Source organism: Delphinus delphis, chromosome 2 (genome assembly GCF_949987515.2).
Source record: "Delphinus delphis chromosome 2, mDelDel1.2, whole genome shotgun sequence".
Classification (NCBI taxonomy): Eukaryota; Metazoa; Chordata; class Mammalia; order Artiodactyla; family Delphinidae; genus Delphinus; species Delphinus delphis.
In genome coordinates this window covers 2,090,307-2,141,166 of record NC_082684.1, presented here as the reverse complement: position 1 = coordinate 2,141,166, position 50,860 = coordinate 2,090,307, and the positions used below count along the sequence as shown (strand labels likewise).

Below are 50,860 nucleotides of genomic sequence, written 5' to 3'. Positions count from 1 at the left end.
TTGAGCATCTTTTCAGGTGCTTATTGGTCATTTGTATATAATCTAGAGAAATGTCCATCCAAGTCCTTTGTTCATTTTTATTTTTTTTTATTTTTTAATTTTTTTTGCGGTACACGGGCCTCTCACTGTTGTGGCCTCTCCCGTTGCGGAGCACAGGCTCCGGACGCGCAGGCTCAGCGGCCATGGCTCACGGGCCCAGCCGCTCCGCGGCATGTGGGATCTTCCCGGAGCGGGGCACGAACCCGCGTCCCCTGCATCGGCAGGCGGACTCTCAACCACTGCGCCACCAGGGAAGCCCCTCTGTTCATTTTTAAAGTGAGTTATTTGATTTTTGTTGATTTGTAGGAATCCTTTATATATTCGATTAACCCCTTATCAGGTACCTGATCTGCAAATACTTTCTTTGATTCTGTAGGTTGCTCTTCACTTGGTTTATTGTGTCCTTTGATGCACAGAAGTTTTAAAGTTTAATCTAGTCCCGTTTGTCTGTCTGTCTGTCTGTCTTTCGTTGCCTGTGCCTTTGGTGTCACATCCAAGAAACTGTTGCCAAGTCCAGTGTCATGAAGCTTTCTCCCATGTTTTCTTCTAGGAGTTTTATAGTTTTAGGTCTTACGTTTAGGTCTTTTAGCCGTTTTGAGTTATTTATTATATGTGGTCTATTCATTTTTTAACAGTGTCTTGAGATGAAGTGTAGTTTGGGATTTTGATGTTTTTTAATTTAAAATTTTGATTTTATGGTTAGTTCCTTTGAGTTTCCTAAGAAATCTTTGTCACAGAGAAATGCTTCTGTGTTTTCTTCTAGAAATGTTACGGTTTTCGCGTTTGTATTTGCGCTTGTGACCCACGTCAGGTTCACTCCTGTGCGGGGTGCGGTCGGGGCGGAGGATATTCTCCCTTGGAGGGTCTACTGCAGCAGACCTCCCCGTCCTGTTGGATGCTGCAGAGGATGCTGCGGTGCTCCACTGGCTTCCCCTCAAGGTGGCAGACGTTCTCCTCCAGCTGGCAGGGCCCCGCGGCTGTCAGTTCTCCCTGGGGATGTTTTTTGCTGAAGAAGCCCTGCCCTCCCCTGCTTCCCAAATCACACTTTCCTCCAGAGGAAGTGCGCATCCAGTGACTGACCCATACAGGGCTTGAAAGCACCTTCTCTCTGACTCCAGACAGCCGTGCAGGCTGGCCCCGAGGCCCTGGGCTGGCCGGGGTCTCCCTGGGGCTGGACCTCCCTGCCCTGCAGGGCTGCGTCCCAAGAGCACCCCCCAATCAGCCTACCCCAGGGCCCGGCCACGCCTCACACCTCCTTGACCGGGGGCAGGGGTGGGGCTCCTGCAGGGCGCCTGGACCCTCCGGGGAGTGGGAGGGCAACAGCGGCCTACTCTTCCCAGAGCCCCTGGTCACACGCGTGGCACGGTCTTCGCGTGCAAGGCATCCACGTGGTCCCTTTCGGCTCCTTGTACCAGTTTCCAGGCGGGGTGGTTTCCCCCTCACCTCCAGCAAGCAATCCCTGGGCCTCAGCAGGTGCCTGGGACGTCCCGTCAGCTCTCACGTCCAGGGATCAGCCCTGCAGAATGGTCCCCCCGCCTCACACACACGTCAGACCCCAGTCACAAGGCTCGGTTGTCACCTGGGCTTTTGACTGACCGTCTGTAGATCAAGGTGTCCGTGACCCCCTCCTCAGGTTCAATTAACTTGCTAGAGCGGCTCGCAGAACTCAGGGAAACACGGTGCTTACACCAGATTAGTCCAAAAGGGGTGTGAAGATTAATGGAGGGAAACCTCACTGAAACGGGGTCAGGAGGCCAGAGGGGGCGCCCTCATCACGGACCACTCACATCAGTGCAGCTCCCGGCAGGTGGACACTGCAGGCCGACGCTGCTTTGTTGCCCTTTGCAGATACCGTGTGTTTTTACAAACTGAAGCTTTGTGGTGACCTTGCGTCAGCACGTCTGTTGGCACTGTTTTCCCGGAAGCATTTGCTCACTTTGTCACGTTTTGGTAATTCTCTCAGTATCGCAAACTTTATTATTATTACCGTATTTGTTACGGTGACCTGTGACCTTTGAAGTTACCTTGTCATTGTTTTGGGGCGCCTTGAACTGCACCCATGTCAGCCGGCAACCTTAATGGATGGATGTGCCTGTGTTCTGACTGCTGACCGGCGTCCCCCCCCTTCCCCCGCTTCTTCCCCCCAGGCCTCCCCATCCCCTGCGGCATGACAGCACGAAATCAGGCCAATTGATCCCCCTACAAAGGCCCCTAAGTGTTCAAGTGAAAGGAAGAGTGGCATCTCTCTGCAAGCCACACCTCGCATCCCCGCAGGGGCCTGCCCTGCAGCCCGACGCCACCCTCTGCATGGCTCAGAAAGGCTCAGCCTGGTGCCCGGGTCACCCTGGGTCCCTTCTAGCCCGTCCCTCGTCCTCCACACCGCCCTTTGTCCCCAGAGCAGTGGGCTACCCTGTGACAGCTCACAGTGTCCCGAGGCGGTGAGAGGCAAGGCCTGAGTCCGGTGTGCAGTTACCAGCGGCCTGGGTGGGCATGCCAGGGGGCCTGCTGCCACCCTCCCGGGGCTGAGTCCCGGGGTGGGAACAGCTGCTGCCCCCAGTGACCGGGCTCAGGCAGGAGCGTGTCAGCGGTGGGCGTGTGGAGCCGCAGCCTTTGGGAGGAAGGCCCGAGCTGGGGCTCCGAGCTCGGGGGGCCATTTGGGCGTAGCCGAGGAGGCTCCCCACTCTTCTCCCGGTTCCCATCCCCCATCGGGAGGGCTTCTTCGGCGCCTCTCCCTCCCGCGCCTCCCGCCGCGTCCCAGGTGCAGCTCTTCTCCCTGCTCTGTTCTCGAGCCTCCTGTTGACAAAAACATTCATCCGTATTCAATGAGAAAAAATGGACAATTTTATTCGAGCCAAAACCTGAGGATTCCAACGCGGGGGCCAGTCTTTCAGAAGCTCTGAGGACTGTTCCTCCCGTTAGAGGTCAAGGCACCGTTGTATATGTTTCTGAGACAAAGGGTTATACATCAAGGTAACATGTGGACACTTTACAGAGTCCAGCAAGGGGAGTGGTGGGTCATCGTGACCCCTTATGGGATTGAGAAAGGAATGTTGTCTCCTAAGGAGTGACTTTGCTGGCGCCAGGCGAACCGGCCTTTTGGGCGTGTCTCGCGGCGGGGGGTGTCTAGTTAGTGTGTGATGCAGACGCACAGGGCGTGCTGCAGGGGGCCAACGGCAGAGAAAATTTTATGTTAACTTTTTCTTTTCTTGCCTTAAAAATCACCTTACCTCGTCATTCCCACCTGACGGCCCTCAGTCTCCGCTGCAGCCGTCTGAGCCGGTGCCTGCCGCTGCCCCCACGTGCTGTCCACAGGCCCGCCCTGCTCACTGGCCACAGGAGCCTCGCGGAGCCTCAGGGGCCTCACGTGACACACAGGTGCGTCCCAGGCCGAAGGAATCGTGTTCGTGAGGGTGTCCCGCAGTGACTGGCCCCTCGGATGGCTTTGTTGAAGGGGGAGAAGCTGAGGGAGCCTGTGGCCCCCCGGTGTCTGCCAGGGCCTCAGGAGAGAGGGGGTGCGCTTTTCCCAGAGGATGGTGGGGGGCTGCTTCCCCAGTGCCCACCATACCTTCAGGACCCGCGGTTGCTCTGCTCCCATGGAGTCCCCACGTGTCTGTCTGCAGCGGCCAGGCCCTCGGACCGCTGCTCGAGACCCGTGAGGGCGGAGGCGACGACCAGGGACGAAAGCCTGCCCCAGTGGGTGGGCTGAGTGGAGGGGGGTCCCCATCTGCCACCGGCAGGCCAGCCACCACGTGGCCACCGGTTCTCCGCCGGTCGCTCCCCACACCGCACATAAGTGTGTGGACGTGACTGTCCCCATAACGCTTCATTTGCGGGGACAGCTGGGCCCCATTTGGCCCTTGAGTCATGGTTTGGCCCCTGGTCTAGGCCCGTGGTTCTCACACTTGTGCTTGCCTCATTGTTCCCCCGCGGGGGTATCGGAGCATAGATTGTCAGGGTCCACCCCCGGGTTTCTGAGTCAGGCCGTCTGCCAAGTGTGCCTTTCCAAGTTCCAGGTGAGGCTCTAGACCAGGGCTGGCTTTGAGAGCCCTGCTCCGGAAGACGGGTACGAGTGCCGGGTGAGCAGGGAGCAAGTAGATGGGGCTGTGGGTGCACTGGGACCAGCCAGGAGCTCCCAAGCCCCAGACACGCCTCCCCCGCCGTGATCCCGCTGTCTGGGACACGCCTCCCCCGCCGTGACCCCGCTGTCTGGGACACGCCTCCCCCGCCGTGACCCCGCTGTCTGGGACACGCCTCCCCCGCCGTGACCCCGCTGTCTGGGACACGCTTCCCACGCCGTGACCCCGCTGTCTGGGACACGCCTCCCCGCCGTGATCCCGCTGTCTGGGACACGCCTCCCCCGCCGTGATCCCGCTGTCTGGGGTGGGGCCGGGCGTCATATTTTATAAATGCCCCGGGAGGGTTTCTGACCCCGAGCACCCCTGCGCTGGGGGCAGGAAATGGCTCTAGCAAGGGTGTGGATGGGAAGAGAGAGAGAAAAGAGGGTACGAGGGGTCCCTGGGGGTCCAAGAAACAAGTTCCTCTGAACAACTTGAGAAGTAAAACAGATAAAGGCAGGGGTTGGGGTGACCTTGATGAGAACTGATGGCCCTGCCCAGGTCCTCCAAACCCACCTCCCAGTCTGGGCACCACTGGCAAGGCTTGACCAGTGGAGGAGCCTTGGGGGATCCTGGAACAGCTCTTCACTCCAGGGAGAGGGTCTGGGACAGTTCCCTGCCCCCAGGGGGAGAGAGAGGATTGGGGACAGCTCCCGCCCCAGGGAGAGGGCTGCACATGTCATCACCCCCAACCACTGAGTTGGGAAGACCAATCCCTATGGGAGGAGCCAGATCCTCCGGCAGGGGCACGATGGGCACTGAAGCAGCCCTCCAGGGGTCGTTTGTCCCCTCTGCTCCACAACGGGGGGTCAGGTTGCCCAGGGCCTTCATCTTCCTTAGGGTCTGGGCACCCCACCCACCCATCCACACACACACACTCAAGCCCTGGTGTTGGCATGTGGACCCCACCTTCACCCCTGACTCTCCTGGCTTCTCCCCTTTTCCTGGCTTCACAGCTGCAATGCCAGGCTCAGGCTGGGCCTCAGTCTCCCTGCTTCCACTCCAAGACACCTTGTTGCCATGACTTTAAATGTCATCTCTGTGCTCTTGACTCTAGAGCATACAGCTGTTGTTTCCTCTGGGCTCTCCAGGTGGCATCTCAAACATAAGGCACCCAGCATGGCCCCAGTTCCTGCCCCAGGCTTTCTGGACTTGGGAAAGAACATCTCCATCAAAGGTGCTGCTCTGGTCCAAACTTGAGTTGTCCCTGTTTTTATTTTTAGTGTTCCAATAAAACTTTATTGGGGATGGGGATATATGTATATGTATAACTCATTCACTTTGTTGTAGAGCAGAAACTAACACACCATTATAAAGCAATTATACTCCAATAAAAATGTTAAAAAAAAGAACAGAAAACTTTATTGGGAGACTCCCCTGGTGGCGCAGGGGTTGAGAATCCGCCTACCAATGCAGGGGACACAGGTTCGGGCCTGGTCCGGGAAGATCCTATGTGCCGCGGAGCAGCTAAGCCCGTGCGTCACAACTGCTGAGCCTGTGCTCTTGAGCCCACGAGCCACAACTACAGAGCCCATGAGCCACAACTACTGAAGCCCACGCGCCTAGAGCCCGTGCTCCACGACAAGAGAAGCCACCACAATGAGAAGCCCGCGGACCGCAACGAAGAGTAGCCCCCGCTCGCCACAACTAGAGAAAAGCCTGTGTGCAGCAACAAAGACCCAATGCAGCCAAAAATAAATAAATAAATAAGTAAATAAATTTACTAAAAAAAAAAACAACTTTATTGGAACTGGCCCAAGTGGTGGGTCAGATTTGGTCCATGGGTCACTGTTTTCCACTTTTGCATTAATCCACTGTCCAGTGGTGTGTTTTTAAAAAAAATTTATAGTGATTTTTATTTATTTATTTATTTATTTTTGCAGTACGCGGGCCTCTCACTGCTGTGGCCTCTCCCATTGCCAAGCACAAGCTCCGGACACGCAGGCTCAGCGGCCATGGCTCACGGGCCCAGCCGCTCCGCGGCATGTGGGATCTTCCCGGACCGGGGCACGAACCCGTGTCCCCTGCATCAGCAGGCGGACTCTCAACCACTGCGCCACCAGGGAAGCCCTGATTTTTATTTTTATACAATTTTATTTTATTTTTTAATAATTTATTTACTTTTGGCTGCGTTGGGTCTTCACTGCTGTGCAGGAGCCCTCTCCAGCTGCAGCGAGCGGGAGCCACTCTTCGCTGCAGTGCATGGGCCTCTCACTGTGGTAGCTTCCCTTGTTGCGGAGCACGGACTCTAGGGGCGCGGGCCTCAGCAGCTGTGGTGCACAGGCCTAGCTGCTCCGCGGCATGTGGAATCCCCCTGGACCAGGGCTCGAACCCGTGTCCCCTGCATTGGCAGGTGGACTCCCAACCACTGCACCACCAGGGAAGTCCCTTTTATACAATTTTAAAGGTTACTTTCCATTTACAGTTATTACAAAATATTGGCTATATTCCCCTAAATATATGGAACACTTTGCGAATTTGCGTGTCATCTTTGTGCAGAGGCCACGCTAATCTTCTATCATTTCAGTTTTCATATATGTGCTGCCAGAGTGAGCACGAGTCGTCCCTGAGTCTTGTCTTTGCCTCACACCCCAAGCTTCAAAACATGCTCCCGGGATGACCACTTCTCACTTCCTCCCCAGCCACTGTCACACTTCTGCGGGACCCTGACTGCACAGCCCTCAGCGGCTCTCCTGACCCCTCCTGTCTGCCTCTCTCCACACAGCAGAGCTTAAGTCGAACCAGCCAGCCCTCTGGGGGCTGACAGTCACATTTAGGGTTAAACCCAGGGTCCTTACCTGGCTCCACGGCCCCTCAGCCAGCATCTGACCTCCTGGGCATTGTTCAGACTCTCAGGCTTGTGCCTGCCTGGGGCCCTGGCACCTGCCTCTTTCTCCCTGGCATGCTTGCTCTCTGCTTAGGCTCTGCTCAGACATCAGCCCTTCAGAGAGACTGTCCCTTGCCACCCTGTTGGAAGCAGGACCATCTATCACTCTGCTCCCTGTTGTTCCTTACAGCACTTGTCATCGCCCGACACTGGGGGAGGGTCGTCTGTTGCTGCTCCTCCCCACCAGAAGGTGTGCTCCAGGAGGACAGGGGCTGAGTCCCCAGGGCCTAGAGAAGCTCCTGGCACACAGCAGGGACCCACACACGTGTCACGTAAACAGTTAAGTAAGAGAACGTTTAGACGTAGGTAACCATAAGCAAAAATACAATCAAAGCAGAATAGTGAAGAAGGCTGGCAGAGGAGCTGAGCTGCCAGACGGTGTCTGCAAATGACATTCAGTCACACACCCTGGAAAAGAAGCCACTGTTAGGATATCACCAGAAAAGCCCTGCCCGACATACAAACTTGGTTTCCTGGGACTTACGGTTAACCAGTGCGTTGTAAAGGAATGGCTTCCCAAGGTGAATTGTGGCTCAGATAGACAGAGGAGCACGTATGAAAGAGTCTACTCACCCCACAGGCAGGGGCCCAGGCAGGTGTTAGGACCCGCTCCAGGGAGAAGCCCAATGACAGACACACATATAGAGCAGGAACGGTGATGTGAATGTGCAAACAGATGCAAAACTGGGCTTTCTGGGTGGAGGGGCTGAACTGTGTCTCCCCCTATATTAACGTGGTGAAGCCCTGACTCCTCAGCAGCTCAGAGTGTGACGGGCTGTATTTGGAGACAGGACCTTGAAAGAGATGATTAGGTTAAAACTAAAAAAAAAATGTGGCCATTAGGGTGGGTCCTAATCCAATCTAACCGGTGTTCTTTTAAGAAGAGGAAATGTGTTCACTCAAAGAACAAAGAGATGTGTGTGCAGAGAGCCATCCACTTACCAAGGAGAGGCCTCAGAAGAAACCCACCCTGCTCAGCTTGACAAAGAACTTCCAGCCTCCAGAGCTGTGAGAAAATAAACTTCTGTTGTTTAAACCACACAGTCTGTGGTACTTTGTTGTAACAGCCTGAGCCGATTAACACAAACACTCCCCGGACAGGTTCATTTGCTTGTGTGTAGACAAGAATTACTTTTGCATTGTTGTCAGTTATCAAAATAACTAACTTCTGTCAATGAAAAACATTAATCAACAGTTAATCTAAGAAACAGATAGAAAATTTTATTTGAACCAACCTGAGGATTATAACCTGGGAGACAGTCTTTCATAAAGCTCTGAGGACTGTTCTGTTAGAGGTCAAAGCACACTTATGTAAGATATTTTGAGAAAAAGGGTTATACGTCAAAGGACATATTGACAGTTTACACAATTCAGATCTGCATGTTCAAAGTGAGTAGTGGGTCATCATGACCCCTTACAGGATTAAGAAGGAAGCTTGTCTCCTAAGAAGTTAAGAATGTGGTGGGTCATTTCAACCTTAACAAGATTAAGAAGGAATGTTATCTACTAAGGAGGTCTGGTTAATGCAAATGCACAATGCACACTACGGGGGGGAGGGAGGAAACCCAAACAGGCAGAGAAAATTTTTATATTTAAATTTTTCTTGTCTTGCCATAAAATATGAATTTTATTTCATCAATTTCCCCCTTTTGATCATTAATCTTTTGATAGAAAGCATTAGGTGGTCAAATATTTGGTCCCTCAATATCAGGGTGGCTGCTTACCTGCCCTGAGTCCATCATGTCCCTCAATGTTGGGTCTTAGTAAACCCAGTTCTTTCTTTCCCTTTAGGGGTTGCACTAGTAGGATATTTGGCAAGGACTAATGGTGAATTCCAATTTGTCCAATAGGACTTATGCCAATTTTACCTTGCATGTGCATGTTCATTAATTTATAGAGAACTATAGGTGTGAGCAATAGTTTCAAGTTGTTTAGATATCATCTTAATAGAAGTAGGTGATACACGGACCGAAAGGCAAGAAACTATCACTTTACTTTTTAAAAATATTTATTTATTTAGCCTGCTCTGGGTCTTAGTTGTGGCATGCAGACTTCTTAGTTGCAGCATGCAAATTCTCAGTTGCAGCATGCAAATTCTCAGTTGTGGCATGCATGTGGGATCTAGTTCCCTGACCAGGGATCAAACCCGGGCCCCTTGCATTGGGAGCCCTGAGTCTTAGCTACTGGACCACCAGGGAAGTCCCAAAAAACTATCACTTTCTATGTTATACAAACTGTAATCAAAATTGACAATAACAGTAACAATGTCATTAGTAAAGGTTTAAGCAAAGATCCTGCTAAACCATAGCATTTTCCTAGTATCTCCCCTAAATTGGGAAGAGGATTCTTCAGAGCTGAAGGTTGATTCTTCATACGTATCTTAAGATGAATTATGTTAGAAGACTCATCAGGTATAAAAACCCAATATTCAGTATGTGTCATAACGCAAGTTCCCCCTTGGAGAGCAGTTAGAGAGTATTTAGGGCTCTACGATTCTGCAGGACCGATTTTCTCATCATGAAGACTTCTGAATCAAGCAAGCTAATGGCTTGATTACTGCCAGAGCTTGCCGAGTAAATTTTGTTAAAGCCTCTGTGGTTAATGTTATATTCTATTCCAAGTGAAGGAACAAATAGTGCCACCAAGTGGTCATACCATTGGAAAATCGATCAAACCCGGGGTGCTCACATTACAGGCAGATTGGCAGGGACTGTCTCCAGAACTACCCACAGGTGACCTTGAGCCAAAGGGAGAAATACATTTGGTTCCTAAGCAAAAGTGTGAACAATTATCAAAGTTATTGGTATGCAAGCCTGGTCTTGTATACCATCTTGGGTCAGGCGTCTACGTCAGATGTTTGTTGTCTCCTCATCCTGGTCTGGTAGTGCTGGTCTTAGTAAGTAGGGTGTCAGAAACAGGAGTTGCAGTCAATTCAAGAGAGGAGGACTGAGGTCCCTTCCAACCTGGCTGTAAAGAATCCTTTATCTGATGCCTTTTCCAGTATGCATAATCTCCTGATCGAAGTTCATGGGGCATCCGATCTTCATCCAAAGATTATTGCGATAAGATTCAGAAACAAACTTAGAATGTCCTTTTAATATAATCCAGTTAAACTTTACGGTAATGTAACATAGCAACAAGGAGCCATCTGGGAAGTGATTCTTAGGTGGTAAATACAAAACAAAAGCAAAAACACCCTTAAAGACAGCAACACTAGAACTTAATGTTCACTGAAATGTAATAGTTTTCTCTCTAAAGTTACCCTCATTTCTACCAATGATATAGCCAAATTAAGACTAATTAATTTGCAAAATAAGTCTGGTTTCAATAAACTTGGCCTGATTATTTCCATAAGTGTAATTGATCATACGGGTTCTTACAATACGGCTGTGCTGGAACTTTTTATAAAGAATCTCAAATTGAACTTTTAAAAGACCTCTCTGGGCTTCCCTGGTGGTGCGGTGGTTGAGAGTCCGCCTGCCGATGCAGGGGACACGGGTTCGTGCCCCGGTCCGGGAAGATCCCACATGCCATGGAGCGGCTGGGCCCGTGAGCCATGGCCGCTGAGCCTGCGCGTCCGGAGCCTGTGCTCCGCAACGGGAGAGGCCACAGCAGTGAGAGGCTCGCGTACCGAAAAAAAAATAAATAAAAATAAAAGACCTCTCAAGGCCAGGAAAGCCATGCCAAGGTCTTGTTGTCAGATTCTGCCTGTAATGTCTACAGACTCGGGTGGACCCCTTTCTTCTGGAGGCCCCCCAAGTACCTTGAGATCCTTGCACCTGTCAGGAGGTGGCCTTCCTTGTTCACCTGGAAAGGCTGCTGGGAACTTAAGAGTTTCCAGTTTCTGGAGGGATCAGGTGGAAAGAAAAGGTAAGTGTTTCAGTTCTAATTACAAAGGTATAATTTACCAAATTTAAGCCATAAGTAGCTTAAGGGGAAGGGTTTCCTTATATCTGGAAAACACAGATTAAAAACCAGTAATATTCCAGACAAAAACCCAAAAAATTATAACCATACTCATCAGGTTGCTCAGTCTATGTGACTAATCCTTAATCTTCTTTTAACAGCTTTATGAAGTCACCAGGTTAAAGAATTCTTTAATTTCTTACCCAGCTCAGCAGTATGACCTGAAAGTGATCAGAAACCTGTACTTGTCCAAAAGTCCTTTATATGAATCTTCTTGAAGATGGAGCATTTTTGCAAAAGCATCTGAGTAAAACAATAACTACCTATAAATGGCAAAAGACTTTAAAAGGCATGGTTCAAGAGCTGATTACAATGCAATTGACAAACTTCGTTACTGTTGTGACATGCAACATTTTAAGATGTTAACAAGAATTATAAGTGATAACGTTTTATCAGGATATACCCGATTTTTAGGAGTTCCATATAATTTCTTTTTTTAAAAATAAATTTATTTATTATTTATTTATGTTTTGGCTGTGTTGGGTCTTCATTGCTGCACGTGGGCTTTCTCTAGTTGCGGCGAGAGGGGGCTACTCTTCGTGTGGTGTGCGGGCTTCTCACTGGGTTGACTTGTCTTCGTATAGGAGCACAGGGTCTAGGTGTGTGGGCTTCAGTAGTTGTGGCACGTGGGCTCAGTAGCTGTGGCTCACGGGCTCTAGAGCGCAGGCTCAGTAGTTGTGGCACACGGGCTTAGTTGCTCCGCGGCATGTGGGATCTTCCCAGACCAGGGCTCGAACCTGTGTCCCCTGCATTGGCAGGCAGATTCTTAACCCCTGCGCCACCAGGGACGTCCCTGTATAATTTCTAGACTATCTATTTTAATAAAATTTACCCATACAATATAACCTAAGAAGGTTTATCACTCATTTGATGATGCTTCCCTTGTAATTTAACAACCAAATAAGCCTAATTAGGTTAATATGCTTCTTTGATAAGAAGAGCAAACAATTCTCTTGAGGTGTTCTGGGGGCCTTCGGGAAACCTCAAAGTTAGTCAGAGGTCAGACAAACTTCAATTAGAATTTGATCTTTGTCAAAAATATCAAAAAGGCTTTAAAAACCCTTTGTCAAATAGGATCATAGGTCTCTGTGAAACAACACTTATTGACTTAACCAAGTGACAATAAAAGATTTCAAAGGCACATACATAAAGTTACAATAGATTAATTAAAAGGTAAAGGAACCTTACAGTCTGTTATCAAAAGCAGATTGATATTCTAAGAAAACTTTGTTCTCTTAACAAAGAGAAAATCATACTCCATTTTTGCGCCAGCCTTTTTTTTTCTTTTTCTCGCACAGCTTGCGGGGTCTTAGTTCCCCAACCGGGGATTGAACCCGCGGCCCCAGCAGTGAGAGTGCCGAGTCCTCACCACCGAACTGCCAGGGAATTCCCACCAGCTTTTTTTTTTTTTTTTTTTTTTTTTTTTTTTTTGCGGTACGTGGGCCTCTTACTGCTGTGGTCTCTCCCGTTGCAGAGCACAGGCTCTGGACGCACAGGCTCAGGGGCCATGGCTCACGGGCCCAGCCGCTCCGCAGCATGTGGGATCTTCCCGGACCGGGGCACGAACCCGTGTCCCCTGCATCGGCAGGCGGACTCTCAGCCACTGTGCCACCAGGGAAGCCCCTACCAGGTTATTTTTAATAACAAAATTCATTTACTCAAATTCAATCTAAATCTTAGTCCTGACCACCATAGAATTCCTTTATTTTTTTTATTTTAAAAAATTAATTAATTATTTGGCTGCATCTGGTCTTAGTTGCGGCACACAGGATCTTTGTTGTGGCATGCAGGATCTTTTGTTGCGGTGCGCGGGTTCTTTGCTGCAGTGCGTGGGCTCCTCTCTAGTCGTGGTGCGGGGGCTCCAGAGCGCACGGGCTTAGTTGCTCTGCGGCATGTGGGATCTTATTTCCCTGACCAGGGATCGAACCTGCGTCCCCTGCATTGGAAGGTGGATTCTTAACCACTGGACCACCAAGGAAGTCCCTAGAATTCCCTTCTAAAGATCTTCCCCCGCCCCCGCAAACCTTCTACAACTTTCTATATCCATATTAATTTGTGCTTTATTTTCTATACTATTTAGAAATAGCCAGCTTTAGGACAAAATTACTTTCTTTTCCCTTACAAAAACACATTTCCATTTCTTATACCTTCTTTTTTCCTTGCATACAGTAGTGTTTTCCTTATTAATTTTTAATTATATATTTTAATTACAATTTTTAACCTTAGTTTTAAAACCTTAAACAACCTTAGTGAAAACCAAGAAGAAGTTAATTATGAACTATTTATCATACCAGCATTTCCTGATTGGCAAATTTAAGAACATAGTCTAGAAACTAATTTCTTTCCTCAGTGGGATACAAGACCTGTCCAATGAAAAAACATCTTTAGTTTTTCTCTAATAAGAAGACTAAAGTAAGGGCTTCCCTGGTGGCGCAAGTGTAAAGAATCCGCCTGCCAATGCAGGGGACACGGGTTTGCGCCCTGGTCTGGAAAGATCCCACATGCCACGGAGCAACTAAGCCCGTGCGCCACACTACTGAGCCTGTGCTCTAGAGCCCACGAGCCACAACTACTGAGCCTGTGTGCCACAGCTACTTAAGCCCGTGCGCCTAGAGCCCGTGCTCCGCAACAAGAGAAGCCACTGCAATGAGAAGCCCACCCACCGCAATGAAGAGTAGCCCCTGCTTGCCACAACTAGAGAAAGCCCGCGTGCAGCAATGAAGACTTAATGCAGCCAAAAATAAAATAAATAAATTAAAAAAAAAAGACAAAAGTAGGTAAACTTAGACTCGTTTAGCAATGAATGTTTCAGTATCTGATTTGGAAATGATATGGATATTCAATGAATTCCCATCATTTAACTTAATTTAGCAGTTTCAAGTTACCAAAAACCTGGAGAAACTATTTTTAAGTAGACAGTCCTAAAACATACTTTTTCCTAAAGAATTCACCTAGAAACTCTTATTTACATTTAATTTACTTAAAAGTTTCATCATATCATGTTATTTTTCTTGCTGACAAATTTTGCAACAGGAATAAGATTTTTGTTTTTAAAAGAACTAAATTTTTAAAAAAAATTTATTTATTTTTGGCTGCGTTGGTCTTTGTTTATAGACCTGCTTAATTCCCTTTAAGCCAGTTAAATAGAGCTCTTTTACTAGTTAAATCTGGCGACAACACACATCTACAACACACACATATATATAGATGCAACACACAGACACAGAGACCCCATAGTTCCCATTCCAAAATTTCAACCATGAGTCAGGTACAAGAGTACAAAATCCATCAGTTACATACAACACAGGGAATATAGCCAATATTTTATAATAACTGTCAATGGAAAAGCAATCGGTCGATCTAAGAAAGAAACGGAAAATTTTATTTGAGCCAAATTTGAGGACTCTAACCTGGGAAGAGCATCTCAGAAAGCTCTGAGAACTGTTCTGCCCATTAGAAGTCAAGGCACAGTTCTATAATTTGTTGAGACAGAAGGCTGTATGTCAGATGACGTATTATTGACAGTTTACATAATCCAGATCTAAGCGTCATCCTGGTGAGTCATGTGACCCCTTACAAGATCAAGAAGGAATGTGACCATTGGAGGAGCTGTCTTGTCCACGCTAGGAGAAAGTTCCTCTTCACGGTTGAGCAGGCATTCCTGCTGATGGGGGAGGGGGAGGTCTGGTCGACGCCTAATGCAGACACGCACTGCACGGTGCGGGAAGCGAGGAGGCCAAAGGGCAGAGAAGCGTTTTTATGTTCACATTTTTCTTGTCTCGCCATAAAATCTGAATTTTGTTTCACGTAACTATAAATAGAGCATAACTTTTAAAAACTGTGAATCGCTATATTGTACACCTATAACATATAATGTCTACATCAACTATACTGCAGTAAAAAAAATAATAATAAAAGGTAAAGTTACCCCCGCAAAAAATCTCATCAGTTACAAAAGGGGTTGGCTTCAAACTGGGTTTCTGGCGGATGGAACAGATCAAGGTCACCTGTTTGGATGGCTAAACCCTTTTTACTAATATACAGGGAGAAGACATTTGTATCTGTCCTTGACAAGTCAAGTTCCAAATTACCTATCCCTCCCCTCCCTTTTGTTTTTTCTTAGGTTAAGAGTTACCGTCCTGAAATTTGCATTTTTAAAAGACGGCCGGGATTAAAGTTCCCAGAGAGGACCAGGTAGAACATTGACATCTGAAAGGCATAGGAGAAAAGCCAGTTCCTCCTAGGAAGATTTTGTTCCCTTGAGGCCAGAATTACTTTTACTCTTGTCTTGCCAGAAGATAGGAATTTTATTTCATCACCTCCATGGAATCAAAACCAAGTACGGGAAGGGCTCTCTCTGGAGAGGAATCAGTTTTCTGGCAAACCACGTCGTGGTCCCTGTCGTCCCCCGAGCCCGCCACCGCCGCCAGTCAGGGTACAGGGCCTTGGTGTGCCGGCACCCAGGGAGGGAAACACGGACTCAATGCATCTGAGATGAAGCCTGCGGCTTGTTCCTCCCGCTACCCTGCATCCCCCTTCCCTTCCCTCCCCTCCGTAGGCTCTCCTGGGACTGAAGGTGGTGGGCTCTATCTAGCCCTGGAGGGGGTCCCCTCGGGCCCTTCTGGACGGTGTGAGTGGGCCGGCTGGGGTCTCTGCCTGCCCCCGCCATCCCCGGCACTGGACACCGAGGGCATGGTCAACAGTGCTGGATCTGCTGGAGCGCCAGGGCCTGGGGGGACTGCCTGGGAGGGGAGGGCGACCCCGCTCCGCATTGGGGGTCCTCTGGCACCACTGTCCGTGAGGCACCTGGCCTTTGAGCCACAAGTCACAGCTACTCAAAACGTCCCGGCCCGCTGCACTGAAGTCGGATCGCCTGGGATCGCTCGGGACCTGTCCCCTATCCGCCCACCCGGGACCGGACCCGCCCCGCCCCGCCCCGCCCCTCCCCCTCCCCTCCCCCTCCCCTCCCCCCATCCCGGGACAGGCCCCGACCCTCCGGCGAGTATCCGCCCCCAGGCAGGTCCCTCCACACCCCCCGCAGGTCCCTCCCTCCCCCGCCCCGCCCCCGGCAGGCTCCGCCCCTCCCCCCGGCAGCCCTCTGCGCGCCCCGCCGCCTGCCGTCAGTCCCCCCGGTCCCCGGTCCCCTGGCTCACGGGCATGGCGCGCGCGGCGGGGCCCGAGCGGCGGCTCCTGGCCATCTACACCGGAGGCACCATCGGCATGCGGAGCGAGCGCGGCGGTGAGTGGGTGCCGGCGCCCGGGCACCGGGGGTGGGGTGGGGGTCGTCCGCTCGCCCTTTGGCCTGTCGGGGGTCTCCAGGCCCCGCAGGGCCGCGCACCTGACCCCGCCGCTCCCGGTGGGCGGCCAGCCCGCCCGGGGGCACAGCCTCTCCCCCGCGCTGTCGTCGGCTCCTCCCGGGGCCGAGCCTCGACCACCGTGGCGTCTGTCTGAGCGCCCTTCCCCGCACAGACAAGCCGGTGGGCAGGTGTTCAGAGTCTGCCGAGGCCCCTCACTGGGGACCACCGAGCGGCTGCAAGGCGACCCCAGCCGTTCCCCGCTGTTCCCGGCCCGGGCTCGGCCGGGCAGCGGGCACCAGACACCTTTGGGAAGTGTTCACGTGCACGAGCAGTCCGGGCAGGTTGGGCCTTTCGTTTCTCTGCCCCTGTGACATTGGCCTGAGTGGGTCCTCGAGGCAGTGACTGCTGGGCCGGGCGCTGAGCTCTGCGGGCCACTGGGGCAGGGGTGCCCCCAGGCCGGGCAGAGCACCTTCGGGCAGGGACCGGGTTTGGGGAGCCTGGGCCCCGCAGGGGTGGGAAGAGGACTGCACACACCTCCAGAATGTTCCAGCGCTCCCGGGAGAGCGGACACTGTCTGTGCCCTCCACACAGGCCCCCCCGGGCTCCCTCCCTGGCCCCAGGTGCCTGTCCGGGCTGTCCTCACACCTGGGGCAACCCCACACCTGGCCCTGGAGTGTCCCCCTACTCGGATCCTCTGCCAGCTCCACAGCGGGGGACTTGCCAGAGCTGCCCCGTGCTAACAGGACGGTCGCCTTTGCTCTTGGTCCTGGGGCCACTTCCCCAGCACCCCCCTCCTGGCCACCGTTTCCACTGAAGCAGCTATCCAGATGCCACTAGCACTTTCTCGCTCCAGCAACTGCTGCTGGGTCCTCTGGGCCTGTTCGTGCCACCCCCCGACGCCGGCTGCCAATTCGCAGACGTCTCTTGAGGCCCACTCCGTGCTGGGCCCCAGGACTCAGACCCCCAAAGAGCCCTGTCCTGGAGGCGCTCAGGGATGGAGAGCATGGTTTCCACACCCCCTCACACCCTTCCCCCCCAGTTGCTCCCCCCGGGCTGCTGGGGAGTCTGCCCTGTGCTGCCCCAGGGCTGGGGCAGAGAGCGGGGAGTGGCTGGCCCTGTCTGCATCCCTGGACTGTCTGGGGCCCTGGCCCACCCCTGTCGCTGCCCCTCCAGGCTTGGCACCTGGCCAACTGTGATTGCTGGGATTCCATTGAGCTCACTCATTGTTCTCCAGGGTCCAGGCTGCAGGGACAAGGTGGACTCTGACCTGGATCCCACCTGCGCTGCGTCGTGTCCCCTCACAGCCCCCCACCTCCCCGGGGCCCCTTAGGCTCACTCTCCCAGGCGCTGCATTTTCCAGAGAGGATGTAAACTCCCACATCTGGAAGGTGACCTGGAGACTGACTCTAGAAAGACGGGGTGTGGTGGGACAGGACAGACAGGCAGGAGTCATCCACGAGACCTCAGGACAGCACCCCAGGCTGGGGACGGAGCCAGATGGATGGAGGAGCCAGGCCTGGGCCCGGTGGGCCGCTGTGCTCTGCCGGCCTCTGCCCTCTCTGAGCCCAGCTGGGGGCTGGGGGGACGCAGACACTCCAGGCCCTTCCTGCCCGGGGCATTCTGATCCGGAGGGCGGAGGGCATCAATGATTAACTCGCCTGGCACTGCTGATGTGGCACTGCTCCGGCCCACGAGGGGGGGTGAGGGGCGGCCACAGCAAAGCTGTTTAGATTGTCGCTGTTGGGAGCCCTTCTGCGCCTGCTGGTAAACAGTGGCCTGCAGGGCACTCGGCGCCCCACACGTGAACTCTGCCAAAGGTCAGGATGGTGACGGGAGGGCAGAGGCCGTGGCAGCTAGGGACGCCCGCCACCCACCCCCTCTCTGAGTTTGGGGAAGATGTCACAAGGGACATCGTGAATCCCATATCAGCAGGTAACCCCAAGCCCAAGGCCGAGCCACATCGCGGCCGAGGAGCCCTGACGCCCTGAGCGTCCCGGTGGGCCTGGCTCCTGGCGGGCGTAGCAGGGTGAGTAGAGCCTCGGAGCCTGGCAGCTGAAGGTGCCAGGACATCCCAGGAGGCCACCAGAGGGCCTGGCAGCCAAGCCTCATCTGGAGGGGTGACGTCCATGGCTTCTTGCGCCCTTGGCCTAGACCCCCTTCCTGAGCGAGTTGCCACACGTTCACAAGTTCACTGTCCTGGGACGGCCCTTACAGATGAGTGGGTCTCGTGGAGCCGCTGCCAGGGACAGCTCCCTGCCTGCACGGCCTGGGGACAAGGCCCGGGCAGGGCGGCTTCTGCTTCTGTAGAGCCTGAGGCTTGGGGGCCCATGCTAAGAAAGAGACTACAATTTACAAAATCAGAATTAGATGAAAAAGCAGGTGTTTGTTTGTTTGTTTGTCTGTTTCGTTGTTGTTAGTTTTTTTAGCTGCACCGCGTAGCACGTGGGATCTTAGTTCCCCGACCAGGGCTCGAACCCATGCCCCCTGCGGTGGACGTCTTAACCACTGGATTGCCAGGGAAGTCCCCTTGTTTTTGTTTGTTTTGGGGGGGACAGGTGTTTATTTAGAATGACGAAGGAAATCACAACAAACTGCTAGTTCTGAAAAGCCAAGAACATTACAAATCCCAGAAAAATATTTTTTGTTCGTTGACTTCCTGACCCTCCCTCCAGGCTGTTCTCCCCACACTTTTGGCTGCTTGGTGTAATGATGTGTCGGCAGAATTCTGCACAGAGCGAATAGAACAGAGGAGAGTTTAGCCTTCTCTTCGGCTGGTTTTGCCTGTCCACCCACACGCTCCCCAGGCGGGGACACCAGGGTCTGGGCCGCGTGGGGCTCGCTGGCCCTGCACCTTCCTGCCGCCCCGAGGCGTGGGGTGTCCCCGGAAGCCAGTGTCCCACTGTCCACTAGCAATAGCCTCGCTCTGGAGGCGACCGTGCACATCACCTGCCCCGTCAGCAGATCCCCAGGTTTACATGGACACCCCAGTAACACCCACTGGGAGCGCAGCTAGTGTGAAGAGTGGCGTGCGGGCTTCCTGCGGCTGCCCTGCCCCATGACCGCCAACGGGGGCCTAGAGCAGCAGGAGCATCTCTCGGGAGATGCCCCATCACTGCCGGCCGGTGTGTTCGTGTCTCTGCTCTGTCCTTACACGGCCTTCTCTGGTGTCAGCTCTCTTCCGTCTCTGTCTTACAAGGATGTGAGTGGTGGCACTCAGGACCCACCCGTGTCAGCCAGCATCATCTCATCATCTCAGGACCCTAACTCAATCACGGCCTCAAAAACTTTGCATTTCAGGTCCCGGGGGTCAGGAGGGGACACCTTTGGGGGCCTGATGCAGAAGGGTGGGTGGCTCTGAGCCTCCCTCAATGCCCAGGGTCCGGAGTTCAGGCCTCCTTGCCGTCAGGGCTGGCGAGTCCAGACCTTTGTGGAGGCAGGTGTGTGTCCTGGTCACACTTCAGGCGTCTCGGGAGGGTGGCCGGGCTGGCAGTCACACACGATGTCCCCTCTGTCTACTGAGCCCCGTCACTCCTGCAGCAAAGCGTGTGGAGCCCCTAAAGGGCGCTTCCTGGGTTGGGGGGCTGTTCAAGGTGCTCCCCCTTGGGTCTCCTTCTCTGGCTGGGGAGATGGCACCATGACATCCTTGGGCCAACGCAACTGTGTTTACTGGGGTTGGCAAGAGCTGGGCCTGGGATTTACTTGGGGCAGTTTATTACGCGGCAGCAGGAGACTGATACACCGGGCAAAGGGTGAAAGCTGGGAGCAATGTCGTCGCCCAGGGTGACCACTGACCCTGGTCCTGAAGGTCTTACATGTTTCAGCCAAGGGTGCTTCTCGAGGGGGCGCCCTGCTGTTTTCACCTCTGTGTCCAGGTGTTCGACATAGCCAGGCGCGTGGGAGACGCCCAACAGAACCTCAGTGAGGGGTGCATATGCCCAGAGAAGTTTAGCCAACTTGACCGAGGTCACGGAGCTTGCAGGGAGCAGGGTGGGGCAAAAAGCCAGGGCCCCAGTGCAAAGATTCTTCTGGGAGCCTTTGCTGAGGAGTTGTTTGTTTCCAGGAAACACTTGTGACTTCTCAGGGTTTTCTTAGAACACACACCATTTCTGCCCAGTGCCTCCTTTGATGCATGTTTCTGGACATGGAGGCTGCAGGCAGAGGGCCTGGGCTGGACCCTGAAGGTGTCACACACAGTCCACGTAGGGAGAAACGGTAACGGGGAGCGTGTGGGAATGGCACCAGCACCTGGACATCAAGGAGGGCTTCCTGGAAGTGGTATCCTGAGCTGGGATGAAGCACCTGCTGGGTGAGAAGCGGAAAGGAATAGAGGACTTCCAGGCAGAGCCAACAGCGTGTCCACGGGCAGAGCGGTGTGGACGTTCTGGGAAGTGGGGGAAGAAGAGTGGGCACAGGTGTCCGAGTTGTGAGAGGGCCAGGGCCCGCTGAGCCTCGGTGGCGGAGCCCTGGGGCTGTCTGGGTGAGAGTAGCAGTCCCGACACGGGGCAGCTGCCCATCCTTGCCAGGGCCCGGGGCAGCTGCAGGCCCGTCTGCCCAGCCTCTGACTTCCCTGAGGGCCAGAGCTCACCCAGCCAGCTCCCAGCCCCCCACCCCTGCTGGGGCCCGGCCCCCAGTGAGGAGGGAGGGGCCGGCGGTGGAGGGTGTGTGTGGAGGGGGCGGTGCTGGTGGTGGCTACCAGCCTCTGACTCCGCCTCCCTGCCCCACCCCGCCTGCAGTGCTCGTCCCTGGCAAGGGCCTGGCCGCCGTTCTGAGGACACTGCCCATGTTCCACGATGAGGGACATGCCCAGGCCTGTGGCCTCCCCGAGGACACCTTAGTGCTGCCGTGAGTGTCGGCTCCTTGGGGGTCCCGGGCAGGGACGATGGCCAGCTGTCATGGGGTGGGAGGCATCCTGAGACTGGCGCCTGCCAGGCTGTGGCTTCTCAGTGTGTCCATGGCGAGCTGCTAGAGGATGCTGTCCCCACGGGCTCCCATTTCGATGGCTCTAGAACTGACTACAGCCCCCTTTCAAGTGAGCCCCATGGGGACTGAAGCCCATAGGAGAGGCAAGGGCTGGCCCAGGTGCCCTGCCTTGTGACGGTCCCTCTGTTTCCCAGCTTGTGGCCCAGGCTGTCCGCTGCTCTTCGCTGCTGGCCGGCTGAGCGGGGAGTTGCCCTCCCGGTCGCTGACCTCCCTCCTGCCAGCAGCCCTCCTCCCAGGGTCGTCCTGGCTCACCGAGGGGAGGGGACACTGCTCTGGAGCAACCTGGCCTGGCCTGTCCTTGGCCCCTCCCGGGACCACGGTCCTTGCTCCTGGGGCCTCGAGTGGAAGGGAGCCGGTGGGGATGCAGAGCCCACGGCCACGGCCCTGGGTGCGGGGGCCTGGCTGGGCAGAAGGGACCGGGGCCGCCGAGCGAGCAGGCAGGCGGGCGCAGAGTGCGAGCCTGCTGTCCACCTCCTGCAGGCCTGCCAGCCCCGCCTGCCCCGAGCAGAGGGTCATGTACACGGTGCTGGAGTGCCAGCCTCTCTTCGACTCCAGTGACATGACCATCACTGAGTGGGTTCAGATCGCCCAGACCATTGAGGTGAGGTGACGGGGGAGTGTGGGCGGGGCCGGGGCCAGGAGCCAAGTGGGTCGCACCTCAGCTGCAAGGCTCCCAAGGCCCTTTTACCTGCACCCGTGAGGGTGGGCATCGAGGGACCCCATTTCTCACCTTCCTCCCTTAAGAAAGCCCGCTCCCCACAGAGAGGCTTGTCGCACAGCCTGCCCCTTCCTGGCAGCAGGACGCTGGCCCCAGTTCCACACTTGTCTCGTTCTGCTGGGGCAGAACGGCTTCCGGGGCCTCACCCCTCTCACGGTGAGCGCCTGGGACCGCGTGCGGCCCTGGGCCCGGCCCTTGTGTCTCTGAATGTCCGTAGCCGTGCTCTGGGGCAGTCTCCCTGCTCTGTGGCCAGCAGCATCCTACAGTTGGGGCCCGACCGCTTCTCTGAACGCCTAGGGCCGCTGTCCTGGCCGCAGAGGCCAGCCATGCGCAGATTCACTGTGTGGCCAGCAGAGGGCGCCCCAGCCCGCCACGTGGCTCGGCTCCCCTGCAGCTACGGGCCCAGCCTGGCTTGGTCTTTCAATGGGCCGCGAGAGATGGTCCCCTGAGGTCCCCTTGTCTCCCGGGACTGTGCCCCTCGCAACCACAACCCAGGCCAGCTGCCCACTGAGGCCCAGACTTGGCTGCCCGCTAGGAGGTGGTGGCCGGGGCTGCGTCCCTGCAGAGGTGGCCTGTGTGCCTGGAGGCACCTTCCCCATGTCTGCCTGCGGGCATCCTTTCCACCTCCCACATCACAGCCGGCTCCCAGCACTGGCTGTGCCTTGTGTCCGCGCCTGGCCCTCCCACTGGACCGAGAGGCTGGCGGGCTTGCTCACCCCTCAGCCCCTGCTGCCCCAGGGGCAGTGGTCACTGAGCCAGGGGCCCTCCATGGCACCGAGCTGACCAGTGTGCAAGGGGCCCTCCAGGAGCACCGAGTTGACCAGTGTGCTCGGGAGCCCAGACCGGGCACTGCACGGGGCAGACCTTCCCATCCTCAGATAAGAGTGTTCAGAGACCCCGACCTGAGTTCTCTCGTGGGTTAGGGGTGTCACGGGGAGGCCCGAGGGGACGGGAGGAGGCTGTTCTGGGCGCAAGGAGAGCACGGGCGCCGGGACTCCAGGCAGAAGCTCCATTTCCAGCGTGCTTCCCCGGCCAGCGGTGACCCGGGTCCCACTGGCACCTCCCCGGGTCCCTCCAGCTGTATGTGGGGCCCTTACCTTCCTTTTCCTGGTGGCCCCGAAGGCCAGGCCTGCCTGAGCTCGCCGCCCCTCCTGCAGAGACACTACGGGCAGTACCATGGCTTTGTGGTCATCCATGGCACCGACACCATGGCCTTCGCCGCCTCCGTGCTCTCCTTCATGCTGGAAAACCTGCAGAAAACCGTCATCCTCACTGGTGCCCAGGTAAGAACCTGGGCTGCCCAGTGGGCACCAGGTCCGGGCCTTCCTGAGGCCACAGGGCAGTTCAGCGCTGCTGGGGGCCCAGGTGGGTCCCCGGGCTCCTTGCTCGGTCCGGCAGCTCCCCGAGCTGGTTCCTGCTCTGCCTGAGCCGGCCAGCGCTGGTCAGTGCCCTGGTCCTGCCTGGTGCCAGCCCTGCCACCCTGTGGGTGGGTCCACAGCCTGCTGCCCGCCTTGTCCAGCTGCCCTCCTTCTGTCACTGTCATCCTCTTCCCACTGTGGTTCCCACCGATGCCATCCCTGGGCACCTGGGCGCATGCTACCCCCTCCTCTCTCACCCTGACCCAGCACAACCCCCAAAACCAACAGGTGGAATATTCTAGAAAACTGCTGGATTTGAAGGGGGGTGGTGGGGGAAGCCTGGACCCCCGTCAGAGGCTGCCTGCGGTGGCGCCACGGGGCCAGCCCTCCCCAAGGCCCTGGAGAGCCTTCCCCGGGGTCAGAGGTCGGGAAACCCCGTTGCCAGGTGCTGACCTGGCTGCCTGCCCTGCTCTGTCCATGGTCCCCGCGGATGTCACAGTGGGGCGGCCCCACTCAGGGGAGGCCCAGGGCCTCACTGCAGACACCCCATTGCTGCCGAGCACGTCCCACTCGGAGCTCGAGTGGAGGGATGGGGTGCAGGCTGACCCTGGCCCTTCCCAGACCCTCCTGAGCCCCTGGGTGTAGGTCGCCATCAGGCCTCTCCCAAGGGATGAAGGGGAGGGTTTTGAGCACTGCCGGCCCCGGGGAAGGATCGCGCTCGTGCTCTTCTAACCCCCGCGCCGGGCCTGACGAAGCGTCCCTGTTATAACGCAGGGGAGACCGAGGCTCCAGGCGCGGGGCTGCTGGCCCCCTGCCACACCCCTTCTGAGGACCCAGGACTGTGGCCCCAGGCCAGGGCTCGTCCTCTGGAGGCCCTGGGCCCACCCCTGCCCAGCCGGCCCGTCTGCACACCCCTTTGTTGCCTTCCTGGGCAGGAGTGGTGGGGATCTGGGTACGGGTCAGAGTCAGCCCCGGGGGCACTGGCCCTCACGTAGACGCGGGAGCAGGCCTGGGACCTGGTGCTCGGAGGTCCTGCGTGAGGCTTCTGGCCATCGCGTCCACCCACGGTCAGCCCTTGGCCACCCGGTCCAGAACTGGCCGGGGCAGTGAGGGAGCAGGGCCTCTGTGCCCCGGGGCCAGGGAGCTGGGCTGGGCAGTGGCGGGTCCCTGGGCAGGAGCCCATCTGGCCGGCCTCCGGCAGCGGGCACTGGGGCCTGCGGGGAGCAGAGGGCGCTGGGGTGCGGGCCAGACTGGCATGGCCAGCAGGTGCAGCTCCCTGAGCAGCGGTCCCCACCGACCCGAGCCTGCCTGCCCCCTCTCCTGGACCCCTGCCCGGGCTCCGCACTGGCTCCCTCCTACGCTGCCAGCGCCTCAGCCCCTCTCCTCTCCGTGGCCTCTCCTCCAGGTGCCCATCCACGCCCTGTGGAACGATGGCCGTGAGAACCTGCTGGGTGCCCTGCTGCTGGCTGGCCAGTACGTGATCCCCGAGGTACCTCCTCCTGCCTCCTTCCTGCGGCTCCCGGGAACCCAGGCCCGGGACTCGGGGTGTGGTGCTCAGGGGGACACACGGGGGCGCGTCTGGAAGGGTTTAAAGATCTGTCTCTCCCCTTGAACGTGAAGTACACCGTAGAGAAAATGGGAAAATAGAGAAGGCGGCAGGAAACTGTCGCTGCCTCTCACCCCCCGAGACACCTGCTGCTGGCAGCGTGGTGGATTTCTCCGGGTCATGTGCATATATGCGTGGTTTACGCATATTTGTCTCATGCCTATGATACGGCGTATACTTGTTTATACCACGTGCATATGTACGTGTGCACGTTCCCATCGGTAGGTCGTACTGGTTTTGGAACGGGCTCTTTTTCCTCTTCATCTTTCCTGGTCACGTGGTGACACAGGGAGGCATTTACAAGATCCCCCCTCACACCTCAGGGGACGGGGAGAGGAGCCCTGGGAGGGGGTCGCCCGCCCTGGGGAGGGGCTTCATGGAACGCCATCAGGGCCTGTCTCACTGCCGAGGTGCCCAGCCCGCCCCACGGGAACAGCTCCTGAGCAGGGTGGGGGCTCCCCGGCGCTGAGCTGCTCCTCGCCCCCCGCAGGTCTGCCTGTTCTTCCAGAACCAACTGTTTCGGGGCAACCGAGTGACCAAGGTGGACACGCGCAGGTTTGCGGCCTTCTGCTCCCCCAACCTGCCCCCTCTGGCCACCGTGGGCGCTGATGTCACAAGTAAGTGAGCAGGGGTCACGTCGCGTCACAGCGTGCAGGGAGCTGCTGCGGGGACTGTGCGGGGCCTCCTGGGTGGGAGCGCACGGCTCGGGGTTCTGCCCTGGGCTGCGGAGAAGCCGGGGGCCGGGGGGCGCTGCTCAGAGTGGGGAGGCCCCAGCAGGTAACCCCTGCTCGGAGCCGGGGGGCCATCCCGGGAGGGGCCAAGTTTGGGCGATCAGCCTCGTGTGCCTTCCCTCGGCCACGTGGCCCCAGGCCCAGGAATCCCTCAGTGACGGTCAGCGGCTCTGCCACTCGCCTCGGCCTCCCGGGGACGTGGTTCTGGTAGTGCGACCTCGTCCTGGGGACTTTCAGGGGTGTTTCAGGCCGCCCATCCCCCGTCCTGGGGTTGCCCGACGCCTCCCGTGGGTGGTGGACCCTGAGCCCTCCCCCCAGGGGACCCCCGACGCCGGCCCTGGTGAGGAGCCGTCTCCAGCCGAGTCCTCGGCGAGCGCCGCGGGGTTGGTGCTCAGGCCTCACCTGACTCAGCCGCCCTCATGGCCGTGGAGACTCTCTCCACCCAGGATGTCCGCTCTCCTGGGTGTCTCCGGGGTCCCCCACCCCCCCTCCGGCCGTGGGCATGGCCAGCCCCTCCGCGAGGCGGCGTGACGGCTTCGCTCCGGTGGCCTTGCTGTCCGCCTGGTCCCTGCCGTCTACATGTTGCCCCCTCGCCCCCCCCACCGTGTCTCCTCCTGTGCCTTCGAGACGTGGGCATCCAGGCGTGGTGGCGGGCAGGACCTCTGCCAGGCGGTTGTGGGGCTACAGCAGGAGGAGGGAAGGACCATGCAGGGAGGCACTGCGGCCCCGAGCCCTGACTTCATTCTGGGGGTCTTACCTTGCATTTCCCTCCGCCTGCCCACCCACCCTGCTTGCTGGAGCGGCCTGGGGGTTGGTAAGGCCCAGAACGGTTGGTGCATCTAAGGTGTGTATAGCACGCCCGGGTTCTCGGGGCCAGAGTCAGGAAGGCTTCCTGGAGGAGGTGGCCCATGTGCTGGTACTGGCAGATGGATCGCTTCCTTGCTGTGGTGGGCAGTGGCGCTCAGCCCCTCCTGCCCCGGTGCCAGCCAGCCGAGGAAGGAGGAGTGGGCGGGAAGGAGGGGGCGGCCGCTGTGCAGGCCTCCCTCCCCCATGGGGGCTGAGTCACACCTTCTCTGAGGCTCAGAGGGGAGCTCCCAGGACACAGCCCACTGGCAGGTGCGGAGTTCACCCTGGATCCCCAGGCCCCTACCTGTGCCACGCCAAGCCCGCGCCGGCCTTGAGGTGCAGGGCACACTGGTGCGGGCTGGGCTGGACGGCTGGCCGGGCGCGGGGCTGAGGCTGGCCCCGAGAGGAGAGGCCGCCCTTGGACCCCCAAGCCCATGATCCCAGGAGGATTGTGTCCCCCCAGCCAGGGTGCCCGTGTGGTGTGTGAGCGTCCCGGGCTGGTCCCGGCACCAGGTGCTGAGAAACACCAGCCTCTGCCAGGCGTGTGCCCGGCGGGGCCCCTGAGGAGGCGGCGGCTGGGGGCTGCTACCAGCACTGGGGCGGCCGGCGCCCTCTCACTGCTTTTTGTTGCGTTTTCCCTCCCCTCTGTGAGGCTGTCACAGACGAGGGGCTCGGGGCTCGGTGGGGGAGCTGTGCCGGGCAAGGAGGGGTGCACGGTGGGGGGTGGGGGGTGGGTGCTGGCACTGCCCTTCCCTGAGTGGGTGAGGCACGTGCGGTCACACCGGGCCTCCAGGAGCCCCAGGTTCTCGCTGTGCAGAAGCCGTGGCCCCAGGGAGGGGGAGTCAGGCCGACAGGCTCGGGCCAGCGGGGTCCCAGCAGCTGAAGGGGACGTGGAACCCAGTGTCCCCTGTGCACGTGGGCTCCGCTGTGTGGCCCTGCGGTGGCAGTGTTAGGGCCGAGCAGGGACGGTGGTCCTCACACCACCTTCCCTCCTCTCGGCCCCTCCGCGCATGGGGACAGCGGTCCCCTGGTGTCCAGTAGGCGCAGGTGGAAGGACTTGGGGTCCCATGGACTCTGAGGGGGATGGGCTGGCTGGGCGGGGCGGCGTGGGCCTGCTCTGTCTCCGTAAACCCCCCTCTGCAGCCATAACTCCTGGCTGGTGGCCTCGCTCCCACCCGCCGCCGTCTTATCTGCTCGCCCAGCTGGGGCCGGGGCCCGAAATTGAAGGACGCCTCTCGCTGCTGACGGATGCTGCGGCTGCCCTCCTCCCAAGCCCATGCCCCAGAGCCCCCGCGTCTCCCACCCTCCCAGCTCCCCGCGAAAGGGCAGCACGTGTCTGGAACGTTCCTCAGTTTATTATCGTATGAGAACTGCTCTGGTGGGAACAGCAGGAGGCCCGCAGGCTTGCACCCCCTCCACGGGACCGGGCTGGTGAGGAGCCCTGGGCGGGGGCCCTGGAGCCCACATTCCCCTCCGGGCTCCGCACCTGACTCTGGGCAGCCTTGGGCAAGGCCCTTTCCCTCCCTGGGCCTCAGTTTCCCTGGGCTGGACAATGGGGCCTCTGCCTGCTCGAGGCTGCCATGTGCGAGGGGCCGAGAGAACGGGACCCTGACCCTGGGCTCAGCGCCGGGCTCCTGAGGGTCGAAGGCCAGGCCTGCCGCCCAGACGCCTGCCCCCTGCCCATGGCTGGAGCAGAAGGCCTGGGAGGCCTTTGGTCCCCGCAGAGCAGCAGCCTTTAGACCCATGGAGAGGCTGATCGTCTGGGGAGTTCTCGGCACGGCAGGCACTGGCCCCACGGAACTGCCCCCTTCACGCTCCACGGGGCTCAGGAGCCGCCCTGGGCGTGGAGAGCAGGCTGGGCTCACGTTAGGCCTCTGAGACTTTGGGGTGAATGAGCTGGAAGTTTCCTTTCCCCAAAGGTTAGGGATCCAGAAGGCTCAGTCATTCATTCACTCACTGACTTGCTGGGCCGTGGGCCAGGGCGGTGCCCAGTAAGGGGCTCGTGAGGCTGGCTGGTCAGAGGATGCCGCCCTGACCGCTCCCGGGACCCAGGATTGCAGGTTCCTGGTGATGCCCCAGCTCTGCCCCGTCTGCCTGGAAGGCCCTTCCTCCACCTGCCCTTCCCCTCTCCTGCACTGGCGTGGCTTGCTGGGCTCTGGAGGCCTCTGTCCCTGCAGGGTCCTCTTCGCCCCCTGGACCCCATGCCTGCCACGGGGGCTGGCTCAGGCTGGAGCTGCACCCCTCGCCTGAGCGAGCTGGGAGAGGGGGCAGGGGACGGGACTCCGGAGGCACCAGACAGAGGCCGGGGGGTCCGGGGAGGCTGGGCCGGGGCCGTGGCCTGCAGGTGGCCGGAAGGTGTGCATTCGGTCCCTCTGTCCTCGCAGTCAACCGGGAGCTGGTGCGGAAGGTCCGTGGGCAGGGCCGGCTGGTGGTGCACGGCGGCATGGAGCGCGACGTGGGCCTGCTGCGTCTCTACCCCGGGATCCCCGCCACGCTGGTAGGGACCCCGGCCCAGCCCCCGCGGTGCCTGCCTCCTGTACCCCCTCCCCTCCCCACCGTCGTGTCACTGGGACCTGCAGCCCCTCCGCTGCCTTCTCAGCCCGTTCACCTTACTTGTGACCTGGGCTTGTCCCTGCGGGCGTCACAGCACGGGTTCCCAGGGCTCCTCTGAGGCTGAGGGGGTGTGGCCCTGGACTCTGCTCTTTCTTGTGGCCGCTCTGGTGGTCCCTGCCGTCCACCCCTTGGCCACCAGCTGTTCCTGGGGCGGACACGGCGCCTGCCTCCGTCCTGCCCAGTGAGTCAGGCCCAGACGCTGGGCTGCCAGTTGGATGGAGGGGTCTCGGGTAGAAGCGCCTCTGGGCGTCTCTGGCACTGAGTGCGGGGCTGCAGGGGCTCAGAATACGCTTGCTTCGGTGCTGTGACCGGCGGGGCACTGCGGCCCCCTCTTCCACCCGACACACGTGGCTTCCCAGGTGTGTCGCTGTAGCTGGGGTGGCCCGGCATCGGGCTGCCTTTAACCTCTGGGCCACAGTCTGTGAACTGGAGCTGCTCCCCTCCCAGGGCGCTGGGGACAGACGGGGTTTGCTGGAGGCGTGCTCCAGTGAGGGCTGCCCTCGAAGATGAGGGTCGTCTTCGAGGCCACTGCACGAGGCTGCCATCCTAAGTGGGGCTTAGCTGCACAGGCTCCTTCTGGGAAAGCATGCCGGCCTGTGAAGTCTTTGTAGAACGTGCCGTAGCTGGGGGAGTGCAGAGCCATACGCTGCGCTGAGCTCAGGCGGGGGGACGGGACCCCCAGGGCTTCGCTCGACGGGGACTTGCGGGCTGTCGGGGCAGGGCCTGCTGCTGGTGACCTAGGCTCCAGCGGCAGCGGGTCCTGGTCTCCAGTCTCCCCGTTCCCGGGTATCTGCCAGCAACAGGTCTGCTTTCACCTTTGGCCTCTACCTGGAGAAGCAGAGGGAGCCAATGGCAGTTCTGAAAGGCTCTGAGTGGGGCACAGCCAGAGGGCTGGACGCCTGCTGCACAGGCCAGCAGCTTGGCCTCTGGGCTCCCCCTGTGTAGCAGGTTCAGGGACAGACAGTGCTCAGCCCTGGGGCCTCTGTGCTGACACAGGGCACGGCTGAGCGGGGCAACAGGTGTCCCCGCAGGGTGGCCTCTGAGGGGACCATCCTTGTTTGAGGTAAACCCCAGACCCCGTCCTCTTCTTTTTTTTTTTTTTAATTAATTAATTTATTTTTGGCTGTGTTGGGTCTTCGTTGCTGCACGCGGGCTTTCTCTAGTTGTGGCGAGCGGGGGCTGCTCTTCGTTGCGGTGTGTGGGCTTCTCATTGCGATGGCTTCTCTTGTTGCAGAGCATGGGTTCTAGGAGCGTGGGCTTCAGTAGTTGTGGTTCTAGGAGCGTGGGCTTCAGTAGTTGTGGCACTGCGGGCTCAGTAGTTCTGGCGTGCGGGTTCTAGAGCGCAGGCTCAGTAGTTGTGGCTCACGGGCTTAGTTGCTCCACAGCATGTGGGATCTTCCCGGACCGGGGCTCGAACCTGTGTTCCCTGCACTGGCAGGTGAACTCTTAACCACTGCGCCACCAGGGAAGCCCCCGTCCTCTGTCTTCCGAGTGGAGCCTTGCAGCCTCGTGGGACGTGCGGACAGCACCCTGGCTTAAGCAGAACCCTGCATGTGTGTGTGTTTAGCTGCAGGGCCCTTTCCCCACACACTGGCTTGCTGGGAGCATCACCTGTTGTGTGTCAGACGGGGCAGAGCTTTGGACCGGATGGAGGGGCCAGGGGCCGGGAGGGGCGGTGTGGTGGCCCAGCTGGGATGGGGGCCCTTCGCTCCGTGAGACCTCTGATGGCCTTTCTCATCTCCAGCTGGCTCCTTGTGACCTCTGACCCATTTCCACGGTGTTTGTGGCCTTAACACTTAGAAGGGGACAAGGTTCCCTTTGGGGGGATGTGTTGGGGAGCGTGGCGGGCACCGAGGGTGCAGGGCCAGCCTGTTGGTCCCATTGCTGGAGCAGGAAGCCAGGCCCCTCACCCTCGCCTCCCGGCCCCCGCAGGTCCGGGTCTTCCTGCAGCCCCCCCTAAAGGGCGTGGTCCTGGAAACCTTCGGATCGGGAAACGGGCCCACCAAGCCCGACCTGCTCCAGGAGCTGCGGGAGGCAGCTGAGCGAGGCCTAGTCATCGTCAACTGCACCCACTGCCTTCAGGGCGCCGTCACCTCGGACTATGGTGCTGGCACGGTGGGGCGGGGACACCGAGGCCTTGGGAGGGAGGGCAGGGGCAAGTCCGGCTTGACCCCGTGCCCCGTCGTCCGCCGGTGCCTCCGTTCCTGCAGGCCCTGGCGGGAGCCGGCACCATCTCAGGCTCCGACATGACATCGGAGGCGGCCCTGGCCAAGCTGTCGTATGTGCTTGGCCTGCCGGGCCTGAGCCTGGATGGTAGGAAGGAGGTGTGTGCCCCTCCGGCCGGGGACCTGGGCCTGCACTGGTGGGCGGCGGGGCCCAGTCCGGGGGATGTGTGCCTGGGTCTGGAAGGGGGCGAGGACGGGGGGGCTCCCCCGATCGGTTGCCAACCCCAAGCCCGGGCACTGCCTGTCCTCCCCTTGAGGAGCCCCAGGTCTGGCTTGGGCTAAGGATCCCCAAACTGTCCCAGGGTATCCCCTCCCTCTTGCTTTTCAGGCTGGCCTCAGACACGGCTGTCCCTGGGCCCTGGGGCTGGGCAGAGGCCACAGGGGCCCGGGGAGACCCTGAGCTGGAGGGCTGGAGGGTGGGGCTGGCCTGGTGTGGGGATCTGCCTGGGGTTAGGCTCCGGCCTCAGGCATGGAGCCCGAGGGAGGAGTTTCAGGCCCTGGGCAGCCCTCTCCCGGGGTCTGGGGTGCCTGGCCTGCGAGGTCTGTCTGGGCTGCTGGGCCCGGGCCCTGATGGAGCTGGCCCGGGTCTCCGTGCGCCACCCCCCGCCCCCCCCCCCGGCAGCTGCTGGCCAGGGACCTGCGCGGGGAGATGACGCTGCCCGCCACGGACGAGCTCCGGCCCTCTCTGCGGGGCAGCACGCTGGGCCGCGGGGTCGCCCAGCTCCTTAGTCTGAGCCAGGTACTGTCCAGCGTGGGCGAGGGGGTCTGGGCGGTGGGTCCCTGAGGGATGGGCTCCCGCCCCCTGGCATTTTGGTGCCAGGAGCAGAAAACCACCAGGCACGAACTGGTTCTGGGCTCGGGGCCACAGTGGGGATGGTTTGCAGGGACTCGTGGGCCAGCGTGTGGGAAGGGGCCGGGCAGTCGAGAGGGGCCCTTGCAGCGTGCACACGGTGCTCAGAACGTGGCCGCTCACCCGGTGGGCAGCCGGGCCGGGCCTGCTGGCCCTGGTGCAGGGCCGCCTCGTGAGGGAGGCGCTCTCAGGCAGCATGGGCGCTCCGTCCGTCCTGCTGCTGGCGGGAGAGAGGTGTCTGCTCTGGGGTCTCCCTGGGAAGAGGGGCCAGGCTTGGAGCTCCTTCCCCTTCTCAGCCAGGGTGCCCAGGCCCAGGAAGGGACCGAGGACTTGCTTTAGGGCCTGGGATCTGAGATTTAAGCTGGGCCAGGCTCACGGGGGTGACTGGGGCCTCCTGGTGCCCCACCTTACCACCACCCCCAGCACTGGCCTCTGGGAGAAGTGTCCAGACCTGGTGCGCCTGGCAGGAGACAGGCACTGTGTCCCGTTGCTGACCCGGGTCACACCACGTGCCTCAGTTTCCCCTCTGCAGAGTGAGGGTGGGAGAGTGGAGAGTGGCAGGAACTTAACCTGTTTGCCAGGGATGGGCAGCAGCCAGACGTGTGCGGCCTGTCGTCACAGTGGATGCCTCGGGCCTTAATGACTCCAGATCTCAGGCCCCGCCATGGTGCCTGGCGCGGGGATGCCTACGGGGGCCTCTGATGGGACCCCCAGCCGTCTGGAGCCTTGGGGAGCTGTTAGGCGACCCCAGCACGGGGTCCAAGTGTCCCTTCCTGCTGGGAGGGCCAGGCACCCCTTCCCACCCTCCCCCAGGCAGGTGCCCTATGAGTTACCCCTGCCTCCTGGCCCACAGGAGAGGCAGGCGAGGACGTGGGTCTCAGCGGGCGGGTGGCAGGCCCCGGTCACACAGCTGATGGGACAGAGCCAGGTGGTGGCCTGTGTCCTGCCTGGACTTTGCTCCCAGGGCTGGGGGTCCCGAGTAGGCCTCGGATGTGGTGCCTAGCCCCTTCCTTTTACCATGTCGAGACTTGAGGGGGCGCTGGACCCCATCCTGGGACTCACTGCCAGCGCGGTGTGTGGGCCAGCAGGGTTCCCACGGGCCCTGCGCCCCACCTCTGCCCACCTGTTTCCCTGCTCCTGGCCCTGCCCACTCCTGGGGGTGGTGAGGACCCCAGGAAGTGGCAGGGGTCCCAAGGTGCTGCGGCGCCCCTCACCCCAGGAGGCTGAGGACGTGCGAGATGCCCTGGTACCCAGCCTGGCCTGCGCCGCGGCCCACGCCGGCGACCTGGAGGCCCTGCAGGTGCTTGCGGAGCTGGTGAGACCCTGCCCGCCCTCGGGGACCAGCTCCACCTGCACCAGGCCCCGGGGGGTGGGGCGCTGCCCAGATGTGGGCAGGACTGCCTGTCCCGGGGCTTGCTCACCTCCCCGCAGCCGAGGGGGGCACGTGGCTGTGTCAGGCCCCCCTGGGTGCACCCCGACCCTGTCCCTTCCCTGTGGCCTACCCGGCCCTGTCCGGCCTCCCCTCAGTGGGTGGTGATCCCTTGCACCGCCCCAGGGCAGTGACCTGAGCCTGGAGGACTTTGGTGGTCAAACTCCGCTGCACTCGGCCGCCCGAGGGGGCCAGGCTGGGGTGGTCACCATGCTGCTGCAGAGAGGGCTGGACGTGAACGCACGGGACAGGGATGGCCTCAGCCCGCTGCTGCTGGCCGTGAGGGGCAGGTACTGGGCTGGGGTGGGGGGGCGCTGTGGCGGATGTGCGGGCAGGGGTGCCGTGTGGGGCAGGGCCTGGACAGGAATGCCTCAGAGGGGGCCTTCGGTGTGCCTGTGGTCACACAGCACCCCCAGGCACAGCCAGGTGGGACCAAGGACGCCTGCTTCCCGGAGCCTCGCCCACCTCCAGCTGGGCCCTACAGACTGGGAGGACTGACTCTGGGCAGGGTGGTCAGGGAGGGCTTCCTGGAGGTGACCACCAAGCTGAGCCAGGCAGACCCGGCAAGACCCTGGCACGGAATTTCTAGAAAAGGAAAACGCTTACAGAGCACAAGGGGTCTCATGTGTGTTCCCTCCGTCCTCCACCTGAGGGGCTGGGGGTGGGGCAAGGGGAGAAACCCCCAACCCAGCACTGGGATGGAGCAGGTACAGAGCGGGTGACATAGTGCCAGACGTTGGGCTGGGTGAGCACAGGTCCCCAAGGGGGCAGGCTCAGCATGCATGCTAGTGGGGGGTCCCCCAAGCTGGCCCCATCCAACAAACCCTGGCTTTTTAGGGCAGGGCCCCAGCCTGGGTGTTTTGGGGGGCCCCCACCCAAGTGGAGAGTTGCAGAGCTGAGCTCTTGCTGAGGCCCGAGGGCCCTGGGCAGTCGCTGTGGGCACCTGACGTCTGGTTCCTTCGAGGAGGAGCAGAGGCCCCCTGCCCTGCAGCAAAGGCCAGAGGCTGGGGCCCCCTGGAGGGGCCGCCCTGTGTGCTCACCTGTGACGCGCACTGCAGGCTGGGGCAGCGGCACCTTGCAGGGCGGGTTGTGTGAGGATCGACGTGAAGGAAAACACACGAGCTGGTGGTCACCACCCGGGAGCCGGGGTCACAGGCTCTGACCCCTTCCCTTGGGGTTGGGCCTGGCGGGCGGGCAGCCAGCCAGCCGAGGCCGGAGGAGCAGGCATCGGGGCTGGTGAACACCTGTGCCCGTGTCCTCTGCTGGGGCGGCCGTCTCCTTGCCCGCCCAGGCCCGCCTGGCATCTCTCCTGCTCTGGCGGCGGATGGGCACGGGTGGGGCCTGGTAGCCACTTGGCCCTGCATTCTAGGGGCTTACGTTGCTCCGAGGCCTGGAACTTTCTGGGAAGACCCAGGGGCAGGGGCGGGACCGCTCTCCCACCTGTTTCCCCGTCCCCTGCCCGGCAGCTGGGAGGGCCATCACATACGTGTGTGTGTGAGCGCGCTGGTGAGCACGGGTGTGAGGGTGTGTCTGGGACACGGGGGTCACAGGCCTTGCTTTCCATCTCTCGTAGTCTTGCTGTTTCCGAATGCAGAGCTGGTCTCGGTTCAGCGTCTGCCACAGGCCCGGGCCCTCCCCAGGGGCTCTCGGCCTGCGGGACCCTGGGTCATTTCTGGGGGTCTCATGAGTCTTATGGAGAGCCCAGGCCACCAGACTGCTCGGCTCAGCCCTGGGCCAGGGCGCCTCACCCTTGGGGCAGTGGGCAGCGGGGTAGCCCCTCCCTCCCAGCCTCCTGGGAGCATCAGAGGGTTCTCAGAACAGGTCGGGGACCGAGGGGGCGGGCTGCACGTGGGGTGTGCCCGTGGCGCCCAGGCCGGGTGATCTGGCTGGAGACTCTGCGGCTCACACTTGGGTGTGGGTGGCAGCATGGTGAGCTCACTCCGTCCTGGTCCCACCCGCTCGTCCCCAGCTGGCTGTCACGGCAGCTCCCTCGCCTCCCGAACCGGTCTCCCGGCTCACCCCCCAGCGGGCCCTGCTGTGCCCTGGAGGGGCTGGCCTCACCCTGGAGGGCTCCGGGGGGGTGGGGGGCCCCACTCTCCTCCCCAGCTCCCTAAAAGTGGGGTGACCATGCAGTTGATGGTACACCCCCAAACTGGGGAAGGGGCAGCCTCGGGGCTCTGTGCTCTCTGTTCCTGGGCTCGGAGCCGGTGCCTTGACACCCACAGGCCTCTGGGCCCCGCTCCGGGCCAGCCTGACGCCCACGTTCTTCCATCAATGTCTCATGCCCACCCCATCCCCAAGGGCAGACTACTGGCCCAAGGGATTCCGTTTTCCCAGACTCGGCCCTGGCGCGTGTGAGCTCGGCAGGGAGACTCCTCCAGGGTGGGCCGTCCGGAGGTGCCCAGAGCGGGGCCTCGGGGCCTCTGGCGGGGGTGCTGCGGACGGAGGTGCTGCACAGCTGGGGCTGACTGACCGCCCCCCGGCGTGGGTCTGGGTGCTGGGGACCGAGGTGGGGTGGCCCTAGTCGGGGGAGGGTGGGTTCCTGGTCTTGGGCACAGGACAAGGCCCTGCTGGCGCCTCGCAGAGGCTGCGGCGGGCAGGCGGTCACCACGCTGTTTCTCACGGCAGGCATCAGGGTGTCATTGGGCTGCTGCGGGCGGCTGGGGCCTGCCTGTCCCCCCAGGAACTGGAGGACTCGGGGACAGAGCTCTGCAGGTGAGGGTCGCAGGCATACCTGTGCTTCCTGGGACGCGGGCTTCAGAGGGGAGAGAGCCCATCGTGCACCCGCTGGGCCCTTGGAGCACTTGAGGGTGGCGTTTGTTCCTAGAGAGGGAGCAGTCCAGCAAGGGGGTGCGTGTGAGAGTGTGCGTGCGTGTGTGTGGGTAGAGGAGGGCCGTGGAGGGGTCGGCCGGGAGGGTGCCTGGGCTGCGTTTGGGGAGGTTGGGGGCACGGGGTGGGGGCAGGGCAGTCGGCAGCTCTCACCCGTGGGGAGGACACCAAGGCCCAGCAGCTACCCTGCCCTGGTCGGCGTTCGGCTGTCAGCTGCCAGCAGGACTCTGACCCCAGCCGCTCTGAGTGGCCACCAGGCAGACCTGGGGAGGCTGAGACCCGGGAGGGGTGGTGGTAGGCTGGGCGGGGGCAGGCCCAGGGCTGCCAGCCTCCGCTCCTTCCTCCGTCCCCGGGACCCTCCCCGTGGCTCCCCCCCACCCCGCCCTGCCCACCAGCCCCTCCTGTGTCCAGCCTGGGCTGCCCTGGGCAGGTCTGAGGCCTCGAGGAGGGGAGGGGCCGAGGGGGGGGCAGGCTGGGGGCCGGAAGCGCCTTGGAAGTCAGAGCCCCCAGGCGTGGGCTGGGTGACAAGGGCGGTGTCTTAGACCGTGGCTGCTGTGGTGTGAGGAGGGGTGGCTGCCTGCTCTCCAGGAAGAGGACCTGAAGCTCTGGCCCCCTCGTCCCCACCGGCCAGCATCCCCCCACCCCCGAGCCTTGGAGGCCCCCGTCCTAGACACAGTGGGGTGGAGAGAGCCCACTGGCCTCAGCCCCTCCCTCCCTGGAGTGCAGCGTCCCTGGGGGGACGAATCCATCCTGCTGGCTGACCTGCCTCTTCTCAGCACCGACAGGGCTAAGGCGGGCGGGGCTGGGGGGTCTCAGATGTGCGGGATGGTGGCGGGGCCCAGGCGGGGAGGGTCTTGGCTCTGAAGGGACTTCTGGGGTGACTTGGTTCAGAGCTGCACCCCAGGTGGGCCTCGACGGCTCCGTTGACAGATGGGGCAACAGGCAGAGGGGGGAGGTGACAGCAGCTCCCACGGGAGTGGGTCATCCGACCTGAGCCGCTTGGCTGGACTTGTGGGGGGCCCTTGGCCAGCTCTTCCAGGAGGTGAGCGTGTGTGGGAACCAGCGCGAGAGGCCTGCAGGCAGATCTGGGGGCGGGGCGGGTGGTGGCGCCCTCAGCGTCAGCGTGATTCACCTCAGGGATGACCCAGCGCCGCTTTGGGGGCTGCTGCTGCCGTTTCCTGACCCAGAGGGAGTCCCTAGGGCCCCGTTGGGGGATGGCCCTTCCGCCCGGCAGTCCTGGCCAGCACACCTGGCTTGGACCCCTTCCCTGCCTGGTCCCAGGGTGAGAGCAAAGGGAGGATGCAGACGACCCCACGAGGGCCCAGGAGGTGCGCTGTGAGTCCCCCGCCACCTCCCTAGGGCAGGCAGGCCCAGGCCCCCTCCTACCAGGACCCCCCCACGCGGCCTGCCTCTGCGGGCCCCGCCAGGGAGAGCTGTGTTGTGAAATATGAACTGGCGGGCGGCACTCAGCCGGTGGGGTGTGTGTGGTGTGCACGTGCGTGCATCCTCACGCGTGTGCCTTCGTGTGTGCACCCTTGACCTGAGTCCCAGTCACCCCTGCTGGGTGAAACCAGACTCCAGGCCGTCAGCTGGCCTGCAGCGACTCCTGCGCTCCCGCCCCAGGGCTCGGGCACTGCTGGGTCAGCTGCTGGGGGCTGGCTTTGCAAAAGTGCCGGTGGGCAGATGGACATGTGCCCGGTGGTCTCTGACGGCTCCCCGTCCTCCACTCCCCCTCCCAGGCTGGCATCCAGGGCAGACTGTGAAGGCCTGCGGGCATGGTGGCAGGCAGGGGCCGACCTGAGGCAGCCGGGCTATGATGGGCGCAGCGCCCTGCATGTCGTGAGTGCCGCCAGTGCCCTCTGAGGCCACCTCGTCCAGGAAGGCCTCCCTGACAGCTCCATTGGCTCCCGCTTCCCAAATGCCCAACTCCTGCTCTCCGGGTGGATGCACTTCATGTGCGGGAACCACAGGGGTGGGAGGGCTGTCCCTTTTCCTGTCCCAGGTTCCCTCCCAGGGCCGAGACCTGTGGGGACAAGGGCAACGGAGGAGTCATGGGGTCCTTGGTGCGTGGGTGGGAGGGCAGCCTGGTGGGCCACTGGGGGTGGGAGGCGGGGTTCAGGGCCAGGTTGCTGGTCCGAGTCCCTGAGGCAGCCCCTCCCGCGTTCCCCCTCACCCACCCTGCAGGCAGAGGCAGCTGGGAACCTGGAAGTGGTGGCCCTTCTGCAGAGCCTTCAGGGTGGGGTTGGTGACCAGGCCCTGGGCCCAGTAAGTCCCCCACCCCCCTGTGGGGTTGGACCTGGTGGGGACTGTGTCCTGGGGACAGAGCCGGTCTAAGTCAGTGGGGCCTGCAGGGCCCCTCCTGTGGGTGGGGCGCACCCTCTGTGGGAAGCTGCAAACTGCCTGGAGGGAGGGCCAACCCCAGACCCCCTGCTTCCGTCCTGTCAAGCCGCCCCATAGTGCACCCTGCCCCATGGCGCACCCTGCCGTGTTACTGGAGGCCCCAGCCGTGGTCAAGAAGCTCCCCGAGCCTGGAGGGGGCCTGCCCGCCCTGCCCCACCCCAGCAGGACCAGCACCCACTGGGCTGGGTGGGCCAGGTTCCAGCTGACTCCCCACCCCCACCCCATCAGCTGGCCTTCCGGAAAACCCTCCAGGCTGGTTGGGTTTGCTCAGGTCCTTGGGTCCCTCCCCTGTGAAAGGCTGCTTCCCACTGACAGGTGCCCGGGCTTGTCTGTCTGCTCTGGCCCCATACAGTACCTGGGCCTCCACTCCTCTAGAGACCTCCCATTGTCAGGAAGTGCTGCCTGGTGTCTAACCTGAAGCTGTCCTGCTGCAGCGTAAGCCATTCTTTCCTGTTGAGACCTGCTGGAAGGATGACAGCAGACCCACCCCTGTGGCTCTGACTGTGCTGTGCGCCCCCTTCCCCTGCCCCCTCCTCGCTGCTGGAGCTGCTCCCCGTCCTGTTTGCACAATGCAGCCTAAAGGTCTTTGTTGGGTTGAGTGGCAATAAAATCTCTCGGAGGGCCGTTCCCTGCCGAGATCTCCAAAGCCCGGCTCCAGTGGGTCTGTCTGGGTCCCAGGACCGTGGGTGTGTGTGTGGGGTGTCAGGCCCCAGGCTGTGGGTCAAAGGGCGTGTCTTCAGCACCCTGGGGGTGAGGGACGGTCCGCCAATCCTTCCCAAGGCACCAGGAGTGAGTGTGAGTGTGGGCCCCTGGGCGGGGTGGGCAGGCTCTTCCCTCCCCAGACAACCTCTGCCCCATCTCCTCTCCTCCCAGACCTCCTCTTGAAGCTTGGGGTCACCTCCTCCAGGCAGCCCCCACCCACATCTGCTTCTGCTGAACTCTCCTCATGGAGACCATCTCTCTACCTCTCCCGGTGCCCCTCATCCGTTCTTCACAGGGGCCTCTGCGGTGTGCCGGCCGCTTGGCCCCGTTCATTGCAGCCCCTGATCTGCTGGTAGCACGAGACCTGCTGCCTCTTATGAGCCAGGCCCATCCTGGGGAGCCTGGGTGGGTGGGAGCGCCCTGCTGTGCGCAGGTGTGGGATGGGCAGGGCAGGCCCGGGCCTGGTGGGTGTGGCTCTCTGAGGCCAGTGTCAGTGCCTTACCAGAGGCCCCGCTGGGGCTGAAATCAGGTGTTTGGACCCACGGCCTGAACCGGAAGCACCGGAAGCAGTCCGGTGGGGCGACAAGGGCATGACCTTGGGCCTGGGCTGGCCTGAGGCCTCCCGCCCCCACCCCGCCCCCGGCCCTGCTGGGCGTGAGGAGCCTCCCCGCTCCAGGTCCCCCACCACCTTGGCCCCTCTCTAACTGCCCCCGTAAGGACTGCCTTCAATCTGTCCGTCTGGCCCCTGAGCTGGGGGCTCAGGAAGCCGCTGGGCCCAGCATGAGGGCAAAGGTGACCCTAAAGAGCTCTCCCTTGCACCCACCATGCAGCTTCTCCCAGAGGCGCTGGGCCGGGGGCGGCTCCGCCCGCACCCCCAGGCTTCTCAGCCCGGTTCCCAGGCCCGGGCTGGCAGCCTTCCAGATCTTGCCCAGACACGGGTGTGCCTGGGTCTTGCACAAACAGGTGACACCACACGAGCGTGGTGGGGCCCCATACCCTGACGACAGCCCAGTGAGCTGGGGCCTGGGGGGAAGAGGGGCCCTGGGGCTCCAGAGCCGGGAGCCCCTGCAGTTGCCGGTGGGCTGGGACCCTCAGAAGGCCAGAGGGCGGCACGACCATTGGACAAATGCCTGGACAATTGGAGAGTACCTTCCGCATCCCACGACTGGTACCCATCCCCACGTCCTCCGTGGCGCCCGGCACACAGCAGCTCATCAGACACAGCCATCCCCTTTAGCTCTGCTGCCAAGGGACGGGGGACCGGATGGGGCAGAGCCTGTGCTCACGGCCACGCCACACTCAGCGCGTCTCCCAGGCCCCGCGGAGCCCAGATCGTGAGAGCTGCGGTGCCTCAAGTTACCCCACGTGGGCCCTCCCTCCCAGAAAGCCGGCCAGTGGAGGAGTGCCCACTGGAACCCGGTGTCCCGGGGCGAGAGCACTCGCTGCACTGGCTTTTCCCCAAGTGGGTCATCGAGGGCAGGGGAGAGGCTTCTGCCAGCGGGGTGGATGCGGGGAGCTCCCCTCCAGGCCCCCACTTCTCAGGCCCCTCCCCACACTTGGGGGATGCAGAGCCCCACAATGAGCGGCTCCTGGACTGGGCAGGTGTCCCAGGAAGCTCTGGAAAGTCTCAGACATCTGTCTGGAAAGTTCCCCAGGGCCATTCCTCAGAGAGTGGCCAAGTCGCAGCAGGGGAGTTAAGGGGCCGCCCTCCTTGCCCAGCGCCGCGCAAGGGGGGGTAGCCCTGCGAATAACAAAGTTGAAGGGTCACCTGCCGGGAGCTAGTTTCCATCCCGCGACGCCCCCGAATGGGCACCAGCCCATCTTCCTTCCCACTTTACAGCTGAAGAAACTAAGGCCCAGGCCTGTGCTCAGGGTCCCAGGTGGGCACGTGGCAGAGCTGGGCTACCAGCCCGCCTGGCACTGCACCGGCCCCCTCACCTCTTGAAGGTAGTGCCACCGGGAGAGGTCGCCGGGCTGGTGGGAAATGCGGGAGTGAGGCGAGCTCGGCGAGGGCGGGGTACACATGCAAGGCGCCCAGACCCCCTCGGGGTCTCGGAGGGGCCGGAGCTGTGTGGCTCGCACCCGGTGATTTCACTTGGGGTGGCGCTCCGGCTCCCAACGGCCCATCTCCTGTCACTGGGATCCCAGGGTTATCGCTGGGAAACATCTCTCATTTAGGCCGTTATCCACGTTTACCCAGTGTCTTCCGTCCTTAGATTTCTCAGTCAGGGCCGCCCTCACCCCAGCTACAGGTCACACCTCAATACCTCCTGCTGCGAGTGGGGGCCCCAGGCACTGGTACTGGTCACCTCTTCCTCTCCACTCTTACCAGTCCCCTCTGGTGCCGGCGACAGTGGCAGTGTGGAGGGAGAGGTCTGCCCCGGACTGGGCTGCACCAGGGCCGAGAACAGGGGACAGGAGAGGTGGGGTCTTTCCGCCCATGCAGTGACGGGGGTGTGCGTGTGTGCGGGGGGGGCAGGAGCTCCCAAGCTCATTGTCTTGGTTACACACCTCTGTGCCCCCTCCCCCCAGTTCCTGCCCACACACACTGCCACTCAGGCCTGTGGACTCAGCAGAGATGTGGGGTGTGCAGTCCCAGCTCCACCATGGAGCGCCGTGTGACCTCTGAGAAGTCACTGCCTCTCTCTGAGCCTCAGTTTCCCCAACTGCAAATGGAAACGATGAAACCTTCGCTACTCACGTTACTGGGTGCTGGTGCAGGTACACCACACACAGTGTGTGTGACGAGGTCTAGAGGGTCCGTCACACCTCGGTGGCTGCACCCCGACCTGGGACCAGCCTGGGCTCCCGGGCCCAGGGGACACGGGGGTGCAGCTGGTGGCGCGGCCTTGTGTGGCCACCCTGGACTTGGCCAAACGATGGTGACCACCCGCCGCCCCCCCCCCACCCCCGGGCCGCACCAGTGGCTCAGGGTTTGGGCCGAGGACTTTAGGGGTCACCTCCCTCCAAATTTTCTCTTTCTTAAGCTTGGCCTCTGCCATTAGCCCCCAGTGGGCAGCTCCGCTGCCCCAACATGTCCAGGTGACTAAAGTGGGCAGGCCGGGGTGCACGGGGCTGCGGGGTGCCGGCCCAGGGCTCTGCCGGGCGTGGAGGGGACGGGGACAGGAATGTTGTGCCCTGGCTCCCCTGCCGCCCAGGGTGGGGAGTGTGGGCGCAGGATGGGGCTTCCAGCGCGGGCTCTGAGGAGGGGTCCGGGCTGCCCTCCTTACCCTCTGGGAGGAGACAGGGTCTGAGAACCAGAAACCTGCCGGCGCGTCCTCACCCTCCCTCTAGTTTCACTTTCCATTTGTTCCCTTCCTCCCCTCTCCCACGAAGTTCCCTTTGAAGTGAGAAGGGACACGGATGGGCGTGTCCAGCCGGCCCTCCCGCCACCCATGGGCGGTACCCGGGTCCCGGGCTTCTGCCGGCTCCGGCCCTCACCTGGGCACCAACTCGGCTGCCGTCCCCACCTCCCCGCAGTGAGCCCGGGCGCCCCGGGTCCCTGGCGGGACGGTGCGGGTATGGTCCCCGGGCCCGGAGCGTGGAACCCAGGGGCGCCGGGGGCAGCGGGCCGGGCGGGGCCGGGAGGCCGGTGAGTCAGGGCCACCCCCGCGTGGGCGCGCCGAGCAGGTACCGGAGCCGCGGACGACCGGCCGCGCGACCTGCCGGCCCGGGAGCCGCCCCGCCCGGAAAAACCGGTCGGGCCGGCGCGGCCCGGGCGCATTCCGGCGGCGGGGGAGGGCGGCCACCCGCTTAAAAGGCGCCGCGGCACTGGCCGCCGCCGCACGGACGCACCGCCGGGCATCGCGGGGCCGTGGGCAGAGGGGACGCGCCGCCGGGACGGCTGGGCTCGCGGGGGCTCGTCGGGCGCGGTCGGTCGGTCGGGGCTGGGTCCGGCTGCCGCGCTCCCCCTGCGTGTCCGGGAGTCGGGGCGCGCGGCCGGGGTCCCGGGCGGCGGGGCTCTTCTCTCCACAGCGCGGCGGACGCGGATCGCGCGCTGGGTTCAGTGGTTCTTAACAGTTCAACAGTTCTGTAGCGCAATTGTGAAATGTTTAGGACCACTAGACCCGGCGGGCCTGCACGAAGCGACAGCAATGGAGCGGCCCACGCGCGGCCCGGGAGCAGGGCCAGGGGCGGGGGCGCCTGGAAGGAGCCCTCGGACCCTGCGCCGCGCACCCTAGGCCGGCCCAGGCCCTCTGCACCTCGCCCGGCAGACCCCGAGGCCGGGCCTGGGGCCGAGCGCAGCGGGAGGCGGCGGGGCGTGATGGCGCCGAGCGCTGGGAAGCGCTGGGAAGGGCTGGGAAGCGCTGGGAAGGGCTGGGAAGCGCTGGGAAGGGCTGGGAAGCCCTGGCAAGCGCTGGGAAGCCCTGGGAAGCGCTGGGAAGGGTTGGGAAGCGCTGGGAAGGGCTGGGAAGCGCTGGGAAGCCCTGGGAAGGGCTGGGGTTTGGGCGCGCCGGGCCCACGCTCCTGGCGTGCTGCCTGCGCGGAGAAGCCACTGCTGTCCTCCTGTAGCCCGAGACCCCCCCACCCCTCCGACACTTAAAACTCCGTCGGCTTCCCAGCCGGGCCCTGGCGGTGGCCGCGCGGGGTGAAGGAGCTCTCCTAGCCCTCGGCCTCCCGGTCCTGGTGACGCGGCGGCCGCGCCCTCCGGGGCGGGAGTGGGTCGTGGGCTCGGGCTCGCTGGGGAGAGCTGGAGCCTTCGCTTCGAAGGGGGCCCGTGCGGGGCGATTGCAGGCGCCCAGTGACAGCGTGTGGAATGAATGAAGGACCCCCAGGGACAGAAACGTGTGGGGGGGAGGAAGTTGGGAGACCACGCCCCAGGTAGGGGAACAGGCCCGCGGACTCGGTGGGTCGGACCGCCTTGGCCAGGGCGTCCCCTCTGCAGTGCGTCCTGGGAGCACGCGCCCGATAGGTCCCGTGGGAGCCGCGGGAGCCCGCGTATCTCTGGGAGGGGCTGGCCCCAGGGGAGGCTCAGCAAAGTGTCACCCCATTCCCACCTCCCGCCAGGGCGAGGCGTCCCTCCCGGAGGATGAGACTGACCTGCTCGGGAGCCTGCCTGGCCCGCGGGTGTGGCGCCACCCTCTGGGGAGGGAAGGTCCCTGCCTCCTTGGCCCCGGGAGTAGGGGAGCCGAAGGGCAGCCTGGATGGCGGGTCGGACAGGCCTGGGTTTGAGGCCCACCGGAGGCGCGCGGACCCGCTGGATGGCTTTAGGCCAGTCACCAGCTCGTGAGTGTGGTGGTGGTGGTTCGCGGGGTGGGAGGGCGGATGCCAGGCCCCTACAGGGTGGATGTGAGGACAGGAGGCGTGGCGCGGAGGGAGAGAGCTGGCCGCACGCAGAAGGATGTGGCCCCAGCCCCGGCTGTGGGCCCTCTGGCTGCCTGGGGGAGGGGGTCGTGTACTCGGCATGAGGGTCCACCTTCCAGCCAGCACCTTCCGCTTTTGCTCAGTAAACTCTACTGCAGCCGCCTCTCGGGAGCACAGCAGGGCCAGGCCGGGTCCACGGTGCTCTGAGGGGTCCAGAGGGTCTCGGCAAGCATGCTGACGCTGTCTCCTGACCGCCAGTGGCAGCTTCATTCGACAGTGTTCTTCCTGCCCCGCCTGCTGTGCCCCCAGCAGCCCAGAGGCAGGGGCTCCCCTGCTGGGGTCCAGGTGAGGGGTCATGGGTGTTGCCTAGTCTGTGGTCTGGAATCATTTTGTACGATGTGAATATATACATTACAGACTGATGAAAATAAACATATGTTCTAAAGCATCATCGTGTCCCGGGCTGGCTGTCCTTTCTCCCCCGGGCCTCGTCGTGGTCTCTTCTTCCTTCCAGCCCCAGAGGAAGAAAAATGAGGACAGTTGTGTAGGGGGGTGGCCAGGTCCCGACCTGGCCTGCCTGCCAGCCTCTGCCTTGCCTCTGGCCCCGTGGGCTCCCAGCAAGCCCCTAGCCCCTGCCACCAGCTTTCTCTTAGTTGGGGAGGGGACACCTCCTGAAACCTTCTCCCGCCTCCCTGACCCAGGCCCCTGGGCCCCTCCCCCCTTCTGTTTTGAGCTGCTGCCTTGAAGAGCCGGGCTGGGGAGAGGGCTTGGTCCCGGGGCCCCAACTTCAGGTGGCTCCACCTGCTTCCAACCTCACCCCATACTGGCGCCCGGCTGGCTGCTACCGTGCCCAGCCTGGCTGGGCTCTGGTCACCGGGAGGGGCAAGGTTGGAGGGCTTAGGGGCTGAAGTGATGGAGGACCCTCCTCGGCCGTACGCACCCCCCTCCCCCATCCTGGCACAGACTGAGAGTCAGTCGTGGTTACAAGCCTTGGCGCCCATAAGCAAGTGACCGTGGCAATTCCCTCCTCTCAGAGAGCCCATTGCTTCCTCTGGCAGCGGGGCTGGTAGTGCCCATCTCGCGGGGCTCGCTGCAGGGCCGCTCCCAGAGCGCTGATGTGGGCAGAGCTAGAGCTTATCGCAGGGACGGTAATACCTCGTGGGGGAGGGCTGATGGGGGGAAGAGCCCAGGTAGCAATGGGGTGGGGTCTCAGCCCACGCCCCCTCGGTGCCTGGGGCTTTCTGTGACAAGCCCTGTCTCTCCTGACATACATTGCCCCCTGCCCCTGCCCCCCGACCCCTCTCCTCTCTCTGGCATTATGCCCAGGGTCCCCAGTACCCATTCTCTTTAGCAATGGAAGCCCCTAGTGTCCACTGGGCACTTGGCCCCCTGGGCTGCTAGTGTGGGGTTCTGGCCTGCTTCTACTTCCTCTTGCCCCTTTCCGGGTGGAACCAGGCCACTGGTGCTAAGCCCGCCCTGGCCTTGCAGACAGAGGGCCACCCTGGGCCGTGGCAGCGCCTCCCTGGATGAGGCTGACCAACTTGTCAAGGTTTGCCTGGGACTTTCAGGTTTTAACACTGGAAATCTCATGTTCTGGGCGCCCTGTTTGTTCAGGGCAAACTGGGACAGCTGATCACCCCACCCTGGACTAGTTCGGGGGATCCACCACCCTGGTTCCTTGAACCACTTACCAGCTTGTCTTTTCCACAAGAGAAATTAGCCTTCTGTCTTTTTAAAGCCACTGTTATTTTGGTCTCTCTTAAAGTAGCTAAACCAGTCTTCTGAGCGAGTGGTCTCCAGCTTTGCCATGTGGCTGTCACCGGGAGGGCTGGCGAAGGCCACCAGGCCCAGGCTTAGAGCAGGATGGACGGGGAACCCACGCCTTGGCCAGGTTCCCAGGTGATTCTGATCGAGGCCCAAGGCCGGGAACCACTGTCTTAAGTAATCGATCTCAGCAAGAGAAAAGAATTGGAGGAATGAGGGTAGACAGACCCCGGAACCTGTGGCTTTTGGAGATGTCCCGAGCCTCTAATCCCCAGGGAAGCAAGAGCCCAGAACAGACACTGCCTGTCGGTCCCTCTGTCCCCAGCATCCCTGCCTGAGTCCCTAGGGCATGGGCAACCTGCTGGAGGCTGCCCCCAGGCTATAGTGAGTCACATCCAAGTGCCCCTGAGGTTGAGAATCTTCATAGAGGAGGAGGGACAGATGACAGTTCCCTACTTTCTCCACACCCTTGGTGACTTGGTGAGTGTCCACTGTGACGGGCTCTCTGAGCATCTGCTGTGGTTCTTGAAGACTGCGGGGCACACAGATGGCAGGGGACATGTCCAAGAGAGCTTCCCTCAAGCCCTCCAGTCGTTGGGGATCACTCTTTTTTTTTTTTTTGAAGTCTTATTTTATTTTATTTTTTAATCATACCTCATCTAAAAAAATAGCTCTGAAATTGCAATGGATACTACTGAATACACATAGTTGATGACTTTAATCATGTATTCTTTGTTTTTTTTTTTAACATCTTCATTGGAGTATAATTGCTTTACAATGGTGTGTTAGTTTCTGCTGTATAACAAAGTGAATCAGCTATACATATACATATATCCCCATATCTCCTCCCTCTTGCGTCTCCCTCCCACCCTCCCTATCCCACTCCTCTAGGTGGTCACAAAGCACCGAGCTGATCTCCCTGTGCTATGAGGCTGCTTCCCACGAGCTATCTATTTTACCTTTGTTAGTGTATATATGTCCATGCCACTCTCTCACTTTGTCCCAGCTTACCCTTCCCCTTCCCCGTGTCTTCAAGTCCATTCTCTACATCTGCGCCTTTATTCCTGTCCTGCCCCTATGTTCTTCAGAACCATTTTTTTTTGATTCCATATACATGTGTTAGCATACAGTATTTGTTTTTCTCTTTCTGACTTAACTTCACTCTGTATGACAGACTCTAGGTCCATCCACCTCACTACAAATAACTCAATTTCGTTCCTTTTTATGGCTGAGTAATATTCCATTATATATGGGGATCACCCTTGTCTTTATTTTTTCAGTGTCTAGAGAGGTAATTAACATATAGTAAAATCTACAATGTATGTTCAAAGCGTACAGTCTGATGGCGTTTGCCCTATGCATACATACATGAAACCATCTGCATTACCAAGGTAAGGAGCAGATCCACCCCCCAATGGGGTTAACGTGGCCCTTTGCGATTACTTCCTCCCTTCCCCAACGCCCCCCACCCCTGACACGAGGTTTTCTTTCTTGGAACATTTTCAAATGCAAATTCAATATCTTGAATGGATATAGGACTATTTGGTTTATCTATTTCTTCTCAGGGGAGTTTTATCAGTTTGTATCTTTCAAAGAATTTGTTTATGTAATCTAAGTTGTCAGAGTTATTGGTATAAAGTTATTCATGATATTCCATTATTATTCGTTTGGCATCTGTAGCATCTGTACAATGTCCCATCTCACATTCTTTTATTTTTTCAAAATTTTATTTATTTATTTATCTGCCCAGCATATGGGATCTTAGTTCCCCAACCAGGAATTGAACCTGTACCCCCCTGCAGTGGAAACTCGGCGTCTTAACTGCTGGACCGCCAGGGAAGTCCCCTCCCCTTCTTCTTTTTTTTTAAACCCAAACTCCCTGATGGTTTTCAGGGAGGATTTTTTTTTAAGATTTTTAAATTTATTATTTATTTTATTTATTTTTGGCTGGGTCAGGTCTCAGTTGCGGCACCAGGATCTTCACTGAGTCATGAGGGATCTTTTGTTGTGGCACACGGGCTTCTCTCTAGTTGTGGTGTACGGTTTCCAGGGCGCGTGGGCTCTGTAGTTTGTGACATGCGGGCTCTCTCATTGAGGCGCACAAGCTCAGTAGTTGTGGCGCACGGGCTTAGTTGCCCCATGGCATGTGGGATCTCAGTTCCCTGACCAGGAATCGAACCTGCATCCCCTGCATTGTAAGGTGAATCCTTTACCACTGGACCACTAGGGAAGTCCCCCCTCCCGTCCTTAATATTGATGATTTTGTGTTTTCTCAGCCTGGCTAGAGGTTTATCATTTTTATTGATCATCTGAAAGAACCCACTTTGAGTTTGATTAATGTTCTCTATTATTTTTCTGTTTTCTATTTAATTGATTTCCACTCTTTTATCTCTGTTATTTCCCTTCTTCTATTTACTTTAGGTTTTGTTTGTTCTGCTTTTCTAGCTTTTTTTTTTTTTTTTTTTTTGCGGTATGCGGGCCTCTCACTGTTGTGTGGCCTCTCCCGTTGCGGAGCGCAGGCTCCGGACGCGCAGGCTCAGCAGCCATGGCTCACGGGCCCAGCCGCTCTGCGGCATGTGGGATCTTCCCGGACCGGGGCACGAACCCGTGTCCCCTGCATCGGCAGGCGGACTCTCAACCACTGCGCCACCAGGGAAGCCCTCTAGCTTCTTAAGATGGTGTCTGTTAGGCCATTTGAGGTTGACCCAAAGCTCCCTGAAGCTCTGTTCATTGTTTTTTTTAATATATTTATTTATCGATTGATTGATGTGGCTGTGCCAGGTCTTAGTTGCGGCACATGGGAGCTTCGTTGCTGCGTTAGGGATCTTTAGTTGCAGCGCGCAGGATCTAGTTCCCTGACCAGGGATGGAACCCGGGCCCCCTGCATTGGGAGCGCAGAGTCTTAACCACTGCAACAGGGGAGCCCCTCTGTTCATTGTTTACAGTTTTGTTTTCTCTGTGTTTCACTTTGGATAGTTTCTATTTCTAGCTAAATAATTGCTTCTTCTGCAGTGTCTAATTGGTATTAATTACATCAGTGTAATTGTCATCATGGACATTATATTTTCCACCTATGGAAGTTCGATTGGGTCTGTTTAATAGTGTAATCTCTGCTTAATGTATTTAAGCATTCCTAGGTCTTCTTGAACATACTGAAATAGTTACAAAAATAGTTTTAATGTTCTTGTGAACTGATTTTATCATCTGCATCACTTCTGGGTCTGTTTCTTTGTGTGTGTGTGTGTGTGTGTGTGTGTGTGCGTGTTATTTATTTATTTATTGAAGTATAGTTGATTTACAGTATTGTGTTCGTTTCAGGTGTACAGCAAAGGGATTCAGTTATGTGTGTGTGTGTATACATTTATCTATCTACCTCTCTATCTACCTATCTATCTACCTATCTATCTATCTACCTATCTATCTATCTATCTATCTATTTACCTGTCTATCTATCTATCTATCTATCTACCTACCTATCTATCTACCTAGCTATCTACCTATCTACCTACCTATCTACCTATCTATCTATCTATCTGTCTATCTACCTATCTATCTATCTATCTATCTATCTACCTATATATCTGGCTATCTACCTATCTATCTACCTATCTATCTACCCATCTATCTATCTATCTATCTACCTATCTATCTACCTGTCTATCTACCTATCTATCTATCTATCTATCTACCCATCTATCTACCTACCTATCTATCTATTCTTTTTCAGATTCTTTTGCTTTATAGGGATATTGATATTGAGGGACTTCCCTGGTGGTCCAGTGGTAAAGAATCTACCTTCTAATGCAGGGGACATGGGTTTGATCCCTGGTCGAGGACCTGAGATCCCACATGCCACAGGGCAACTGAGCCCGCGCATCACAACTCCTGAGCTCGCACGCCTCAACGAGAGAGCCCACGTGCCACAAACTATAGAGCCCACGCGCTCTGGAACCCTCACGCCACAACTAGAGAAGAGAAAACCCACACGTCACAACGAGAGAAGCCTGTGTGCCGGAATGAAAGATCACATGTGCCTCAGCGAAGATCCCACATGCCGCAACTAAGACCTAATGCAGCCAAAAAAAACCAAAAAACACACCAGAATTAAAAAACCCCAAGATATTGAATATAGTTCCCTGTGCTATTCTGTATATAGTCGCGTGCATGTGTTGATCCCAAACTCCTAATTTATCCCCCCTTT

The 50,860-nt window shown here is 59.7% G+C and overlaps 1 protein-coding gene and 1 non-coding gene across 4 annotated transcripts; one reads left to right on the top strand and one right to left on the bottom strand.

The window, feature by feature from the left end:
• Positions 1-6,608: 6,608 nt before the first annotated feature.
• Positions 6,609-6,711, bottom strand: LOC132421259 (U6 spliceosomal RNA). The gene has a single exon (XR_009518546.1). It is a non-coding gene; the product is annotated as a U6 spliceosomal RNA (small nuclear RNA).
• Positions 6,712-16,085: 9,374 nt separating this feature from the next.
• ASPG (asparaginase) lies at positions 16,086-39,550 on the top strand. 3 transcript variants are annotated; one of them, XM_060003836.2, is made up of 16 exons: positions 16,086-16,246; positions 21,038-21,146; positions 21,765-21,885; positions 23,160-23,285; positions 24,766-24,849; positions 25,457-25,583; positions 28,928-29,040; positions 31,089-31,271; positions 31,367-31,480; positions 32,004-32,120; positions 33,451-33,546; positions 33,787-33,950; positions 36,289-36,375; positions 38,229-38,328; positions 38,674-38,754; positions 39,242-39,523. In XM_060003836.2, the coding sequence occupies exons 1-16, from the start codon at positions 16,165-16,167 to the stop codon at positions 39,305-39,307; spliced, it is 1,770 nt and encodes a 589-aa protein (XP_059859819.1). In that variant the 5' UTR covers positions 16,086-16,164; the 3' UTR covers positions 39,308-39,523. The 3 variants fall into 3 exon arrangements, with proteins under 3 accessions (XP_059859819.1, XP_059859821.1, XP_059859820.1); XM_060003838.1 differs by lacking the exon at positions 38,229-38,328 and having other exon boundaries at positions 21,774-21,885; positions 39,282-39,550; XM_060003837.1 differs by lacking the exons at positions 33,451-33,546; positions 33,787-33,950; positions 36,289-36,375; ... (1 more) ...; positions 38,674-38,754; positions 39,242-39,523 and adding an exon at positions 32,813-33,269.
• Positions 39,551-50,860: the final 11,310 nt, after the last annotated feature.

Bases quoted from the DNA above. Each gene is read 5' to 3' on its own strand.
- ASPG (XM_060003836.2), top strand. From the start codon at position 16,165: ATGGCGCGCGCGGCGGGGCCCGAGCGGCGGCTCCTGGCCATCTACACC. The intron at 31,481-32,003 runs GTGTGTGCCCCT...CCCCCCCGGCAG, and splicing joins GCCTGGATGGTAGGAAGGAG to CTGCTGGCCAGGGACCTGCG. The intron at 36,376-38,228 runs GTGAGGGTCGCA...TCCCCCTCCCAG, and splicing joins TCGGGGACAGAGCTCTGCAG to GCTGGCATCCAGGGCAGACT.